We start from the raw sequence: 71,906 nt of genomic DNA on the forward strand, positions 1-71,906 counted from the left end.
AGCCACCTGTGGACCCACATCCTGTGGGCCCAGGGTGTGCATCTCTGCACCCCCAATGCATAATTCCAAAATTATCAGCGCATGGCAGGTACCATGTCAATGTTATATTATCACATTAAGCACTGTTACACTCTAGTGACTCAAGTGAGAATTTCGAATGCCATCCAGAGGCCATCCGGAGACCCCTGTCCTCCAGTCACCCTGCTGTGATGCATAACTCTCAGCCAAGCACAGGAGCCAGGCAGGAGCAGAGATGGGACAGGGGAGGGGATGGGGAAATGCTGTCCCGGGCCCAGCAGCGGAGCAGTTTGTCCCTGGGAACTCACCCTCTTCTCTTCAAGATGTCCCTTTCCAGAAATGCTGGAGTCATATATGGCCAGTGAGAGAGGGGGGCTGGTACAGAAAAGGCCAGCATAGCCCTGAGATGCTATGGAGCCCACCAGGAAACCCTTGGCCAGATCCTTGTCGCGGGATTCTGATGCCATTACTTGGCTGGCTGGCCTTGGACAAGGCTTTTAATCTTGCTGATCTGTTTGGTCATCTGCAAAATGAAGACCAGGTTGGCGCTAGGATCCCTTCTGGCTCTAAAAGGAGCCACGCCCACCTTAGGCCTGTGTGTCCCAGCTATCTATAGAATGGGGACAGCAACAATGACAGGAGACGTGAGCATCCTCTAGTCTCAGATTTGGCAAGCTTGGTAAACAGGTGCTAGAGACACGGGGCTACATATCCTGCTGCATGAGGAACAGATGCTCCCGAAGGAACAGGGCCACGGGAAAGCTGAGCCATGGGCCGGTAGGCTGGACCTTCCACAGGACTGAGAGGCTGGTGCTATTTGGGAGGGATACAACGTTGGAGCCCACCTTCACACCCCTCCCGGGGATCCTAGAGACAGTCAGAGCCCTTTCCAGCTGGGAACCTACAACAGCTAGACAGCCCATTCTTAATGGCTCCCACCTTCTGAGGAGGGGATGAGCTACAGAAATTAGGAAGCGAGGGATGGGCCCCCACGGACAATACCAAACACAGCACAGCAATTACTGCCCATTAGAACATTTATTTCTCAGAGAGAAAATAAGTTTCAGACAGTCATATTATAGTAGGTAAAATTAACTTTTGTATTCTTTACAAGCATAGATTTTTCTCTGTTTATTACCTCTCTTATACCATCTGTTATAAACAATTCTAGAAAGCAAATAAAGTCACTTTCTACAATAAATAGAGCATCGTGTGCTTCACAGCAGACGCGACTGAGACACGTAGGCCCCGAGCCACAGCAGGATCTGAGCCGCTTCCCATTCTAAAAGAGCAGTTTTAAAAATAAGACTCAGAGAGAGACTGAAAGAGTCAAGGAGCTTGGGGGAAGAAAGAGACTAAGAAAAAGAAGGTGTTCGGGGGAAGAAAGAGACACAGAGAGAGAAAGAGAGAGAAAGCCCCGAGATCTTACAACACAGGTTGAGACAAAGGTCACAGAATCCACAGCTGACCAACTACCTGGGGAGAAGGGGACGCATTGGCTCCTTTAAACAAACCTGGGCATTTAAACTGTGTGCATTTAAAACACTCAGCCACACAACAGAGGACTCCAGTAATGGAAACTATAGGCCTCAATAATTTAGAACAGTATTTTACAATTATATACACCATGTCCTTCCCTAGCCATATGCTGTATTGTATTTTTATTATTGTACAAAATCCAAAACCCCATCCTTTATGTTACAGAGAGTTTTGTTGGTTCCCTTTTAAACTCTGGCTCGTGTCCCAAATGTATAAGAAGTTGTGGTGGTTGGTTGGTTGTATTTTTAAAAAGTCGAGTGTGTAAAAATGGCAGTGATCTCCCCAGTGACTTTGTTTTGTCCAAAACTCCCCTATGAAAAATTTAAAACAATTAAAAAGAACGTCAGATTAAAAATCAACATGGCGATCAGTGGCCTGCGACCTGGCGGCTTTGGTGCTTAAGAGGTGAAAAAAATCATCCAGAGAATAGACATCGAAGCCTCTGAAAGTTGTGTTGGTTTGTCAGTCAGCATTCCCCGTTTCACAGTTGTTGTTTTTTTTTCCTTCCATTTTTGAGAAGGTGAAGGTGGGGAGGGGAGTTGAAAGGAGGAGAGGGAAGAAGACAGAGAGTGAGAAACAAAAGCATGGTGTCCCCTGGAGTGCGGGAGCGGGAGCAGCAGAGGCTGGGCAGGGCAGAGCGCAGGCAGGGGGCGGCTGGACTGTGGGCCCCACCATCCATGGCGGCAGACAGTGAGGCCCACAGAGACAGGACAGGAGGGGTTCGCGGCAGACCCAGCTGAAGAGCACGGATGCACCCCACAACCCTCGCCATCCAAGTGGACGGATGGACACTCGGCCAACCAGCCTGGTCTGACAGGAGCCCACCAAGCCTCAGCCCGCCACTCGGCACACAGGGAGAGGGGAAGAGGGGCCTCGCCTCGGTCAAGGGGGCCAGCCTTCAGAGCCTGGCCCCAGCTGTGTGTCTGCAGCAAATACGGGTCGGGGGTATGTGCTGGTGGAGGGGTCACCCGAGTGGTAGGCTGCCCTCTGTCCTGGGCCCTGAGGAGCCAGGCGGAGGCACCCACCTAGCATAGCAGCTGGCCTCAAAGGGAATGAGACATAAAAAGAAGAAAAAAAGACCAGTTTGGTGGTGGTTTCTGTCCATTTGGCACAAAAGAAAGGAAAGGGATATGGGAAAGAGAGACGGCACTGGTGCAGAAGATGGGACAGGGAAGAGGTAATGAGAACGGGTGATGAGGGGAGAGAGGGTGAGCTCCGCGAGTTCCCCTGCGGGACCCTCGTGTATCCACAGCACCTCTGGGGTCAATGTCAGAGCCTCACTTGCCCTGAGGCGTAGTTAGCTGGGAATGGGGAGGAAGAGGCCAGGCACACCTTTGAGAAAGAGCCTAGGACCTCTTGCGTTCTGGGCTCAGGTCCATCTCCTTGGCTGGGCCTAAGCCTCACAGCTATTTCTACTTCTAACTGGTTCTTCAGTGGACTAGCCCCTGAGCGAGCTCAGGTGGGAGTTTTTGGCACACAGCAGGCCCACCAGGGGAACCACACAGTTGGTCAAAACTGGGGCCTTGCCCGTGGGGAGGACACAACCCAGTCCCTGGCCTGCCATGGAGGGGGGAAGCTGCCGGCCATACGACTGGCTAGGGCAGGAAGAGGCCTCTGTGCCTCATGGAATAGAGGCGGGACAGGCAGACACAGGCCGGGCCCTGCCCTTACAGGTAGCTGGAGGTGACGAAGGAGTGGGGCCCCCGGACCCGGCTCAAGTGGATCATTGCACGGTCGTAAGCCACCTGCACTGACTTTCGGATGCTGGTCTTGCGGCCTTCCAGCATCTTGAGCTTGTCCACGGTGTCTTCCACACCCAGGGGCAGCACTTTGTCCCTTGGAAGCCATTGCCTAAAACACAAGCACAGTAAGAGGCCTGGGGTGTGGTGGGTCACATGAGGGGGCTCCTCTGGACCATCCTCCTAGGACAAGTAAAGCCAGGGGAGGCGACAGAACAGGAGGAGACAGACTGGGACACTTCAGGCAGGAGGTCTCCAAAGGACCTGCTTTGTAGCCAGGCCCTTCCCTGAGCCCCACTCACTCTGCTTAGGGCTGTCAGGACCCGGGAGCCAAGAGAGGCCCATATGAGGGTTAGCCCTCACCCTGCCTTGGGACACCAGGGAACTATGGCTAGGAACTGGGGCTGATACCAAGAATCAATGATTCCTTGGTGGCAACCACACCTGGAGGTGGGGGGAGTGTGTGTGTGTGTGTGGGTGTGTGTGTGTGTGTGTTTTTAAAGATCCCCAGGTGAATCTAACATATGGTAAAAAGCTAGCCTTTGAAGCCAGATCATGGTTTGTATCCCAGTTCTGGCTATGGGGTCTTAAGTTTCTGAGCCCCAGCTTCCTCGGCTGCAAAATGGAGTGGAGGGGTTTGATGGAAGATTTAATGAGGATTAAATGAGATTATGTATGTAAATCAATTTGCATAAGGACACGGAGTAAACAATTAAGGGTAGCTATTACTACTTGGACTAGGTAGTCCTACCTCCTCATTCTACAGAAGCAGAAGTGAAAAAAGTTTCCTGCTGCTAAGAGAAATCTTGAAGGACGAGTAAGCCCTTTGCCATGGACCCTGCACTGCTCAGAACCACTCCACCTCCACAACCCCCCACCCCGCCCCAGGACTAAGACACACATGCCCACATCCATGGGGAGGCTCTCAGCTGAATCTTCTCCAGGAATCACCCTCCACCAAGGGAGCTACCTGGACCAAGGTGACCCCCCCCGACCCCCACCCAGGGGCAGCCAGCATTCAATGACTAGTTGACACGAAGATACAAAGGCACAGACCCAAATCCTGACATCGCTAACAAGCCCCCCAGCTCTCGAGCTCCCCTGAAATCAGCGGAGGCCTCTGTAGCAAGTGTGACACTGTTCAACAGGTCCCTCTGCCCAGCTCTGCATCCCTCATTCTCACAGCTCTCCCCAGGAAGCCTCCTGATAGAAATCTCCACCTCAGGGTGTTTCCCAGGGAATCTGACCTGAGACACTCCTCAGTTACTATTAACGCACCAGGGGCAGCCAGCTGCTGGTAATGCTTCACCTTATCTGGGTGGAGGTAGGGTCATGGAATCCAGAGCCCTCCGTGGACCTCCCCAGCATGGCAGTGGGTGCACAGCCTCCCAGTCGGGCCCGCAGCGCACACACTGGTGCAACCTCCTGGTGGGAGCACCCACTCACCAGGTGCGCTTGTTGTCAAAGAAGAGGACAAGGAAGAGCTTCTCTCCAGCCTCGGCCTGTTTCTGCTCTCCCAGCTTCAGCACATCCAGCGGGGGGACAGGGATGGGGACACCATTGTGCAGGAGGCCCTCCCGGGGCATCTTGGGATCGATGATCTGGAGGCAGGAAAGAAGATGGCCCTCAGCTGCGGGTGGAGGGGGTGAGCCGAGCATGCTGCGCCAGGACTCCCTCCTGAACCTGCCGCCCACCAAGCGATGCAGGGCCTTAGCCAGGCCCACAACCAAGTGATGAAGGGGGCTGACCTCTTCTGTGACCCCCCAGAACCCCAAAATGGAAGTCTCAGCTCTCCTTTCCCAGTTCATTGGCCTAATCCTCTAGCCCTGCTCAGTCAATTCTTCCAATGAGTGAGCTTGCTCCATCAACCTTTGGGGCCCAGAGCTGAAACAGAAGCAGTGTGAATCCGGGGGTGAGGGGAGGAAGTGGGGGAGGGGACACTGGTGTGTGTGTGTGTGTGTGTGTGTGTGTGTGTGTGTGTGTGTGTCAGAATTGAGGGGGTATCTGTGATGTCCAGGCCAGACTGGCAAATTCATTCTTCCCAATGTCCCTTAGGGGGAGTAGAGGCCATTTTTGCCCTTGTCAACTTCCCTTTAAAACCTTTGTAATTCCGGGGTGCCTGGGTGGCTCAGTGGGTTAAAGCCTCTGCCTTCGGCTCAGGTCATGATCCCAGGGTCCTGGGATCGAGCCCCACATCGGGCTCTCTGCTCTGCGGGGAGCCTGCTTCCTCCTCTCTCTCTGCCTGCCTCTCTGCCTAGTTGTGATTTCTCTCTGTCAAATAAATAAAATATTTAAAAAAAAACAAAAACCTTTGCAATTCATATCAAAGGCTCCGGGGCCTTCCTAGACACCACCGCTAGGAAGGAGCTTCTGCAACAGCATCAGGGCCCATCCCTTTGGTTCTACCTAGCAGAGGCCTGGCTACCCACAATTTTCCTGACGACAATCTGCCTGCTGTGTGGACTAGGTACATTTGTGGGCATCAGAAAAATGCTTTAAGACTGAACTTGGAGGGGTGCTGGAGAGGGGAGAATGATGTGGCTAGAAAGAAGGGCCACCGGAGGAATTAATGCTCGGGGCTGCAAGCTCCACAGGACAGGGGCTCTGCAAGATGCCTGGTGGCAATGACAACTGTGACCTCTAGCTCTAGGAAGTACTGACAGTGACCAAAGCTCCTACTTATTCACACATCAGCATCTTATTTCATCTTCTTACTGATGCGGAGAGGTCTGCTGACAGCTAGCTATCAGCTGACCGAGGAAAGCACCAGACACAGGAGGACATGGCTGGCTGAGGCCACAGTGGCTTGAGTCTCTGCTGCCTGCTGCCCTACACAGACCTCGTTTCCAAAGCAGTGGGTGGATCATCTCTGTGTGCTGAGGCCAGATGGGCTTGGAAATGTACCGAGGAAGCAGCTTTCTCCAGAGATGGAAAAATCTTAATTTCTATACTCTGTCCCAGGGGGCCTGTTCTCATAATAAACTGCTCTGGCTGTTTACCTTTGGGTGTCTGCCAGCTTCCCTACTTCCCTCTCAAGATAAGCAGCTGAAAGCAGGTGTTTTGGTTAAGAGTGTGCTCTAAGGAAGAACCACCCCTACCCTGCCCCCAGCTGTGCAGTTTGGTCAAAACTATCTCCCAGCCTGTCTGTCCCCCCTGGGACAAAGCTAAGGGTCTTAATGAGAACTACCACACAAGCCCTACTGAACTTCCTCAACTCAACAAGAAAGAGGGGCCACTCTTCACTAAAGCCATGCTGGTTCCTGCCTTGGAAAGGGAGGGAGGAGAGCGGGCAGATGGTGAAAAATGCCACCCCCAACCCCTGCCCCGGGCAGAAGCAAGGTGGGAAAGTAGCCCCTCAAGGAGAGCTCTCCTCCCTTTTTAAAGAAGATGCAGGCAAATATGTCCCAAAATAACAAACGATAGACCATTCGCTCAAATGTTATGCAGATATAAAACAACAGTGGCTTGTGATACACTTTAACACATTATCTAATAAACGTCTACATACACTATTATTACAGCCTTACTACATAAACAGAGACAAGACATGATGCAAAACGCTTACAGCTGACATGCTAGAATGGTGGGGTTCCTGCTACTTTTCCAAAACTTCTATAGTACAGGCACATTATTTTATAGAAAAAGACTTTTTTTTTTTTTTAAACAAGAGCCAAAAAAAAATTTGAAAACCGTATATTCATTATGGACACAAGTACATATTTAAGAATGCACAGGAGAACTGGGAGAGCGTAAACCAAAATAAAAACACAGGCTGTGTTCAGGCGGTGGGTTTTCTCAGGTGGTGGCTGAATTTATTTTAATCATGAAAGAAAATGTTATGATAAAGAAGATAATTAAAAAGGGAAAAAAAGAGACTAGTTTTAGACTTCTGTTGTTGTTGTTTCTGCACTGTGAGACTTAAAAAAACCAGTAGCAAACCTGTACAGCTTTAAGCACTTCCTCGGCAACTACGCTGGGGTCTCAGTGACAACAGGGCATAGACCCTAGGCCCAACTCCTCAGCAGCTGGATCACTGCGTGGATCACCCCCACCTGCCACTCCAGGGGGAGTGAGGTAGGCAAAAGGCATTCCAGTATGGCCTCCCAAGTTGTACAACCTCTTAGAGCTGTAGCTTCCTCCAGCCCAAAAGGGTCAGAGTTTCTGCCTTCGTGACCTTAAGAAGGTGCTATTAGACCCAAAAGAACCTTGAGAAGCCCAGAACCCTGTATACATGCAAGCAGTTGGCAGGGTAGTTCACAACCCTGATTACAGATCATCTGGGAAGGTTTTTACAAAATATTTACAGCCAGAGGCAGCTGGTGGCTCAGTCAGTTAGGCACCTAACTCGTGGTTTCAGCTCAGGTCATCATCTTGGGATTGTGAGATCAAGCCCCACATAAGGCTCCACACTGAGTACGGAGCCTAAGATTCTCTCTCTCCCTCTCCCCCAATCCCTCTCGTGCTGCTCTCTAATAAAATTAAATTAAATTAAAATTAAGAAAATATTCATTGCTTAATTTGGCCTTATTCTCACTGGCTCGTTCTGAGATGGGGCCTCAGTATCCGTATTGTTTAAAAAATTCCTCCATGATTCTGGCATGCCCCAAAGGTTTAGAATCACTATCTTCCAGTGCCAGATGGACATTACCTCCCCAGTACAGAGGGAGCTCTAAGAAATAACAATCAAGGTGATAAAAACGGAACTTTTAGCTACTGCTACTATGGAAAAAATGAGAAATTTTAGCTACTACTGGTGGGAGTAGACACTGAAACTAACTTTCTAAAGGGCAGCTTGGCAATTTGTATCAGAATTTTGCAGAGACCTTGCCCCAAGAAGGCACCTCTAAGAATTCACTGTATAGAAATAATCAAGATGTGCACAAAATAAAATTATAGTCATGTTTACTACCAGCTATTTGTCATAGTGAAAAACTCAAAACAACCTAAGTGACCAACTAAGGAATGGTTAAATAAGGTACATGCATACAACTGAGGATAATACAGTCGTTAAAGTGATGTTGATAAAGAATGTTTAATGGCACAAGACATGCGTGTTCATGGTACACTGTTAAGTGAAAGGGAGGTTAAACAGAGTATGATCTCATATTTATGCATTTAAAAAAAAGCTGAGTGGCTATACACCAAGAGGTAATCTCCGAATAGATGAGACTGTGGGTGATTTTGAACTTAGTGGCTCAAACACAGGCTTTGCCATTACACATGTTGAGCCTTGGGCTCAAATTCCAACCCTGCTATTTAATAGCTAGATGACCACAGGCAACAGGCAGACCCTCAATTTTCTTCCCCACAACATGAGAAAAACCATACCTTCCTCAGTATTTCAAGAATTTGCATGAAAAATGTTTAATAAATTCTCTACAACAAGCATACATTACTTTTATGCATAAGCAAATAAATAAATGCTATTAAATCCTTATGAGCCCAAGTCTCTGTCTTCATACTTTTACCCTATTTTGAGTGCTCCAAGCTGGGGACCTTGATGGGTTGACCCACCCAGGCTGGGGTAAAACCTCCCTCTCTTCTGTGGCTAAAGGCATCCTGACCCCCACCATACTCTGCTGGCTTGATCCAATTAGATAAGCCCCCAAGGCAAGACAGGGGCCAGAACAGCCCAGGGGAGGGAGAAGAGTGGTGTCTGGGGCAGACTCACCAAGGCAGGGTAGGAGGGATAGCCTCGGCACTTGGCCCACACCAGCTCCAGGGGCTCCAGGTCTCCGCGGTCTTCAAAGGGCATCAGGAGGCTTCTGCCTGGGGGTGGGGGAGGGGAGGAGACAGCACCCAAAGGGGACTTGGAATGGTGCCCAGGAGGCCTGCCTGTGGCCTCCATTTGACTGGGGCAACCCAGGAATGAGTCAGTCACATCCCCTCCACCCTTCCTCTTCCCTGGCTTTTCCTTAGTTCTTACGACTAGACCAGAGGTCGGCAAACTTGTTTTGTAAATGGCCAAACGATAAATATTTTAGGTTTTACAGTCCACATGGTCTCTGTTGCAACTACTCAACTCTATTGTTGCAGCATGAAAACAGCCACAGATATTCTGTAAAGGAATGAATATGGCTGTGTCCCCATAAAATTTTATTTTTAGGCACTGAAATTTGAATTTCATGCAATTTTCATGTGTTACAAAATATCATTCTTCTTTTGATTTTCTTTTCAATCATTTAAAAATGTAAAAACCATTTTAGCCTGCAGGCCCTACAAAAAAACAGGCAATATGTTAGTTTGCTAACCTCTGGACTAGAACCCTAGGATGGTATTCCTTGGAAAAACATGACTGCTTCATCACCAGGACCCCAAGAAGAAGAATGACAATGCAACTTGACAAAACCACAATCTGCTCTCTGGGCCTCCCTGCGTGGTGAGCCTCCCAATAGGGGCTTCATGGAAAAAGATGCCTGGGACAGACATCCCAGGAAAACCACTTGATAATAAATGAGTTCTTTCCGACAGGGCCACGCCTGACCACCCAGGTCACCTGGATACACAGGACTCAGCAGAGCCTAGCAGGTCTGCAGGTCCCTCGTGGACATGCTTTTCTCAGAATCTTACATGGTGTCCCACTCGAGGCAGGTACCACATCTCTCCAGCTTACTCTGTTCTACACCTGATGCGCCAGCACACGTGGACGGACTTCACAAATGCTCCTAAACAAAAGGAGGAACCTCTCTTCCCCTCCCCACAGCTAGAAACTGAGAACTCAAGGTGACCAAGTACAATCAAGGAAAAGGCCCCAGACTTTTCCAGACTGGAAATTATATTCCTAAAGAATATTATCACCCTCTGGGCCCCTGGGTGGCTCAGTGGGTTAAGCCCCTGCCTTCGGCTCAGGTCACGATCTCAGGGTCCTGGGATCGAGTCCCGTATCGGGCTCTCTGTTCTCTGCTCTCTACTCGTCAGGGAGCCTGCTTCCTCCTCCTCTCTCTCTCTCTCTCTCTGCCTGCCTCTCTGCTTACTTGTGATCTCTCTCTGTCAAATAAATAAATAATTCAAAAAAAAAAAAAGAATATTACCACCCTCATTTATAATTTAAAAAAAAATGTACTACTAATAATGAGGTATTGTTTCTTTTTTAAAGATTTATTTATTTGAGAGAGAGAGAAAGAAAGAGAGGACATGAGCCAAGGAGGGGGTGTGCAGAGAGAAAGGGGAAGCACTCTCCCTGCTGAATAGAGAGCTGGACACAGAGCTTGATCCCAGGACCCCAGGATCATAACCTGGGCTGAAGGCAACCGCTTAACAGACTGAACCACTCAGGCACCCCAGGGTATTGTTTTTTATGCACTGGGTCAAAAGCAGTAACAACAAAAGGATAAAATCTAATACTAAAGAGGAAGGCTGTGGGGAAACTGGTGCAATCACACACTGCTGAAGAAACTGCAGACCAGTCTAATCCTTAAGAATATAATTTGGCAGGGGGCACGTAGGTGGCTCAGTCGATTAAGCATCTGACTCTTGATTATTGCTCTGGTCATGATCTCAGGGTCCAGACTGAGCCCTGCATCAGGCTCCATGCCGAGCAGGGAGTCTGCTTGAGAGTCTCTCCCTCCGCCCCTCCCCCTGCTTGCATGTATGCACTCTCTCTCTCTCTCTCTCTCACTCTCTCTAAAAATAAATAAATCTTAAAAATATATATATAATTTGGCGGTATGTCTCAAGAGCCATTAAAAAAAAAGTATGAATCATCTGCTTCAGTACATTCCTTCCGTGGGAATGTATTCAAAGAAAAATAACTTTAAAAATGAATAAAAGGATTTTAAACAAAAATACACATTTACTACATTATGTATAATGTTGAAAGTTGGAAATAACTAAAAGTCTAACAATAAAAGAGTTAAGTAAACTATAATGCACTGATTGGAAGGTACGCTGTTCCACTAATATGAGATAAATAAAGATCGTGTCAACATGAAAAAAGTATGAGAGAACGTTGAAAAATGCAGAAAATGAAATGTTCTGGATTAACATTTTGTTAAAAATGTGCCTCAAATAAACAGAAGGCCACAGAGAGAAATGAAGACAACTGTGTTAAGGTGATGATGGGACATCAGAGGGTCGAAATTTTTAAATTTCCTTTGGCATAATTTTATAAGTGTATGGTTCTAAAAATAAGAGTAAAATGTCACTACCAGAATCACAATGTAGGTGCCAATCCGCTGCCAGTTTTGTGTTAGATGCTGATCCAGTTCATCTAGACAGGAGCCCTGCTTTCTGGGCACTGACAGTCAGACAACAGTGAAACACACAGGCATGCATTCCTCAACACACGTATGAGAAAGAAACTGATGCTAAGGAAAAGTAAAGCGGTTGGGAAAAGGAAAGAAGAGAGGCCCTGACACCTGTGTGTTATATGGAAGCTTCACAGGGCATCCAGAGTGCACCGCCCCGCCGCACAGGAGGACTGCACAGAGATGGACTCGGAGAAGAGCCCGCCCTGTCCCCACTCCACCTGAGCACCGACCAGACCTCTCCTATGGCCCTGCCTTGTCCTGTTCTTCAATCCCTCGGTCCATGTATGTCACTGTTTGGACCAGCCGGGGTAGAATGTCTCATGATGACGGGGCTGGAAGCACTGGATCCCAGGAAATCCCAGGGCAATGTATGAGATTCAGTGATCCAGGCTGTCACTGATCACTCCAGTGAGGGCAGAGTGGCAATGTCTCTGGAAACTACAAGTACACACTTCTCTCATGTACAGCAGCTCCACTTCTCTACAGAAGTGCGTGCTCCCCAGTGATACAAAATGATCTGTGTACAAGTTGCTCACTGATTATAACAAAGAAGTGAAAACAATCTACATGTCCATCTGCGAAGGACTGGCACTCCTAGATAATGGGACATCAAGCAGCCAATAAAAAGCACAGAAGCATCTCCAAGATATACTATTAACTGAAAAAAGGCATGGTTTAGAGGAACACATGTATATTAGCTTCTCTACGCACTCTCCTAAATATATGCATAGGTCTTGGCTTATAAAAATTTCATCTAGGGAGACACAAAAGAAACTGCTAGCAGTGGTTGTTCTAAGGAAAGGACCCCTGGCTTTTCATTTCATTTTGTACCTTTTTGATTTTTGTTATCATGGGCATATATTACTATTCAAATTTAGGATGAAGTTCAAAAAAAGAGTTTGAATGGCCTGGGAGGGGGAGCCATCTCCATGCCCGTGCCCAAGAGTTTTAGGAGCTACAGGTCTGGCTGCAGCCCACAGAGCTGGTTCTTTGGAAGGCCTGCCCCCTCTCCCCAGATCCACCAGTACCGCTCCTCACCTGAGCTGCTGTAGTCAGAATCTCCATTTACACCTTCCAGGAAGGGGACTCGAGATAGGGCTGGCTTCCCACGGCTGCGTTTGGGGGGCGTCAGACCACTGCATATAGACCAAGAAGGCAGAGGGAGCAAAATGAGCAATTTCAATGACTAACACATCCACTACTGCTCTCTTATGTCTGAGAGGAGGGGAGCTGCAAAAACTCTTCAAGGAGAATAGTTTCTTATCTTCCCCTAATAACTTGCATTAACCCACAATATGCTTCTGACCACAAAGTTCCTATGAGGCTTTGAGGGACCACTTCATCCGTGTGGAAGGGCTCTGGATAGAGATAACCTGCTTCCTTGCCCAGGGACCTTGGCCTTCACCCAGAGGAAAGGTCACTTCAGGCACCTGTCAATCCTTCCAGGGTTTAGGCAGCCTAGTCATGAGGAGGGCCAGTCTCACATCTGTCCAGAATTCTTTTACTCTGTGATTCATGCTGCTTCTTTAGAAAACAATTTATTTTTGAGGTACAAAAATGTGCCTCTTCCCCAAACTTTCTATAAAGGACATATCTTACTTCCTTAATTAGAAAAGACATTTTTTAATTGAAAAAAAAATCTACTTCTCATTTCCACTTTGTGTGTGAAGTTTTTCTTAGACAGAGATAGATTTTTTTTTAACAAATAAGACCAATTTTTTCCCACATGGTTATTGCAAAGAAGTTAAAATATACATATATATTAGACAAAGACTAGAAGGTACTAAAGCAAAAATGAGAATGGTAATATCAGAGTAATGGTATACGTGGAACCCACCCAAGCATCTGTATTTTTAAATAGCTCTCAATCCAATTCTAACGTACACCATAGTTGTGAGCCTCTGGGCATGATGTAGCCAGGGTTTGTTCCCATCCAAACAGTGAGAAATATCACTCCTATATAATTTTTTCAACAAAAAAGAAATGCTTAAAAGATGGGGCACCAATCTGCAGAAGAGTAGAAATGCTTAGGACACCCCAGTGGGATAAAAGGAGGCCGGCATCAGGACTGATTGGAGAGAGTAGGGTACTCCTGTTTTACTGAATCAAAGCTGACTTTATTATAGTCTAATTCAGAAAACCTTGCACAACCAGAACCCAATGAATCCTAATCCTTCAGTAACTGGCAGGTTGGTAGCTTTTTTTCCCTGCTAGTCAAAATTAGAACCTGTTTAGGAAAAAAAAAAAAAAAAAATTAACACCCGGTTTACATTTCGGATTCAGTTCCCACTCACCCTATAAAAATCTGCCACTGGGCTTAGAGACTCTGAGGCCTCTCAAAGTTCCTACCATGGATCTGGGGAGACATCTTCAAATATGACAAAAGAGGGCACAACAGAGAGGTTAAGAGAGAAACTCTGGAGCCAGACTACCTGGGTTCAGAACCTGGCTCTTCTATTCATGCGTTCTATGACGCTGAGCAAGTTATCTACCCTCTCTGAGGCTGGTGTCCCCATGGGCTGCTGTGAGGATCTAGTGCATTAATACACAGAAAGCACTCACATACCCAGTACTCAACAAATGACAGATGGTAGTTATATAACAAATACTATTATATGAAGGGCAGTAAATTTTAATTTCTCACTTTAAATATTATAAACTACTAATGTTGTGTACTATCAAATGATGAGCTCTGAGGAAGAGCTCAGTAAAAGATACAACAAAACTAGGTCCGTGTATTCCTGTTTCAGAGAAAAGCACAAGTGACCCAACCTGGCCTGCATTTCAGCCCTCTTCCCAAGTTACGCAGATCTAAGCAGCCAACCCAATCTATAATTACTTTGTTTACTGGTCTAACACTCATCTGTCCCTTCTGAGAGATAAGCTCCATTAGAACACATCTTATCAGTACTTATAACAATGCCTGGCTTGAAATAGGTGTTCAATTATTAATAATTGAGTAAGTGACCCATAGAAGGCACAGCCCCAGTCTGCTCAGAAAATCATCAGGAAAGATAAACCCCAGCATAGTCGGGCAAGGGGATAGGATTAGTGAACACAGGTTCTTTCAAGGTTTTTTCTAGTTCTGTGATTATATGATTCCAGTCTAATTAGTAACTAAAAGGGTAACTGGGTGGCTCAGTTAGTTGAGCAGCTGACTCTTGGTTTCTGCTCAGTTTATGGCCTCAGGGTCTCGAGATCAAGTCTCATATCGTGCTCCGTGGTCAGCACAGAGTCTGCTAAAGTTTCTCTCTCCGTCTCCTTCTGCCCCTATCCTCTATGTGTGCATATTCTCTCTCTCAAATAAATAAAACTTAAGTAAAATCTTCCTTTATGTACTTATCACCACAGTGTAGGGAGTAAAAAAGGAAAGAAAGAAAAAGGAAAAAAAAATCTTACAGTTGGGGAGTCCTGAACTTCCTATTTTAAACCCTGAAATTCCACTGAGTTCCACTGAGTTAAAGAAGAAATGCCTTCCAAGGGCATTGGTCCCACACTAAGCAGGGCTCTAGAGAAACTGGTGGCATGGACTGGAGTTCCACACAAAATCGAACACATGGCCCAATCAGCAGGCTAACCAGAGGTTGGCCTGGCTCTCTTCCTGTGGTTCATGGCTGGGACGAGAGCCCTTCGTGGAGCAAAGGGCCCAACACACCTTCCACCCTTAGTCAAGGGCTAAGAGGGGATAGTTTGTTAATCTACTCCTACCTTATGCCAATGAACTGGGTTTCCAGGCATTATCTTTGAAAGGACTAAGGAATTCCAACCCAGGACCAAGGTGAAAGCATCTTGTAAGATTTTGAAAGCTCTGCCTCCTCTATGCCGAATACTGTGTTTCTTCCCCTCCACTGCCCCTACATCTCTAGAGGCCATGGAAGAAGAAAGCTAGGGTGATTTTGAAGCTTGGTGGGAGGGAAATCTCAAAGGAACCACATACCACGGCAGGGGAACTCCCACAGCCACACATGGCCCCTGCCCCCCAGAAGCCCAGTAGCCACAGTAGAGTGAGTACTAACAAAACACACTCAACCTGCCTTGGAAGCACTTCAAACCTGGATGTAGAGTCTTTTGGTGCTGCCCTGGGACCTCTCCTCCCCTACTCTGAACCCAGGATCCATTCAATGGCTATAATGGAGGACCATGAGTTAGCTTTCAGGACTTGTTTCTCCTCTGTGGCACTGAGGGTCTCCCATTTCCAATAATCCCACTCTCCATGGTGTCTGGCAGAGCACCCATAACACAGTGTAGGGATCCAATAAACTCTTGGACTTGGAAGAAACTTTAATGTTCTGGTCTCAGAAAGCTTCCATTCCGGTAAAAGAATGGAAAAAGAAACCCATCCTTTCCCAACTTGAGGATGGCAGAAGAGCTGGGGCCTTTGAATAAATGGCTATTCCAAACTTCCTATCTGCTCATTTCTTATTTGCCCACCACACCTCTCAAGATGCCTTTGCTACGATACCCCAAAAGGCAAAGGGCAAAACCGTGTCTGGAACTGGGTTATCAGAGTGGCCCAGCAGGGAAGGTGGGGGATTGGCTCAAATGTTAACTTTGCTGGGCAATAGAGATTTGGCTGTCCCTGCCCTCTGGAGCCAAATTCAGCTCTACAAACCCTGTAAAGCATCAGCGCCACTCCTCTCCTCCCAGGGGGATCAGCTTGAGAGGCAAGGGTTATCCCCATTTCGTAGGAGCTACCAGAGTTATAGACCAGAGGCCGCAGGCAATAGCAGGAGTGGGGGAAGAAAAATCTTAGATAAGCAGGAGGAGGTTCCATCTGTAGCTGAACAGAGAATAAAGGGGAAGGTGGCAGATCTGCCAACAAAGATTCGGGAACAACTGTTCTTACCTGCAAGCTTCAAATGCCAGTCCGCCACTGAGACCCAAACTACATTCGGAGTCAGACCCGCTTTCAGTGTGTTTTCCAAAGCCGTTGGTCACGCCTGCCAAGGACACAGAGTAAGCCTCAACTCGGAAACCCCCTTCCCCTGATCCATGCTGGAGAGTGAGGCAGCCGCCTCAGGAGGGCTCAGTGAGGAGGGTGGAAGAGGGTGGCTGTTCTTCCCACATGGGAAATAGGTCTTGGATGGCAGAAAGAACCCAGTGAAGACTTGGGGGAAATGTTGACTAGGGCAATGAGCAGACACTGCATTTTCCTTCCCATCCCTCTGGTTTAAGGGAAACACAGCACACAGTTCACACCAGTTACTGTCAGTTGGCTACAAAAGGAAATACCAAGACTTCCCTACTCCAGCTGGCTCCTAAGTCCCTGGATCTGCTTCTAATTTCAAGTCTCAATTATCAGGGAGTCTCCTCTGCCTCTTGGGGAGCCCACCCGCCTTGCCTCTTCAGATAAACACTCACACGCCCTATCCATCACACAGCTGGCAACAGCTAGCTTCATTCTTTTGGGATGGTGTCAGGGGAGGTTGGAGCAGGGTAGTGGCTGTGTCAGTCCCACCCCAAGATACCTAGCAGAGCTGGCCAGAGCTGAGAATGGGGGACGTGAGCACCTCTAAAGCAGACCTGACCTTGCTGGCCTGAGAGTCAAGAGTTCCCTGGGTCCTGGACTGGGCTCTGAAATACACGTCCCTTTTCCTCTTTAACATCTTCTTCTCCATTTTTTAAAATAATACCTTCTTACTTAAAGAGGACAGTATTAGGTATGAATGAGAGAAGGTCTCTTTATAGAAGGGGGCCCTTTGGAGGAAATGAAGGCTGTCTGGTCATCCCAGGGACATGATGCTCATGAGCTGCCAAGGCGTCCAACTCTCCTCTCTATTCCCTGATTCCTAATCACATTCCAGAGTCCTAGGAGTCTGGAAGCTGAGCCAAGAGCTCAAGAGCTCTCAGTCACAGACATCTTGGCCAGAGAACTGTGAGTACAAGCTACACCTGTAAAAGCAGGTGCCTGAGCCAAGATATCCGGACTCTAACCTGGCTCTGCCTCTAATGTTACAGCTTCTGTTTAAATCACGAAGCCAGCTGCGTCTCAGCTGCCTCGACTGCCAAAGACCAACACCTGTTTTTGGGAGACTCCACTAAGGTCCTACAGAAATATTCCTGGGTGCCAGGCCTCTGGGATGGTGGGGGATGAACAGATTCTAGCAGGTTCCCAAGCAGTAGGCCCTCTCAGGTTGGATGAGCCTGACGCCCAGACCTATTTCCCAATAGCGGGATTTTTCATTTTTAGTGCACAGCCCTCTCAGTGCTGTCTGGCTGCTCCTCATGGAGCGGAGACGACCGCGGTAACTGCAACCATCAAATGCTGCATGCTAAGTACTTCACACAGGCTATTTCCAATTCTTAGAGCCTCCTACTAGAAGTAAGAAATAAGTCTGAAAGGTTAATTCATCTGCCCAAGCCTATACAACTGGTCATAAGACGGGACTTGAACACTTGTCTGCCTAACTCCAGGCCTCAGACTCTTGGTTCCATATACTAATCTACTGACGGGGAAGGGAAGGTATTGCTAGAAACAAAGTGTTAGGTGGGAAGACAAAAAGCATATGCTGGCCACACAGCCCAAAGCCACCACATAAAAGAACGAGAGCAACACGAAAAGCAAAAGCCCAGAGCGGGCCCCTCCCACCAAGCAAGCTGCCCTCCCCCACCCCACTGAGACTGCACGACACCGTCTGCACCTCCAGGCCCCCTTCACCCATCCAGCCTTGGCTCCTGGTGCTCCAAGAAGCCCCTCTTCAAACTGTCCCTCACAGGCACTCTGTCCTTGTTCCCATACATACACACGGGCCTGAGCCCTTGGCTCCATCTACTCCCCGCTATTCTGCCTTCCTCCCACAGGACCAGCTCAGGCCCTGCCCCCTCGTGAAGCTTTCCCAAGTCCTCTAGCTCCTAGTTCCTGCCTGCCTCCAGCAGTGCTGTCCCCAACACACAACCACGCATGGTCCTCTAACATCTGTGCACCTCAGGACACCATCTGGTCTCCCCCCTGGATTGTGGACTCTTCCAGAGCTGGAACTCAGTCTGACTTACTGTATGACCCCATGATTGTGCTGGATGTGTAGTAAGGACTCTTTAGTGACAGAGCCCCCATTAGCCAGCCCTGGAGCCTCGTCTCCACCCACACCCTGGCTAATGCTGCTGCAGCCACACTGGCTTCCTCACTGGCCCAGGCACACAGGCATTTCCACCTCCAGGGCCTGTGCACTTGCTAGCCTATCTTTTTGAAGTGTTCTTCCCCCAGATGGCTCATGCCTCCAACTCCTTCAAATCTTTACTCAAATGTCCTCACCTCAGGCCTCCCCGGGCCACCCTCTCTAATACCACCCCAATAGCCCCTATTCCCCTTTCCTACAAGACTTTTTGCCACAGTTTCTAATGGAAAATACGATCTACTCATTTGCTTTTAGTCTTTCTCCCCTACAAGGGAGATTTTTGCCTTTTGCTCACTGATTTTCCCCCCTCGCCTAAAATAATGCCTCACAGAATTATCTGATGAATGAATAAACTAAAGTGAAGGTAGGAACTACTTTATGGCATTATAGCTTTGCATTCCCTTCAGGGCCAAAGAGGGCCCCAGACACAATCTGCCTGTCTCAAATTACTTTCTCAAAGCCTTTTCCTCCAGGCCCCTACTCATGCGCCAGGCCCAACTGTAAACTATGGAGCCCTCAATGCTTCTATTGGGTCCACAGGGACCATGAGGGAGGCAGTCAACTAGGGGGCGGTGCTGGCTGGCAAGGCAAAGCAGGAAAGCAGATGAGAAGTAGAGAAGTCACCGGCGTGGTCACCTGTCTCCTCTTCCAGTCGGGGGGACCTCTCCCCTTCGCTCTCACTACAGCTCCTGCTCCTTGGCCGTTTCCGGGAGTGCCGTTCATCATCGATGCTGGCTGGAGAGGCAGGAGAGCCCACCGCACCGTGGTCCTCGCCATTCTCCAGGGCCCTATCTGGGCTCCTCTGCAGCTTAACCCCATTCTTGGCCTTCTTGAAGAGGACTGAGGTGCGGCGGCCCACACCACTGAGTGGGGCACCAGCAGGGGCCTCAGGGGCCATGAGAGATACTCTGTTGATGCCATTGTCACTGAGCAGGCATTGCAAGGGCTCACTCCCAATCTGCAGAGGGGATTTTTCCAAGAGCTCATCTTCTTCCACCTTTTTGGGCTTTAGGAATCGGCTTGGAGGTTTGCTATCATTAATGGGTTTCAGAGTAGGGGGATCTGGAGGCGAGTCTTGCTCAGACAAGGAAGGTGCAGGCCCAGTGGGCTCCAGGGTTGGTGGGGGAGGCAGTTTGGAGTCATCTGTTAGAGAAAAAGAGAACCTGCTTGAACATTTTAGAAAAAGTCTGCACCTACAAGCCAGATACTGACACTGATGACCAAGAACCAAAGGCATAGGCTATTACAAATCTTGACGCATATGCCAGGTCTCCTTGTCTGAGGCAAAGAGAATGTAGAATTAATGAGTCTAAATCATGTGTATTAGAATCACCTAGAAAGTTTCTTAAAAATTCCAGTGTCAAGGTCCTATCCTAGACCAACTGAAACTAAATCTCTAACTATGGGGTATTTTTTTTAAAAAGCTTTACCAGGTGAGTCTGATGAAATGAGTGTTACAAACCATTACTCCACACCTGAGAAAACTGAAAGCCACCTGGCTTCAATCCTCAGGCAAGTTCAGCTTTACAGATTAGAGGTGCACGATGCCCATTCGACTCAAGTGTTTTCCCTTCTGTCAATGTACTTTGTCTCCTATCACCCAAGTAAAGCAAGTAGGACAAACAGAAAGAATAAGTTTACAAATGTGGAAAAATTAGAGCAAGTAAGTTAGATCAGTGGTTCCCAAACATGTCTGTTCGTTTGCCACTGTGAAACTCTTAAAAATTACAACTTTCAAGCCACAGCCCAGACTTCCTTCATCTGACTCTTTGAGAAGAAAGGCCTGGGAATTTTGTTTTGAAACCCGCTGGGAGAAGCTCTTCTGGCCAGTCACTGGGCAGGACTCTGCACTGCCACAGCCCAGGATTGGGATACAAGTGGCATGCTGACTGCCACCTAGGGAATCAGAAGGAGTGACTGCTTAAATGGGACCTCCCAGCCATGTCCTTATTCTTGGTCAACCTAAAATAAAATGGGCCCTTTCTTACAATTTGACCCCTTACGCTCTGGAGATAACTGAACCCTTCTAGGCTGTGTGGATGACAGATCATCCCCCCAAGCTGTAGGCTCAGTTCTGAGGACCTGTTTGAGGAGTACAATTTTGTCCCCAGTGAAGGGGAAGGATGGAAAGCAGCTCAGCTTTACGGCTGGTGAGTATCACCTCCGGACGTCTTTTGCAATCTGGCCTTTCTGCTTGGGATGGGCCTGTAGACTTGGCCAGCTGGGGCCAAAGCCATGAGGTAGCTCAAGAAGCCAGACAATCTTTAGGGTCTTTCTTCCTTTTCCATCCCCTATCCCCACAACTTCATCTGCTCTAAGAGCCTATCCGCATGATGGTTCAAGGTGAGTTAATATTTCACTACTATGTGCAATACAGTCATATCAGGTACAAAACACTATAATGCTTCCTTACTGGTTAGTGAAGACCTGCTGGTCCCCAGTCTCTGAAACTCCCCGAGCCTGTCCACAATCTAGCAATTTAACATCCCCGTCAGTGGTCCCCAAGAACACACTCTAATACAACAGCCAACATCCACTCTGCTGACTTTTGGTCTCTACTGATTATTAAGTATTTTGGATATCATCCCTGGATATACATGGAAGTGTGACCCCTCCAACAGTTTTTGCTTGCCCACAAGAGTCAGACCTAAGCTCAGGGAAGGATGCTTCCACTATGGGATTTCAGCTCAACCCTTACTCCGTTACATAGGCCTCCAACCCCTATTGCCCCATCTCTCACCTCTGTCCCCATCGTCTTCTGGCTCCTCCTGTGGGGACTGCTCCAGCACAGCCGCATCCCCCTGGGGCCCTGCTGGCAGCTCCCCATTGGAAACAGTCTTGTTCAGTGATGGTAGCTGTGGTGGTGGTGGTGGCTGCGCCAGCTTCTGCCGAAGGGCATTGATCTCCCTGCGCAGCAGGCGGACGCGGCGGGTCCGGGCTCCACTGGACCGCATGGCGCTCACCAGGTCCAATTTCTCCAGCAGCTCCTTCAGCTGCACCTCCGGGGACAAATGGGCCCGGTTCTCTGGGATGAGGATGTTGTCCACTGCCAGGGAGAAGGGAGGACAGAAGGGGCTGAAGGACCTGCCCAGCCCAGGGCAAAGGGAAGGGACTGAATCCTTTGGATGCAAAATATTCTCCTGGAATGCTTGGGCCAGTGGCTTCTAGCAGTGTCACTGTGAGGCCTCGGCCCTGGTAACACCACCGCCCGGAGGGCAGCCACAGGGACAAGGTCAGAATCTGGGAAACATCTGCAGGAAGCAGTTCACAGTCGTAATTACAGGCTCCGTGGAGCAGGCACGAGGCAGCTTGGCAATCCCCCGGCCTGTGACTGGCTACTGCCACCGAGAAGCAGACAGCAGGGACAGGCAGAGTGCAAGGCTCAGAAGAAATTCTGTTTTCCTGCTTCTCTACCTCCACTCCTCTAAAAAAGCCAGACATACACTAGCATTGCACTCTCTCTGCTCCATGCTCCAAAGCCACAGAGAGGGCGTCCAGAAGAGGAAGACCCCTTGGAAGGATTTAGCTTTTCAAACAGACAGCTAGTACCTGATTTCCTTTCCTGCCACTCAAGAAATACTCGGCGAATTAGTTAAACTTTAACTCCTGGAACCACTGCAGCCATAAGCAGGTATATCTCAGCCTGTGCCTCCTCTCAGCTCTCCTCCTCATGTCTACCCTATATAGCTCCAAGGCCCACCCTGATCCCTGGCTCTCTGGGCTCCATCCCTGTGCCTCCTCCTGGTCCCTCTTCTCCCCACCCATCCAGGCTTCTCACCGTCTTCCCAGGAGAAGCGGTAAAAGTCCTCCAATTTGGGTGACTCAGGCAAGTGGGTGCCCCTCTCGGGGTCATAGCCGATGTTCTCTGCCTGCCGCCGGGCATGCCGCAGAATGGCCCCTCCCAGGTCCCGCAGGCGGACAGCTGCTCGGTGGAAAATTGTGTCTTTAGCATTATACTTCATGCAGTTGGTAACTATAAGGTTAAAGTCCTCCTCAAACTCCTCCAAGGTGTGGTACAGGTGAGACTCCAGCTTCCGCCTCATAGTAGAAAAATCCATTGGCTTGGATATGAATTCCAGGTAATCTGGAACCTAAACATATAAAACCTGTACAATTACAATAACCATTTACTAGCCAAACAGATGCACCCTTCACCGGTACTCTTGCCTCCCCGTTTTCTGGTTTGGCACACTGGCTCAGGCAGAGCCCTGAGGCCCTGTTCCCCCTGGCCTGCTGACCCCTCACTCTGGGCAAGTCTACTAGTTTGTCAGAAACCACCAGGTTTTGTCCACCCTATGGCCCAACCCCTTCCTGGCCTACTCAGACCCTGCTTCCAATTCAGGAGGGGCTCACTGCTCAGGAAGTGGTGAGGGAACTTGCCTCACTCAGGTTGACAGGTTCAGCAAAGATGTGAGCTGGATCCTTCTCCTGCAGCAAGTCCAGTGTGGTCCTTAGCAGCACGTTGAAGGGCATCAGCTCTAGCTCCATGGCAGCCTGCTGGACCTTGACCTGTGGAAAAGGTGGAAAGAGATCAGGATATCCCTTGCAGAGAGGCACCCAACAACTTCTTGATAACTTTCACCAATCATGTACAACAAATTTTCACAGGACATAAGCTGACCAGTATATGAGGAGCGATCATCCAGCCCTCAGCCCAGAAATAATGACCAACAGCTACCACTTTGTGGCTGTTTCCTATGTATCAAGCACCATACCAAAAACTTACAATAATATGTTAACACTTTCATAGTCCTTCTTAAATGCCAAGTAACATTCTAAACATTTTATATGATATTTTATATAAATACAAGCATTTTATATAATATAATGAGGTAGGTACAGATGAGGCATTTTACAAAGAAGCAACTGAAGCACAGCGAGAGTAACTGGCCTGAGGCTACACAGCCAATAACGGGCAGAGTCAGGATTCAGTCCCAGACAGTCTGATTCCAGTGTGTGCTCCTGACTACTATGCCATGCTGCCTCTCTAGATTACCTCAGTTTATCATCACAATAACCCTGAGGGAGAAATGGCTATTATCCCCATTTTACAAATATGGAAACTGAGGTTTGGAAAGAGGAGGACGAGAAGTCACTAACACGACAAGATAGGATTTGAAGCCAGGTCTGACTTCATCCAAAGAGCACACTGATGATTTAAAACGTGACTTGGGCCAGAATTCTCACTTAGTATGCTGAGGTATCAATCCCACCGGCCCGTGGGGCATCTGGGTTGGCCTGGGATAACGAGGGCCTGGAGGATTCCCTCCTCAGGGAGCAGCAGCCTTGTGCATTTACAGTAGTATGTTGCACAAATGAGATTTTCTACATATGCCCTAACATTACATGGTTGGGAAGCCATGGATTAGGCTATGAAATGTTCCTTCTTCCTGGTGACATCAAAACAGGCCTGCCTGCTTCCTTTTCCCTTTTATTTCCCTGAACCGGAGGCAAGAAGCAAAGCTCAGCTGTGGGACTGGGCCTGAGATGGCACAGGCAGTTTGAATCCATGGAGAAGTCCTGAGATGCCCTCCAAGCCACCCACACATGCTAGGTACAGCAAGAGCTGCCCAGTCTCTCAAAGCCTGTAGCCTCTGAGAGAAGGGCTTGTGCTGGGGCTGAACAGTGAAGGAGGGTTTGGACAAAGAAAGAAAGGAACATCTTTAACCCAGGCCTCTGAAGCATGCAAGTAACAGCTGCTATTCCTAGACTGAATAGAACAGTTTTGGCTTGTCATTCATTCAATTAATAGTATTTACTCTCTGCCATGTGCAGAGTATGCCAGTGGACACTTCAGAGAGGCAAAGACGATCAATAATGATGAGGAGGACACCAGCTGACACTTCAATAGTCACTATGACATCCCAGGCACTGTTCTAAGCTCTTTATATATACTAATATATCTCCTCTTCACAACCTTATGATATGGGTTCTGTTATTCCCCCCATTTTACAGTCAAGGAAACTGAGGTATAAAACATTAAGCAACTTACCAATGTCACATGAGCACCAAGTGACAGAACCAGGACTTAAACTCAGATCATCTGGTGGCACAGCTCATATTCCTAATCCCTGCGTTACACCACCTGCCTCAACGTTCCCCATGCTTAGATGCTCAGACCCTCCTTGGCTAAAGGTTGGAAAATTTCAATTAATCAAAACCATAAATGTTTTAAGGTCCAAGTGAAAACCCTCGGAAGCTCCCAGGCCAGCAGTGATGCCCATCAGAGTGGCCTGAGAAGCTTTTCAAAATACTCAAGATGAGGGGCGCCTGGGTGGCTCAGTGGTTTAAGCCGCTGCCTTCGGCTCAGGTCATGATCTCAGGGTCCTGGGATCGAGTCCCGCATCGGGCTCTCTGCTCGGCAGGGAGCCTACTTCCCTCTCACTCTGCCTGCCTCTCTGCCTACTTGTGATCTCTCTCTGTCAGGTGAATGAATAAAATCTTTAAAAATAAATAAATTAAAAAAAAATACTCAAGATGAGATTTTCTGAGTCAGAAACTCCAGAGATGGGCCCAGGCATACAATAATAAGCCTCTGCGTGAGGCCACCAGATGCTGAATCCCCGTGGTTAGAAGCCATGTGCAGCATCATACCCAATACAGACTAGCAGGCTGCAGTCCAGTGCTAAGCATCCAGTGCTAAGCAGGAAAGGGAGGAAGTGGACACCAGGCAGAGGTTCCTGGCTCTCCTGATGTCACACTGATAGTGGGAGAAAGAGATCTTGAACAAAAGCCCTGAGGCTGGCAGCTCTTCCCCACCTGTTCCCGCTTGAGCTTCTCTCTTTTGCGAATCAGCTCAATCAGCAGCCGTGCCCGTTCCAAGTCATGACGGAGCTTCTGCCAGTATTTTAGCTCTTCCTTTACTGCACTCGTCTTCTCATCTTGCTCTCGCTGCAGGAAGGAAGGGAAAGAAAGGAGGAGCTGGAGACCCGCTTCATGCCCAGAGTCCTCTCTGTGTTCCAGCCTCACAGGGTCTCGAGAGGTAAGGGCCCTGCACCCTGGTTGACCCACATTCCCAAGAACCCTTCTGCCTCCTCTCTGCCCCATGACTCCCTCCTGAGTTCCCCCAGCCTTGCAGCAACATTTCTTAACTGCCCCACAATAACCACGGCTGAAGTGAGAGCTGGGACTGCTTCCCCGCCTCCTAAGGATGCCAGGGGGCAGCTGTGCCTCTTGGGGCTAGGAAGAGTTTCAGAAGGAAACTAACAGACACCTTGGGGTGAAAGAATTTCACCCTAGAGCTGCCACTTGGCTAGAAAACAAAGTGAAGTTCTTACTACAAGCTTGTACTAACTGACTTGAACATACTTTAAAATACCACCAGCACCAAAAATCATGATTCCTGCCCTAGAAGAGGTTACAGTAGAGTTGGCGGAAGAAGAGGCATAGGGTTTGACACACAAGGGCATAGCAGTATAAACATAATAAAAACTCAAGAGATACACTGAATATAAAATGCTGAGAGGATATAAAATAGAGAGGATCTGAGTGTGTTGGGGAGGGCCAGGGAAGGCTTACCATAGAAGCAATCTTACTAGGGTTTCACATGGTGACAGACATAAGTGAACAAAACAAAGACCACAGGGAAGAAGTATGAAGGCAGAATTAGTGATTCTTTGCTTGATGAAAAAAATAGCCTGGCCAGAGAACCACAAAAGCCAAGGAATATCCAGAAATTCAGCTGGTAAGAAGCCTCAACTCCAGCAAAGGCACCTGGATGTGGCCTGCCCGGAAAGGGGAACATATTCTGGAAAAGGAATATACTGGAAAATGGTGTGTAAGACAGTATCCGTCGCACAGGAAAGAATTAGAGGTGGAAGACTCCCTAGACAGCTATTGCTGAAATTAAGGGGGTGAGGGGCATGGGTGAGCAGAGAAGCTGTAGCATGGGGACAAAGGACCACATACTGATAAACTCCTCCCAAAATAGCATAAGAGCTGATTGACTGTGGCTTGTCATGGAGGAAAAATCAAAAGTGACTCCAAGATGGGGAATGTCAGAGGTTAGGAGAGAGAAGGATCCATGTCAATAATGGGGAGGGGCCCCTGGGTGGCCCAGTCGGTTAAGCGTCGGGCTCTTGATTTTGGCTCAGGTTATGGTCTCCTGGGATCAAGCCCCATGTTAGGCTCTGCACTCAGTGGGGAGAATCCTTGAGGATTCTTTCCCTCTGCCCCTCCCCTTGCTCTCTCTTAATAAATCTTAAAAAAATAAAAGGGGGGGGGAATACATTTACCAAGAGGAAGGAAGATAATGAATTCAGCTTCCAATATCTGAATTCCAGGAAACAGTATCTACATGGACATCTGTGGGGCCCCTGCCCCAGAGGGACTGAGATCAGAAAAAAGGGATGAGGACAAAACAAGAAACATGGAGCTATTGCCACACTTACTTATAACTATGAGAGTGCAGGAGCTCTCCCAGCAAATGGGCAGCCAGTAGAGCCCCTGGGAATGTTACTACAGAGGAGTAAAAAGTCGGGTCAACACAAGGTGCAGCCAGCCACATGGAGGAGGAGGGAAATGGGGTCACAGAGAAGCTCTAAGACCAGGTGATCTATGATGTCAAATGCAGCGCAATGGCCAATATGGTGAGAATGTGAGGTACAGCTTGCTGGACGGGAAGAAGGTACCTGATGTTCTAGGGGAGCCTACAGAGGAGCAGGCGGACCACTTCAAGGAATGCAGACTTGCACTTCAGGACATTAGGTAAAAAAGACAAAAGTGCAATCGGATAGAACTCCGAGGGCATAAGAGTCACATAAAGATTGCTTCATCTCTGGGATGGTGGTGTGGAAATATTAGAAGGCAGAAGTAATGGAGCAAGTGAAGACAGAAAAAGAACTAAGACGGTTGAAAAAAACAAAACAAAACAAGAAAAAAAAAAAAAAAAAACAGGAGGGCTCCAACCAATTCAGTAAACGCTAAACGTGCAGGAGTTCTGTGGCTAAAAAGCTACCACAACTGGCCAGGCTCTGTGCTACAATTTAGATGGCATATTCATATGTTTTCTACGAAACATTTTTTGGCAGATGTCAGTATAGTGTCTTAAGGAAAGTGCTCCTTGTCCTAATTCATGCAACACGGCTGCCTGGCCCTCCTTCAACCCACTTCTTCCTTTCTGCCACGTCTATGAGGTTTTCCCTACATATATGGAAAGCTGGGCTTGCTTTCTACTCTCCCCTAGAATTTGCTTCAAAGTCAAGCCTCCCCCATCCAGAAGGACATGCTGTCTGGGCCCAAGAACTCTACATGCTAGAGGTCATGCCTAGGAGATGCCACCTGGAGGGGTGACCGCCTACAGGCAAAGGCTCTGCAGAGGGCTCAGGGAGGGTGTCCCAACCATCCCTCCTCCTCCTTCACACTCCACCTCCTCTACCCCTTCGATCACTTCACCTACCTGCTCGGCGTTTCTTTGGGACTGCAGGTGGGAGTGCAGGCGCCGGATGAGAGGGACGCCATTCCGTGCCTGCCGCTTCAGTAGCCAGTAGTTGTGAAGCCGCTGTATGAATTGGTTTTTCCTCTGAAAGGAGAGACCACTACAGATCTTGTTCAACCTTGAGTAGAGGCACAGGGAAGTGAAAGACAAGGTCAGTGGGCAACCCTGATTACAGCCTCCTTTTAAACCCTGTTTCATTTCTGAACCTTATATATAAAGGAAGAATAAAGTGGCCAAATGCCTCACGTCAGAGAAAGGCTTAAAAAAAGACAGCAAAGTTAAGCGGCTCAGATTCAGCATGAGATAGATGTATCACTTGATTTTCCATCTCCTACCTTATAGTCCTGATTCTCCAAAAGAACACTTTCCCAGGAATCCTCTTTCCTACGGTTCTGGATCTTGAGAAACAGACCTGTGCCCTGAACTCTTGATAAAGGCAGCAAAAGAGAGCAGGAACTTAAGTAAACCGTGGTCAATGTGGTCACTACTTCCTCTGCCCTATGGCTGAGGGTCCCCCCAGACCAGGGAATAATCCACAGGCAAGCTGGAAGGGAAACTACTAGAAGTGCACCAGGCTACTGCTTTCTGAGCTCAGATGCAACATCTTGGAGCTGTCTGACCTCTGGTTTTTCATGAAAGATCTCAGCAGCTTAAAAAGGTCTAATTTTGAATGAAAAGGAAAAAAAAAAGTACTGGATAAGAGGATGGAGAATCTGAAAACTTAGCTGGCTAAACTAACCCAACAGAGATCGTAAGGTCAGGATTTAAGCCAATAATACATGGGGCGGCGGGGGTGGGTGGGTGGTGGGAGAGGGTGGGAGTGAAAGGGGTAGGAGTTAATGAGAGCCTGTAATCTTTATCCTAACTAGCCCTGTTGTAAGGTTGGTAAGTCTCACGGTAACAAAAGATGGAAAGGCAGCTTAGAAACAGAGGCTGGATGAACTGTCAAAGTCACTAATGCAGCTAGGAAGCTGAAGGAGCTGGATGGGACGTGAATCGATGATCTCTCTGCTATAGCATCCTGTGTCCCAAAGTTGGCTCTCCACAGAGGAAACAAGGCCTCTCTGTTCCCCTGTTGTGTTTCCTCCACTTTTTCTCTTCATCTCACTCCACTGAGAGGAAGATAAGTGTGGCTAAACAAGAAAGTAGAAGCTAAAGATGGGCATGGTGGGCTAGACGTTGCTCACCCAGGCCCTGCGCCTTTCCACAGTCAGACATTCCTGCCCCAAAGCCAAGCTTACGAAATCAAGGCCTAGGCCTTTCCCCAGAGAACAGATCCCCCACCAATGCCCATGCCAAGCACACCTGCCCAGATGCAGGCAGTCCCCTCCCTCTACAACCGCTTGGCCATGGAGGGTTCCCACAGCATCTGTGCAGGTAGGGAAAAGAATAATAAAACAGCAGCAGCAGCAGTAGCCACCGTTTATTGAGCGCTTACTATTTACCAGGCACTGTGCTAAGTGCTTTACTTATACCATCTCATTTATTTCTCACAACAACCCTATGAGATTCATTTACAAAGAAATAAGGCTTAAAGAAGTAACCTGCCAAAGGTCACACAGGTAATAACAGGAGCATTCAAAGCAGGTCTGTCTAGTTTTTTCTTAGCCAGCATGCTAGGCTGGCCCCTGCAAGATATATCTATCAGAGCACACACGACAACCAAAAAAAAAAAAAAAATCTAGTCGCAGGGCACAGCCACCCTAAGGATGTTACTAAGCACGGACCGGCTCAACAACAGGGAAGAAGGTAGCTTACAACAGCTCTGTGACTAGAAGATGGTTCCAGTTGACTGAATTCTAACTCCAGCCATGGACTGCCACAAGAGCCTCTCCCCTCCTACTCTTCTCCATGCCTGTGCCTCCTTCGCAGACTGACAAGTCTGGGTGTGTGCTCCTCTTACAACAACTCATTCCCTGCTATCCTCCAGCACACTTGCCTCCCTATGCTTTTCAATAATAGAAACAGGCAACAGAGCCTGGAGGCATCATGAGTCCCAGCCTGTGGTTAGGTTCTATGCTTCCCACCTGGTTCCAGCCCTTTGAACAGGACTTGGCATATAGTAAGTACTCAATAAACACCTCATTGAATGAACAAAGGAGTGAACAACTTTACCTCCTGTGGCAGCAGTTTCTTCATCTGGGGGTGTGGGAGAAGGTGCAAGGACTACATTAGATCAATAATCTCCAAGATTCTTTCCTGTTCTAATACTGTTTACTTTGTAAAGAATATCACCCTTCAGATGAGCATCCACTGGAAAATCTTTCTGGTCTTTTGCTTTTCTGCCCTCCAACAACTACTTCATTGATAGTTAAAAATAGGTACAATGGTCCCTCTATAGACTCAGTAGGGAGCAAGGTGGTTTAGCTATACAGCTGAAACCGAGTGAGCCTCTTTCCCCTAAATCTAAAAGCTTCTCAAGAAGAGAAACAGCCATGTCTTCTCCACACCACCACCCCCTCACACAAAGCCCCCATCATTCCCAGAACAGAGCTTTCGGACAAGAGACACCCATACTGACCCCCTGAAACAGTGGTTCTCAGTTCTATCCCCATAGGGGTTTTTGGTAACATATGTGGGGAGTGTCTGAGTTTGTCACAAAGCCCATGCAATGAGGGAGGGGACGCAAATGGCACTTACAAAGATCAGAGATGCTAAACACTGAGAAAGTATGGGACTGTCCTAATAATGAAGAATTGTCCTGTCCCAAATGCCACTTGTGCACCTGTTGAAAAATACTGTTTTAGACACCCTTCACCTGGGTTTCTAAGCAACTAACTGTCTCACCTTGAAGCAAATGAAACATATTGCTCTTAGGGCATAATCAAAACCACAAACCAGATCAGGGTCCAAAGGAGAAGTCTAAATTTGACAGCACAGAAGAGAACAAACGTTCACCAACCATGCTTGGGGAATGAGGTCCTGGCTCAGGACCAACACCAGCCCAAGAAGAAACCATCGGTTCATGGGGAGCCCTCCTGGGCAGGCTTACCTATAAGAGGGTATCTGTGGGACAGCGACCATGGGGACAGCGGAGGGCGTATCTCGGCCCACTTCCTCCGGCTCCTTCTTGATCTTCTGCTTCAAAGTCATCTTGTTCTTCTTGGGCACCCCCTTGAGGGGGCCACCCACCCCACCTTGGCCTTCATCTTCCCCCTCCTCTTCCACCTCTTCCTTCTCTTCTTCCTCTCCACAGCCTTCCCTCAGCCCTTCCTCATCCCCAGTCTCACTGAGGCTCCCAGGGGAGTCCCCCTTCCTCCTACCAGTGGCAGCTCCTGGCGGCGAATGGGCCTCACAGTAGGCAGTCTTGCGTACTGTGAAGATGGTGCCGTTGAGGCTGGTCTCACGCATGGGCTCGATCTTCATGAAGAGCCCAGCCCGCTGTGCACATGTCACATGGAAGGCTGTGTAGCAGTTTACCTTATGGCACTGGATGGCTGCCCCCAGCCCCTTCTGCTTGCAGATATAGCAAGTGAGTTTCCAGCGGGCGGGCGGGATGTTGTCGATGCCCTCAATGGGCTCCAGGAACACGGTGTTAGCGAAGCAGACTTCAGGGATCCAGATGGCACACACCACGTGTGCCCAGTGCCCATCGCTGGTCTGTTTGAAGGCGCCACCCTTATTGGGGCAGAGGACGCAATCCACAGGCCGGGAGGGAGACTGCAGGCAGCAACGGCAGAGCCACTGGCCCTCGGGGATGTAGGGGACACCATAGCACTCCTGGTGTACAGCCAAGTTGCAGATGTCACAGAAGAGAATGACGTTGCTGTTGTGGCATTCATCATCCAGACACACACAGCAAAAGGCGTCTTCGTCAATAAGCGACTGCTGGGCCCCACTGCTGCGACTCTCCAAGTAGGACTCCTTCTCAAGCCGGTCTACCAGCAGCTCAAAGGTGTCTGCTGACACCAAACTGTGCCCATCTACACGCCGCTTCTCATTCACCATGTCCAGCCAGGCAAGGTCCTCCTCATCCATGTCATACTCTACCTCTGCATCCAGGTCTTCAGGTGGCTTCTCGATGTAGCGGTAATAGGCAGCAGGCAGCGGGGGGGCTTCTGGCTGGCTGCCTGAGTCCAGCATGCGAAAGCTGGGCTGTGGGAGGTGGAAAGAAGTGCCGGACGCATGCTTGGAACAGGACTCCTTTTTCTTGCCCTTGGAGGAGGGTTTTTTGGACTTGCCAGGGAACTGAGGCTGCTCACTGTTTTCCTTGTTGCTGTTGCATTCGGTGATATCCTGGGCGGTCAGTTCATCTTCTGTGATGATCTTGAGTGGGTCATAGATGCTGATTCGATGCAGGCGTCCATCAATGTCCACCTCGACAATCCGCTGGGCCTGGGCATATGTCAAGGTTTCCCGAGTAGGCGAGCACTTCAGACTGTAAGGGGATGGGGAGCGCCGGCCCTCGGCATTCTGCCGCGACTTCCGGCGAGGCTTCCTCATGGCACCTGGGAACCAAGGGAACAGGCCTAAGGAGAAACCAGGAGACTGGGCTGAAGGTTCAGGCATGCACTCATTTACCCTTCCACCTGAGTGGCCACCAAGAAAGAAGACTGTCTCTTCCCTCTGTCTGAACATCCTGTCCCTCAGACATCCACACAGCTTGCTCCTTCAAGTTTGGTTTTTGTTTTTTGTGGTTTTTTTTAACAAACACTGCTTCTCAATGAAAGCCTCTCCCACCACTCTCCCCTAAAACTGCAAACCTCTTTCATCTGCTTTATTTTCACTATAACACTCACAATTTTTATTATGCTATGTTATTTGCCTATTTATCATGAATGTTCATTTCCTTCCATTAAAAATGTAAGCTCCGTGAGGGGAAATATTTTTGTCTATCTTGTTCACTGCTGTATCCCCAGGACCTGGAATGGTGCTTGGCTCTTAAGTAAGCACTCAATAAGTATTAGCTGCATGAAAGAAATGCAACATGCCTGATCCCTGCCCTCCAGGTGTTCCATCAAATTGAAGGGACAGAAAAGTAAAGAGATCATTACAGTACAACATGGAGAGATGTCTAAAGTTCCAACGATATACATAAGGCTGTGGGATAGCTAACTATGGAAGAGAAAGGAGAAGCCGAGGGCTCAGAAAAAAAGAAAACAAGAATAATATGCACTTGCAAGCTCTGTACATGACCAGTAGCCCCATCATAGGATCAAAAGCTCATAGGTCTAGGGCCCTCTCCCAACCCATCTTACAATGATCAAAAAACCCTATCTCCTGACCACACCCAGGAGTGAAGAGACAAAGGCACCTGAAATGTCTACTATGTGGAATCTAAAGACTTCAAACTACAGTATGCAGGGTTTTCTCTGGAAATCGCAGCATTGAGGATGCACTGGCTAGTACATCTCTAAGCAGAAACACTGGAAGCTCTGGGAGTGGCCCCAGGTGGCACTGAGTTTTAAGTGGCCTATCTGGGACCCTCACTGGACTTACGGCCAACGTGACTGGGAATACACCTGAGGTAAACTCTCAAAGCACTCTGTTACCTCAAAAATTCCTCTCTCCCCAAATACTTACATTTAATCTACCCTTGTGCAGCAAGGACAAAGCCCTAAAGATTCCCACATCACTCTCTGGGTAAAGGGAACTATGACAAGCCCATAAGGAGCTGTGGTAGCAGTTACTGGAGGCCATCACTACCAGGAAAGACATTAGGGGATATGGTGCCCCAAGGTGTGGGCAGAGACTTGGAAAGGTACAAAGAGTGAGAGGATTTCAAAGAGAAAAAGAGATTGTCACCTTGGTTGCAGGATCTACCATTTTTATCTATGAAGCACAGATGATGATAATTTAACACATTTTTGTAAACTATAAATCCCTTTTACTTTTTTAAAAAGATACAATTTCTAAGTAATCTCTACCCCCATTGTGGGGCTCAAACTCAACTCCGAGATCAAGAGTTGCATGCTCCACCAACTGAGTCAGCCAAGAGGCCCAATCCCTTTTACTTTTAAGATTTCTCTCCACTAGTTTGGGAGGCAGAATAGCTTTTATCATTTCCATTTTACAGATGAAGAAACAAGCTCAGAAAGGTGTCACTCAACCCAAAGGTAGTTGAGTAATAAAGCTACAATTCACACTGAGATGATGTGTTGAACTCATCTCACTGGGAAGAAAACCACAGAGATGCCATGGTCTAGAATAAAATGAGGCTCTGCAGCACTCCAGGTGCTAATCTTGGCCCTGTGTGACGTGGAGAAAGTCACTTAATCTCTCTGTGCCTCCAGACTCCACCAATAAAATGAAAATAAAATCTACCTCTTAGGGGTTGCCATACGCTAATAAGGTTTATTAACATGCTTATTTAAAAGGCTTTCCAATCCCAAAGTGTGACTGAAACAAACAAAAAACTTGGATGAGGAACAGTGCCAGGCAGGCACACACCCCATCCGGGACAAAAGGCAACAGAATCATCATAGCAATTCTGTCCAGGTTCCAGAAGCCCTTGGCCACTATATGCCTGACAAATGTCAACTCCCTGGGGGTAGCCCCAGCCAAAAGACCTGCTTCATTGTCCCCACGCCCTCATGGGAAGGGAGATCCTTGCAAAGGTATGAAATTCTACCTCACACTAACCGGAAATAGTTTAGACAGAGGGTATGGAGCCTCCTTTGTTAAAGCGCTGTATATTCTTCCTACCTGCTACCTCCTTGCAGCCTGGGTTAGCCCTCACCCAGGCAGCAAGTCCGTGGAAAACCTCTTGGGTCCTACCCCAGCCTGTAAGCAGTGGACGGGCAAATTCTGGAGAGGGAAGGGCTCCTGCTGAGGAAATGAGTTTCACCCACAAGGAGCTTACAGTCCAGTTTTTTGGCGGGAGTTTCTCAACCCACACAGCCATTCCCACAAACACCTCCAAATACCCCCAACACCCCCGGGTCTCCTCAGCACGCCTAAGCCCCCACACGTCCAACCCACCCAGGTCCCCGAAGAACGAGGAGTTTCTGCAATTAGGCTGTATCCCCTGTACCCCCACGAGAGACTCATGAGACAGGGGAGAGCCCCATCCAAGGCTCTTGCTCCTTTAAAAAGGGCACCTCTTCCAGAAGAATCTTGACCCTTCCGAGGAGAAAGGAGGGAAATAACATCTCCACCCCTGAGGGGAGGGGGCGAGAGCGCCAGAGACAGACTGACGCGGAGTCCGACCCTCACACAGAGAAAGCTAGCGCCAGCGAACCAGCGGGGCAGAGAGGCGAGCGCCCATTGGTCGTTGCACCTGCCCGTCAGGAGGAACCAGGGGGGCAAGGGACGCTCAGGGGGTGGAACCCTCCTCTGGTCTGACCAATCGGAGAACATGGCGGGGGCGGGGCTCGGCGGCTCGCCAGCCAGGACCAGGGGGGAGGGAAACAAGATGGCGGCTGCGGGAGGGGGTCCTTGCTTTTCAGCTCCCCCCTCACCCGCCTTCTTCTTCCCCGCCGCCGCCCTCGCTCCAGGAGAGCGCTTTCGCGCCGCCCCCGCCCCGCTCGGGAAGCCCCCTGCTTCCCTCTCCCCGCCCCCCCACCCGCGCAATTCCTGGTCCCCGTAGGCCCCGCTGCCCCCGCCCTCGCTCTGTCCGGCCCCGCTGCCACCCCCATTACCTCAGCCGCCGGCCCGGCCCCACCGTTCGGGGCCCCTGGGCGCGGGCGGGCCGGCCGTCGAGCAGGTCGGCGCGGCCCGGGGAGCGGAGCGCGACCTCCTCCCGCGCTGGCCTCCGCGGCCACCGCCGTGCCCCCTCCCGGCCCGCACTGGGGCCCCGGCCCGGCTGCCGCCGCCGCTCCCGGGGGAGGAGGGGGAATGAAGCCGCTGCCGCCGCCGCTGCCGCCACGGAGCCCGGCCGAGGGGAGGGAGGGATCAGCCCCCAGGCAGGATCCGCCCCTCCGGCCTCCCCCCCGCCACCTCCACCCCTTCCCTCGCTCCCTCCCTGGCTCCGCGGGCTCTCCCGCTGAACAGGAGCGAGAGCGCGAAAGAGGGGGGAACGGGAAGAAAATCCCCCCGCCCGTCCCCGGCGCGGTGGCGGCGGCCGGGGCGGCGCGGAGAGGAGCGCGGAGCTGCCGCCGCCACGGGGCACCGTCCCTGGCTCGGCCTCACGGTGGCGGTGCGGACGCGGCAGGGGCGCGGAGCAGAGACGGGGTCTGCCCCCGCCGCGGCCAAGGCTCACCCCTGCCCAGCCTCCGCCGCGGGGCGAGCCCCACAAGGGAGCGGGGAACGTTGGGGTCGGCTTGGGAAAGACGGGGATTCCCTAACTCTTTAGAGTGCTCAGTCGTCCCCTCCCACTGTCCCTGCGGAGAGGTGACTACGGTTTGGGGCAACAAACCTCCTCCCCGAGCTTAGAGGGCTCCTCCAGAGGTTAAGCCAGGGCAGTCATTGGAGTCAAAACCGGCCTGTAGTTTCTTGAGGTGCAGGTGCCTGCACTACTCCCAGAAAGTCGTCCTTCCTCCCCGGCCGTGCTCTGGTCCGGAGGACAAAGGTCTAGCGATGTCCATCCCCTCCCCCAGTGAGGACAGCAGGAAAAGACCCTCTGTTTGTACAGGTGAGCGTCTTGTTCCCCGTACGACATCCTTCTTAAGAAACAGACCTGACTTTTCGTTATGTGCTATTCTCTCTCTTAAGTGTTTAAAAAGAGTAAACATAAAAGTTTGACAGTCTACTTAAGGACGTCTAGTAACTCGTTTGTCACTGTAGACATGGGAAACACTCTCTCCTTAAACCTGATTTGGCTAGGAATCGGTTAATTTAATGCAATAAGCGGCTTTCTAAAAGACTTGACAAATGGCAACTTCAGACTTTCAGATGTAATCAGACTGGCTTTGTCTCGATAAGTAAATTTTAAGAAGAGGAGACGATTTTGCCACCCCCCCCCTTTCGCCTATAAATCAGAACGCTTACCTCATATGACTGAAGTCTTAAGTACCAATATTTAATGATGTGTGTAAAAGATGTATAGATAGACTGCCTTTAAATGTGAAGATGAATGACATATTTTGAAAGCGTTTCCTGTGCCCGCGCTGGTGGTGTAGCTTGGTGAGACTTCTCACAATTTCTTGCTTGGTTCTGATGATCAAGGACACTGATCCAGAGTCAGAGGATGAAAGATAGTCTTAGGATGCAAGTCTTCCAAATGTTTAAATGGAGCGTATTGCTACTTTTGAAGTATAGATGTTCATTACCCTAGGAATTTAAAAATTGTGTTTTGAATTTGAAAATTTGATTGAAAGTAAGGAATCTAATTTGTATTACAAAGATGTTTTTCCAATTACACGGTAGCACCTTGTAAAAGTGAAAACAGAGTGATAGCAAAAATTCTTCTGTTAGCCAATTTTCTGAAAGAAAAGGGAGTGTCTTGTGGAGCTAAGCAAGGGCAGGGCAATGTTTTGATGATGGAGGAGTATGAATTAATGTCAAGTGTTCTAAAGCTAGGGGGAATAATCATTTGGAGGGAAGGTGTAGATAGTATCAAGATGATTAACTGTGGAAGGGAAAGCCCCAGAGGCAAGAGACTACTACAATTACTTTTAGTTAACGGGTGGGGGGGGGGCCTGAAAACTAAAAGAAACAAGAATACTGAATTTCATTTCTTGTTCTTTTAAAATATGAGCTACATCCATTTATATATATGACTAATAATTTTTATTTCTTGGTAAGTGTTCACAGAATTTATTTAGCACAGCTCCCATTTGTGTGATTGGGAGCTATCTTTTCCCACTAAACTTAATGAATAAGATACCTTGGGAAAATGCATTGGTTTTCACTTGCAAAAGTAAGTAAAAAAGAATGATTTAAATGCTCTTGAAAAAGCATGAAGTTAATACATTGAATTTCCAGGTCTTTCTATTCAAAGTTTTCATAGTAAGACCTTATTCAATGGAGTGTTTCTCTTCTATTTGCAACTTCTACTTCTTAATGGTAACATTACAGTTGTTGATGACAACTGTAATTTGTTTTTGGACATTTATTTTTGGCATTTATTTACTTATTTTTGACATCTGGGATTGGTTTCTGTTAGTGTAACTCCACACATAACCAGTTTACAATGATGTAATCTTAAATGTAAAATGGGACAATTATGTCATTAAAAACAAATTTGGAATGTGTATAAAAAATCCCAGAGGTACTAAATTTAATTAACTTGAATCCTTAGCTATTTTAAAGAGTTTAAATTCACTAGCCCTCAACCCTTCCATTAACCCATGTAGCAATTAAGTTCAACTAACACAGGCACAGACCTTTGTTTACAAATAGTAATTTTACAAAAGTTTGTGTTTTTTTAGTAGAAACTACTTTATTTGGAGTAGAAACATGTTTTACCATTTAGATCAAAAAAAGGAAATGAGAATATAAAATTTATCCCCCTCAATTTTTTTTTTCAGCATCTCAGGGTATCTTTTTCAATGCTTTATTATTATCATTAGTTTACCAAGGCAAGAAACCTCTGAAGGGTCAGATGCAGTACTACTGGATTAATAAAATATGTACAACAAGAGAAAAAAGGTTTTGATTGATTGTTACATTATCTTTAAAAGAATATTCCTTCCTTAGACCTTGGCCAAAAGAGGTATGAAACCATAAATGGAAAGAATGTTTGAGGTTGGAATCATTGTGATAGTTTTATGCCATAATGAAATTGGATTAAGAATATAATGTTTGCTTAGAAAAAGGAAAAAGTTTAGGCTAACAACTGGCTTTTAATTGACTATCACACCTTCTAAATTTAATTCCATTCATTTATTCCTATAGCAGACACTCACTGAACACCTACTGTGTGTCCAACCCTAGACAAGTTGCTTTGGAAAATAATGACAAAATCTCAACCTAAAAAGGTCCCAGTGATCACATTTTTCCTTGCCTTGAGTAATGTACAAACAAGAAGCAAACTAGAAATAATTAGAAAACACATGCAGGAGAAATTAGATAAGATAGTGAACAATTTGGAGCTACCATTTTTCAAATGGAAGATGAGAGGCTTTTTTCAAAGCCAGATTCTAAATAATGATGGATGTGAATTCACCAAAAGAGTGTAGAATGGCATTATTAGGTTGGTGGCAGGGCAGCCCAGGCAAAGGAACAATATGCAGGGAATAATAAGGAAATTATTATTTGGTCTATATGGACAGAAGTTAAGAAAATGTTGAATTGGATATAGGATATGGCAAGGGTATAAGGATAATAAAAACAATACCTACTACTTATATGCAAAGTAGTATGCTGAGTGCTTTACATGCCATATTATCAAAAATCTTTGTTACACTTAGAAAACAAACTAAAATTAGTTTAATAAAGGAAATCTATTGAGTCACATAATCAGAAAGTCCAAGAGTATATCTGGCTTTAGGCAAAGACAAAAGACTTAGATTATGTCATCAGGATACTATCTTCTAGCAGTCTCTCAGCCAACCTGAACGGATCGCTATGACCAGAAAGACAGACTTCTAATGAAGTCTGGCCATTGTCCACTACTAGAACCAGAGGACATGGGCAAAAGAAGGTGATTCTCCAAAGGTACAGTGGGCACATATACAAAATAGGTCCAATATACCTGGAACCATTTCTCATTATCAATTTATTAACTCAAATATTATTATTATAGTCCCCATTGTGTATAGGATAAACTAGAGCTAGGAATAGTATTAGGTAAACCAGGAAGAATTTACTATAAGTTATTAGGTATTAAGACAATAAAAGGACATTAACCAGAATAATAGAAGAAATGGTAGAGAAAGAAGAGGGAAAAGAAAATTCTAATCAGAAATCAATAGACAGGGCAGCTGAGCGTCTCAGTTGGTTAAGCATCTGCCTTCAGCTCAGGTCATGATCCCAGGTCCTCAGTTCAAGTTCTGCCTGCTTATCAGGGAGACTGCTTCTCCCTCTGTGCCTCCCCTTCCCCTGCTCATGCTTTCTTTCTCTCAGATAAATTAATAGAATCTTGAAAGAGAAAGATCAGAAGACAGACCAGTAACTTGATGGCTGGTTGAACATAGTAACAAAGGAGAAGGTTATCCAAGTTCAGACTTAGGACGCATTTACAGTGTTGCTACAATTATCAAGAATTAAGAGGTAGCAAAAGATTACATATGAGCCCCTGCTAGGTCTGTGGGCCCAAAGATTGAAAAAATGATAAGTCAGCTCAAGTTCTCTGGAGTTTCTTTTGGTCACACTCAAATACATAATTCATTCAATAATTGTTTGTGAGTTGTAGGTAACTATTTTATGCTTGTGAAGACTGCAAAGGTGAAAAGGCCATGCTTTAATCACAGGAATAAAGCAAGTATATTAATAAACATACATACAGCATATAAGCCACTCCAGAGAGATACAAGCAAAGTAGCATGAGGGGTTAGAGGAGAGAGAAAAGAAGGAAGGTCCTGTGAAGAAGGTACCATTTTAGCTCCACCTTAAAATTTGAGTTGAATGTCAACTGCGAGGATGCTATGGGCTGAGCACCAGCATAAGCAAAGAAAGGTGAAAGGAACACCAGAAGATTGATTCAGAGCCCAAAGCAAAGGAAACAGAAGGAAAATAGTCAATGTAGAGAAGCAAGAAAGCTTGACAAGCAAATGAGTATCAGCCTCAAAAAGTAACATCCCTGAGGGGTGCCTGGGTGGCTCAGTGGGTTAAAGCCTCTGCCTTTGGCTCCGGTCATGATCCCAGGGTCCTGGGATCGAGCCCCACGTCGGACTCTCTGATCAGCAGAGAGCCTGCTTCCCCCCCCCCCCCACCCCGCCTGCCTCTCTCTCTGCCTACTTGTGATCTCTGTCAAATAAATAAAATCTTTAAAAAAAAAAAAAAAAGTAACATCCCTGAAACAGGAACATGATATTATCAGGGAGAGAGAGACAAAAAAGAAAAGAGGCAAGTCTTGAAATTGAAAATATGAAAGGTTTTTAAAGATATAAAGGGATATTTGGGACGTGAAGTTGAGGAAGTCTCCCAGAGAGGAGAAATAGAAAAGTAAACATAAAAAAGAATTTGAGGATGAATTCGGGAAGCCTGACATCTCCTTTACAGTACATCTAGAAAGAGAAGTGAGAAATTTTCTTAGAAAGGAAGGTAGTGAGTTTACAGAATGAAGTGCTCTGGTACAATGAATGCAAAAAAAGCCTAAAATAGCAACACCAGCACTAGAAAAAGGGAGGATCCTAAAGCCTTCTGGAGAAAAAAAGATCTCTTAGAAAGGACTAAGAATCAGAATAATATCAAGCTGGAAACCAAAATAATAACCCTTTCAAATACTGAGAGAACACTGTGAGAGAATACAGTGTTACCTATAGAAGCCTAGCCAAAATACTAATCAAGTGTGGAAATAATATAAAGACATATTCAGAGGTGCAAGTTCTCACTTATACTTTCTCGGGAAGCAATTAGAAGACCCTTTCCACAAAAATGATGGAGAAAATAATCAAGAAAAATGAAAGTCATGGGATCTATAAAATGGATCCAATACAAGAGAGAAACAAAAGGCAACCCCAGGATTATGGTAAAGGGAAATCCTGAGAAGAATTGTGCGCCACCCCTAGAATACAACCGCTGGAGTTGGAGGACAGAGAGAGGACCCTCCTGGAAACATTTGGAATGGATAGATTAGCAGACGCATTTGATCATATGATAGGAGGTTTTTAAATACTGATGGAGAGTTTGTAGATGAATTTAATAAAATGTGCTCACAATATGAACATTTTAAAACAGGCATTTACTAAATCCAGGAAAGACAACTCACATGAAAAAGAAATGTAATTTCAGTTGAGCCAATGTGGCTCATTTGCAAATGTTTATATAATTATAATAGTGGAAAACAGAATAGAGAGGTAGCTAAAAATTATGACAAAACAATTTTGGGAATATGAGGTGAGTGGTGGGAGACCTAAGAGGATTAAATCCTCATTGTCTACAGTTGAATGATAGTAATGCATTATTCAAAAGATCAAGAACAGTAAAGGCGTGCTATTTAGAAATGAAAGATAAATACTGAAAGAAATGACTGAAGAGTTTGAAATAACTGCTTTTGAATTGGGAGAGCAGGAGTTGAGATGAAGTAGGGGTCTCTGGCTTTATTTATTTATTTATTTATTTATTTATTTATAAAGAGAAAGAGCGCATAAACAGTGTAGGGAGAGGCAGGCAGAGGGAGAAGCAGACTCCCCACTGAGCAGGGAACCTGATGTGGGACTTGATCCCAGAATTCTGGGACCATGACCTGAGCTGAAGGCAGACACTTCACTAACTGAGCTACTCAGCCATCCCTCTCTGGTTTTATTTTTATGCCTCATAGTATTATTTGGCTTTTTAAAACTGTAATTTCATATAAGTTCATATGAAAGATATTCAACAATAAATGATGTCATTCCAGTACTAAGTAAGTGTATTGACCATTGGCTATAATAAATTAGCTACCCGATTCAGTATGGCAGAAAGAATGCCCACCATGCAGAAAAAAGCTAACATAACAGGCCCGACAGCCATCTTTTAAAAGCCTGCTTACAAGGTTGGCCCCTGGCAGGCATCTGGGAACTTGGATTTTGTAAAGGTTCTCACCACCCTAATTGATAAGAGCGGCTCACTGTGCCTAAACTATTTTTGCAAACAATATAGTTTATGCTAAACACCTGCTTTCCTTCTGGAAGTCTGAAATGTGAGTAGTTCCAGAAGGCAGAAGGTGCCTATGTAACCAGCTGCTGATAAAACCTCTGGACAGAGTCTCTAATGAGCTTTGCTGGCAAACAACGTTTGACACGTTGTTACAACTCAGTGCTGAGGGAAATAGTTTGTCCTGTGTCACTCCACTGGGAGAGGACTCATGGAAGCTTGGGTCTGGTTTCCTCCAGATGAAACCCCATGTGCCTTTTCTCTTTGCTGATTTTGCTCTGTATCCTTTCTCTGTGATAAATCATAGCTGTAAATACAGCTGCAGGCAGAGTCCTATGATTCTTCCTAGCCCATCATTGAATTTGGGGTTGGTTTTGAGGACCCCTGACACATATTTTATTCCAAATATCAAGTAATTTAGCATAAGTACAGGATATGCGTTTGCAAGCAACAAAACTCCAAATCTAGCCATTTTCAGGCAAAAAGAATTTATTGGAAGGCTTTAAGGAGGGCTCACAATTGACAGGAGACTGGAAGACAAGCTAAAATTCAAATATAATCTAGCCAGGTCATTACCACCACTGTCTGTATTGTAAATATATCTTAAATATTTTTCTGTTAGCTGCTGGTATTGGGAGTGCAATATATTACTGCATATTCGTCTTTTAATGACCTTGCTAAACTCTTTTATTTCTTTTTTTTTTTTTTTTTTTTTTTTCCCTTTTTATTTATTTATTTTTTTTTCAGCGTAACAGTATTCATTCTTTTTGCACAACACCCAGTGCTCCATGCAAAACGTGCCCTCCCCATCACCCACCACCTGTTCCCCGAACCTACCACCCCTGACCCTTCAAAACCCTCAGGTTGTTTTTCAGAGTCCATAGTCTCTTATGGTTTGCCTCCCCTCCCCAATGTCCATAGCCCGCACCCCCTCTCCCAATCCCACCTCCCCCCAGCAACCCCCAGTTTGTTTTGTGAGATTAAGAGTCATTTATGGTTTGTCTCCCTCCCAATCCCATCTTGTTTCATTTATTCTTCTCCTATCCCCCTACCCCCCCATGTTGCTTCTCCATGTCCTCATATCAGGGAGATCATATGATAGTTGTCTTTCTCCGATTGACTTATTTCACTAAGCATGATACGCTCTAGTTCCATCCACGTCGTCGCAAATGGCAAGATTTCATTTCTTTTGATGGCTGCATAGTATTCCATTGTGTATATATACCACATCTTCTTGATCCATTCATCTGTTGATGGACATCTAGGTTCTTTCCATAGTCTGGCTATTGTAGACATTGCTGCTATAAACATTCGGGTACACGGTATCAAAAGATTAGGATTATTCCCTGCATATTTTCAACTCTTTTATTTCTAATAATTGGTATGTTCTTAAGGGTTTTCTCTTTAGATAATTATATTATCTGTGAATAATAGTTTTGATCTTCCCTTTTCAAATACTAGGCTTGCTTGCTTGCCTTCTTCCTTTCTTTCTCTTTCTTTCAATCCGTCTTACTGACCTTCAGCACAATGTGGGATAGAAGCAGTGATCATAGACTCCTTATCTTGTTGCTCAGTTAAGGGAATGCTTCTGACATTTCCCCATTAAGAATGATGTTTACTTTAGGTGTATGTTAAATACCTTTTAACAGATTAAGAAAGATCATTTCTATTCTTACTTTGCTAAATGTTATTTTATCATGATGAGTGTTGAATTTTATCAAATGCCTTTTCTGCATCCATTAAGATGGTAATTGGTTTTCTCCTTTACTGTTAATGTGAAGAACTGGTTCTCTAATAATAAACCATTCTTGTATCCCTGGAATTAGACCGACTTTGTCATAATTTATTACCTCTTTTATACATCACTGATTTGATTTGCTAATACTGTAATGTATTTGCATCTAGGTTCACTAGTGAGATTGGCTGTAATGTGATTGCTTTGGGAATTAAGCTTTATTAATCTCATGCAATGAATTGGGAATATTTCCTCTTTTTCTGTTTGTTGGAAGAGTTTATATAAGATTGAAATGAGGGGCGCCTGGGTGGCTCAGTGGGTTAAAGCCTCTGCCTTCAGCTCGGGTCATGATCCCAGGGTCCTGGGGTCGAGCCCCACATCGGGCTCTCTGCTCAGCAGGGAGCCTGCTTCCTCCTCTCTCTCCCTCCCTGCCTCTCTGACTAGTTGCAATCTCTGTCTATCAAGTAAATAAATAAAATCTTTAAAAAAAAAAAAAAAAGATTGAAATGAACTGGGGCACCTGGGTGGCTCAGTCAGTAAGTGTCTGCCTTTGGCTCAGGTCATGCATGATCCCAGTGTCCTGGGATCAAGCCCTGCATCCAGCTTCCTGCTCTGTGGGAAGCCTGTTCTCCCTCTCCCCCTCTCCCTGCTTGTGTTCCTTCTCTCGCTGTATCTCAGTCAAAAAAATAAATAAGAACTTTTTAAAAAGAAAGATTAAAATGAACTCCTTCTTGAAAAGTTGGTACAATTCACCTAATAAATTATTTAATCCTTATGATTTCTTTGTAAGAAATTTTAACCATCTTCAGTTTCTTTAATGGATATTGAATTATATGAGATTTTTTTTTCTTGAGTTATATTTCTCTAGAATTCTCTCCATCTAAGTTTTGCAAAATACTGTCTTTAAATCTCTGTTGCATCTGTAATTATGTCCCTCTTTGCATCACTAATATTTTTTCTTTTCTCTCCCCTTCTTGTCAGTTTTAATTTTTTCCCCCTAGATAACCAGTTTTTGGCTTTGTTGATCCTCTTAATTCTATTTTGTTGATGCTCTAATAATTTTTATTTGCTTCTTTCCACTTTCTTTGGTTTTATTCTGTTATTTTTCTAATTAAGTTGGGTGTCTAGTTCTTTAATTTTCAGACTTTGTTAATTTCTAATATAAACATTCAAGGCTATAAGTTTACTTGAATTATCAAGTATTTGTTTCTCAAGCCTTATACATTGTATTTTTATTACTGCTCATTTCTAAATATTTTTTACACTTCTATTATGATTTCATCTTGATCCCAAAAGCTGTTTTTCATGCGTGTGTGTGTGTTTAAATTAAGTTTTTATTTTGAAATAATTATAGATCCACATGCAACTGTAAGAAATAATACAAGGAGATTCCACGTATACCTTATCCAGCTTCCTCCAGTAGTAACATCTTGTAAAACTACAGAAAATATCCCAGCCAGAATATTGATATTGATGAGAATTCAGCTATTAATCTTACTGAGGCTTCCTTATTCCTTTCTTGCTACTTTCAAAATTCTCTCTTGTCCTTGGGTTTCAACAGTTTAATGCTGATGTGTCTAGGTATGGATCTCTGAATTTATCTAACTTAGAGTGTGTTGAGCTCCTTAGATGTGTGGATTAATGGTTTTCACCCAGTCTGGGAAGCTTTTGGCTATGACTCCTTCCAGTATTTCTTTCTATCCCTTCTCTCCTTCTGGGACCTCCATTATGTATATACTGGTATATACATACTGGTATGTACATACATACATATATACATACATATACATGCATATATACAGTTGAGAATCTCAACTGACCTGTCTTCAGGTTTGTTGATTCCTCTTTCTGCCAGCTTGAATCTATAGTTGTGTCCCTCCAGTAAATTTTTTATTTTAGTTATTGTACTTTCCAGTTCCAGAATTTCTATTTGGTTCTCTTTTATACTGTCTCTTTACTGATGTCCTCTATTTGGTGAAACATTTTCATACTTTCCTTTAGTTCTTTAGTCATGGTTTCCTTTTGTTCTTTGAATATATATATATGTGTGTGTGTGTATATGCATATATATATGTATACATATATATATATGTAATTTTTTTAGAGAGAGAGATAAAGGGGAGGGGCAAAGGGAGAAAGAAACTTAGCAGGCTCCACACCTCAATAAATTTTATTTTATTTTATTTTTTATTTTTTAATTAAAAAAAAACTATTTATTTTAAAGAGAGAGAGAAAAGAGTAGGAGGAGTGGCAGAGGGAGAAGGAGAGAAAATCTCAAGCAGACTCCCCACTGAGCACAGAGCCCCATGCAGGGCTCAGTCTCACAACCCTGAGATCATGACTGGAGCTGAAATCAAGAGTCAGGTGCTTAACCAAACTGAGCCACCCAAGCACCCATCTTTGAACATGTTTATAACAGCTGATGTAAAGTCTTTGTCTAATGAAGTCTATCTATCTGAGCTTCCTGAGAAACAATTTCTTTTTTTTTTTTTTAAAGATTTTATTTATCTATTTGACAGACAGAGATCACAAGCAGGCAGAGAGGCAGGCAGAGAAAGAGAGGAGAAGCAGGCTCCCTGCTGAGCAGAGAGCCCGATGTGGGGCTCGATTCCAGGACCCTGAGATCATGACCTGAGCCGAAGGCAGAGGCTTAACCCACTGAGCCACCCAGGCGCCCCCCTGAGAAACAATTTCTATTAACTGCTTCCTCTCCTCCCTTCGTATACGTCATATTTTCCTGGTCTTGGCATGTCTCATAAGTTTTTGTTGAAAACTAGACATTTTAAATAACATAATGTGGCAACTCTAGAAATCAGATTCCCTTCACTTCCCAGAGGGTGGTGTTGTTGCTGTTTATTGTTGTTGCTGCTGCTGTTTGTTTAGTGACTTCCCTGAACTAAGTCTGTAAAGTCTATTCTTTGTCATATGTGGCCACTATAATCTCTGCTTGCTTAGCTTAGTGATCAGGCAGTGAATGGACAGACACTTCCTTACACGCCATTCTTTAATAAGTCTTCCAGCCTTTGCTAACGGGGTGTGTGTGTGTGTGTGTGTGTCTATTAGGGTATATCCTGATAACTCCCACACACTGCAGACAACTCTGCTTTTTTTTTTTTTTAATTATTCGTATTAACATATAACATATTATTTGCCCCAGGGGTACAGGTCTGTGAATCACCAGACATACACATTTCACAGCACTCACCATAGCCCATACCCTCCCCAATGTGCATAACCCAGCCACACTATCTCTACCCCCCCAACCCCTCAGCAACCCTCAGTTTGTTTTGTGAGATTAAGAGTCTCTTATGGTTTGTTTCCCTCCCCATCCCATCTTATTTCTTTTTTTCCTTCCCTACCCCCCAAGCCCCCCACCCTGCCTCTCAAATTCCTTATATCAGAGAGATCATATGATAATTGTCTTTCTCTGATTGACTTATTTCGCTCAGCATAATACCCTCTAGTTCCATCCATGTTGTCATAAATGGCAAGATTCTGTTCCTTTTAGATGGCTGCATAGTATTCCATTGGATACATATACCACATCTTCTTTATCCATTCATCAGTTCATGGACTTCGAGGTTCTTTCCATAGTATGGTTATTATGGACATTGCTACTATAAATATTCTGGTGCACATGCCCCTTCAGATCACTACATTTGTATCTTTAGGGTAAATACCCAGTAGTGTGATTGCTGGGTCATAGAGTAGCTCTATTTTCAATTTTTTGAGAAACTTCCATGCTGTTTTCCAGAGTGGCTGTACCAGCTTGCATTCCCACCAACAGTGGAGGAGAGGGTTCCCCCTTCTCCACATGCTCACCGACATCTGTCATTTCCTGACTTGTTAACTTTAGTCATTTTGACTGGTGTGGGGTGGTATCTCATTGTGGTTTTGATTTGTATTTCCCTGATGCCGAGTGATGTGGAGCATTTTTTCATGTGTCTGTTGGCCAACTGGATGTCTTCTTTTTTTTTTTTTTTAATATTTTATTTATTTATTTGACAGAGAGATCACAAGTAGACAGAGAGGCAGGCAGAGAGAGAGAGAGAGAGAAAGAGAGAGAAGCAGCAGGCTCCCTGCTGAGCAGAGAGCCCGATGCGGGACTTGATCCCAGGACCCCGAGATCATGACCTGAGCTGAAGGCAGCGGCTTAACCCACTGAGCCACCCAGGCGCCCAGCTGGATGTCTTCTTTGCAGAAATGTCTGTTCATGTCCTCTGCCCATTTCTTGATTGGATTGTTTGTTCTTTGGGTGTTGAGTTTGGTAAGTTCTTTGTAGATTTTGGATACTAGTCCTTTATCTGTATGTCATTTGCAAATATCTTCTCCCATTCTGTCAGTTTTCTTTTGGTTTTGTTGGCTGTTTCCTTTGCTGTGCAAAAGCTTTTGATCTTGATGAAGTCCCAAATAGTTCCTTTTTGCCCTTGCTTCCCTTGCCTTTGGCGATGTTCCTAGAAAGAAGTTACTGCGGCTGAGGTCAAAGAGGTTGATGCCTGTGTGCTTCTCAAGGATTTTGATGGATTCCTGTCTCACATTGATGTCTTTCATCCATTTTGAATCTATTTTTGTGTGTGGTGTAAAGAAATAATCCAGTTTCATTCTTCTGCATGTGGCCGTCCAATTTTCCCAACACTGTTTGTTGAAGAGACTGTCTTTTTTCCATTGGACATTCTTTCCTGCTTTGTCAAAGATTAGTTGATCGTAGAGTTGAGGGTCTATTTCTGGGCTCTCTATTCTGTTCCATTGATCTGTGTGTCGGTTTTTGTGCCAGTACCATACTGTCTTGATGATGACAGCTTTGTAATAGAGCTTGAAGTCTGGCATGGTGATGCCCCCAACTTTGGCTTTCTTTTTCAACCTTCCTCTGGCTATTCGGGGTCTTTTCTGGTTCCATATAAATTTTAGGATTATTTGTTTGATTTCTTTGAAAAAAATGGATAGGATTTTGATAGGGATTGCATTAAATGTGTACGTTGCTTTAGGTAGCATAGACATTTTCACAATATTTGTTCTTCCAATCCATGAGCATGGAACGCTTTTCCATTTCTTTGTATCTTCCTCAATTTCTTTCATGAGACTTTATAGTTTTCTGAGTATAGATTCTTTGCCTCTGTGGTAGGTTTTTTCCTAGGTATCTTATAGTTTTGGGTGCAATTGTAAATGGGATCAAATCCTTAATTACTCTTTCTTCTGTCTTGCTGTTGGTGTATAGAAATGCAATTGATTTCTGTGCATTGATTTTATATCCTGACACTTTACTGAATTCCTGAATGAGTTCTAACAGTTTGGGAGTGGAGTCTTTTGGGTTTTCCACATAAAGTATCATATCATGTGAATTCTTTGCCAATTCAAATGCCTTTTATTTCTTCTTCTTGTCTGATTGCTGAGGCTAGGACTTCTAGTACTATGGTGAATAGCAGTGGTGATAGTGGACAGCCCTGCGGTGTTCCTAACCTTAAGGGAAAATCTTTCAGTTTTCCCCCATTGAGAATGATATTCGCTGTGGTTTTCCATCGATGGCTTTGATGATATTGAGGTATGTACCCTCTATCGCTACACTTTGAAGAGTTTTGACCATGAAAGGATGCTGTACTTTGTCAAATGCTTTTTCAGCATCTATTGAGAATATCATATGGTTCTTGTTCTTTCTTTTATTAATGTGTTGTATCACATTGATTGATTTCCAGGTGTTGAACCAACCTTGTAGCCCAGGTGCAGAGCAAAATTTTGGTAGTGTTCAATTTATTTTTTTAAGATTTTATTTATTTATTTATAGAGTGTGCACATGTGGGTAGGGAGGTGGCAGAGGGAGAGGGAGACAGAAAATCTCAAGCAGACTCTGCTGAGCACAGAGTCCCATGTGGGGCTCGATCTCAGGACCCTGAGATCATGACCTGAGCCAAAACCAAGAGTCAGATGCCTAACTGACTAAGCCACCCAGATGCCCAGGTAGAGTTTAGTTTATTAATTTTTATTTTTATTGACTGTGTTTTTGGTGTAAAGTCTAAGAAATCTTTGTCTAGAGCTAGATCTTGAATATTTTTTTTCCTTTGTATCTAAGTCTGTGATATATTTTGGGTTAATTTTTGTATAAAGTATGAGACTTATGTCAAGATTCATGTGTTTTTTTTTAAGATTTTATTTATTTATTTGACAGAGGGAGAGATCACAAGTAGGCAGAGAGGCAGGCAGAGAGAGAGGGGGGAAGCAGGCTCCCCATCGAGCAGAGAGCCCGATGCGGGGCTCGATCCCAGGACCCTGAGATCACGACCTGAGCCGAAGGCAGAGGCTCAACCCACTGAGCCACTCAGGCACCCCTCATGTGGGTTTTTGTACACAGATGTCAATTACTTGCACCATATGTTGGAAAGACAATCTTTCTTCCCTTGAATTGCTATTGCAGCATTGTCCCAAATCAGCTGGGCATTTTCGTGTAGATGTATTTCAGAGTACTCTATTCTGTCCCATTGATCTATTGATCTATGTGTCTATCCCTCTGTCAATACTACACAGTCTTGATTAGTGTAGCTCTTTATAAAAAGCCTTAAAATTAGATAAAATGATCCTCCCACTTTATTCTTCTGTTTCAAAATTGTATTAGCTGTTATAGTTCTTTGCCCTTTTCATACGAATTTTAGAATAATCTTGTGTCTTCCACATAAAATCTTGATGGGATTTTAATAGGAAATACATTAACCTATATATCAGTTTGGGGAGAATTCACATCTTTAGAGGTATGTTTTCAAATTTCTGAGTATGTGAAGAATTTTTTAAAATCTTTTTGTTATTACATCTAATTTAATTCCTTTACAGTCACAAAATTGATCAATGTAGCAGTTCTTTGAAATTTGCTGAGACTTGCTTTATGGACGAGTATTTAAGCTTTTTTAAAAGATTTATTTATTTCAAACTTTACTTTTATTTATTTGTTTGTCAGAGGGAGAGAGAGAGAAGCAGAGAGAGCTGCAGGGAGAGAGAAGCAGGCTCCCCACTGAGCAGGAAACCGGATGTGGGACTTAATCCCAGGACCCTGGGACCATGACCTGAGCGGAAGGCAGATGCTTAACTGACTGAACCACCCAGGCATCCTAAGATTTTATTTTTTTAAATAATCTCTACAGCCAACGTGGGGCTTGAACTCACAACCCTGAGATCAAGAGTTGCATGCTCTACATGCGAGCGAGATGTACCAAAGAAAGAGATTTTTTAAAGAAAAAGGAAATTTTTTTAATTTTTAAAGGAAAAATTGAAACCTCTTTGATATTAAGTCTCACTCTTCAAGAAAAGGTCTTTTTTCTCAAATCTTTTGTGTGCTTAATAATGTTTTAGACCCCATCCTCATCTGTACTAGGTCTTACAAATTTCTTATTAAGGCTATCCTTGGGTATTTTATATTTTTGGTTCTATAATAAGTGGCACCTTTTTTTCAGTCTGCCATCTGATTGTTTGCATATATGATAACTTCTTCCATTCATGTATTATGTTTTGTACTCTACCTTACTGCATTTTATTACTGTTTGTAGTAGCTTTCAATTAATTATCTTGCACTTCCATGTACACAGTCCCATGATGTATGAATAGTAATAACTTCCCCCCCTCCTTTCCAATGTTTATACTACAATTTTTTTCTCTTCCAATTGCATTGGTATTATTTCTAGTATAATGTTAATAACAGTCAAGGTAGTAGACATCTTTGTCTTTTCCTGATTTCTGGGGAAATGCTCCTGCTGTTTTCTCATTAAGCAGCACATTTGATTTGGGGGTAAAATAAATTTATTTTATAATGTGAAGGAAGAAGCTTTTCTTACTTTTAGAGTGTTTTTAGATCAAGCATTTTTTTTTCGAACCTTATCAAAGCCTTCTTAGTATCTGTGTAAATGATATTCTTGAGCTATCTTTATATTTCTTTTTTTTTAAGTTTTTTTTTTATTTATTTATTTGACAGACAGAGATCACAGGTAGGCAGAGAGGCAGCCAGAGAGAGAAGAAGGGAAGCAGGGTCCCTGCTGAGCAGAGAGCCCAATGAGGGGCTCGATCCCAGGACCCTGAGATCATGACCTGAGCTGAAGGCAGAGGCTTTAACACACTGAGCCACCCAGGCGCCCCTATCTTTATATTTCTGAAATAATCAATATCATAAGGTGTTGTCTTTCATGTTTTTATTTAATGTTTCCTAGTTTCTGTTTGCTATATTTCAATTAGCGTAGTAGGCAACATTCTACATCCTTGTAGAATCCCCTTCCCTTGAGGGTGGACAGGTTCTATGAAAACTCCCATGATTATGCTATGTTACATGGCAAGGGGGAAGAAACTTTTGCCAGTGTAATTAAGGCGTCTAATCTGTTGACTCTGAGTTAGTGAAAGGGAGATTACCTTGCAGGAGCCTGACATGATCAGGTAAACCCTTTCAAAGAGGGTTTAGGACCTGCCCTGAACTCAGAAAAGCTTTCCTCCTAGCCTTGAAGATTCCAAGTGCCCTGAGTTTTACAACTACAAAGAAATGAATTTCTGCCAACCACCATGTGAGCTCGAAGATGATGTGAGTCTCACATGAGACTGTAGTTTGGCAGACCTTGTGAGACCCCAAGAACAAGACCCCAGGTAAAAGCTTTGTTTTCTGATTTTATTGTTAATTCCTGCATTTGAATTCAGAGAATGAAGAGGTTTTTTTTTTTGTTTTCTTTTGTTTTCTTTTGAGAATTCAGTGAGGTTTCTCATGTGTGTTTTGATGAGTATCTATGGTCCTTTGAGAAGAAAGTATATTCTCGATATTAGAGTATAAAATTAGGTGTGTGCACACACTAGGTGTGAATGTGTATATGTGTCTGTTTAACTCTTGTTTTTATCTATGGGTACTTATAAATACTGAAAAGAATGAATTAAAGTATCATCTTGCTAGTTTATTTCTTTCTATCTCTCCTAATATGTCTGCCTTATTACTTTGACTACTATATTATTTATTACATAGATATTCAGAGTTGTATCTTTACTGTGAATTGTGCCTTTTAGAATTATGGAGCAATCTTCTTTGCCTCATTTAATTCTTTTAGTGTCTGAATTCTATCTTTCTGACATTAAGAGCAAGACCTCACTTTTCAAAAAATTTGTATTTACCTATTATATTTTTAAAATGTACTTTTTGTATATTCTTTCACATTTTACCTTTCTGAATTATTATTTGGGAAAATAATTTTCTTTTCATGGATGATTTAAGCTCATTTATATTTGTTGATATGATGAGTATATTTGGTTTCAGTTGTCATATTTGATATTATATTTTTCTGTTTAAGTCTTTCAGTATGTTCACAATGCTCTGCTTTTTGTTGTGTGGCTCTTCTGATATTTAGAGAGGTTTTCACTTTTGTTCCAATGTTACTTTTTATTATTTTATATAATATCCTTAATTTTCTATTTCTTTAGATAGTATGAATTTCCTACTGTGACTAATGTTAAAAATCAATGTGCTTTGTCTTCTTTCCCATTGCCGTCCTTTTTTCCTATGGTCTAATGTTAGTTATTTAAAAAAATAACTTTCTTTATGTTTACCTTTGAAATGTTAAATATTGTTCTATATTTGTTACTTGATTTGGCATCTCTGAACAGTTATTTGACCTCCGACAATTACAGATGAGGCAGTTATCCAATTTAATATATTTGCCATCTTCTTTTTCCCTTCCCCTCCTATTTTTTTATTCATCCTATAGTGTATGTATTGTCAGACCATATTACATTTAAATACTGATTTGCCATCCTGATCTCCAAATTTTACCTTAATCTTATCCCATGGGTATATGTTAGCTTAAATGTTCATCACCAAACTATAGTCATAGTCTTTGCAATCGTCTTTTCGTTGACTAAAGTTTACCCTTTAGCTGTTTTCTCCAGGAGAGCTCCTCAGAACAATATTCCCCAAGGTTTTGTGTGTCTGTAGTCATATTGATGAAACACAGCCCGGCCGGATGGTAAATCCCTGGCTCTCACTTTCTGTTGAGTATTTTTCAAGTATTGCTGCACATTTGGCTAGTGAGTGTCGCTGTGAAGAAATCTGAAGGCAGCCTGAATTTTTTTCTTCTATATGTGACTTTCTTTGGAGGGAGTAGAAGATACCTGGCTTCCCAAACATTTCTTTGTTTTCATGATCCAATAATTTTATTAAGATGTGTTTGAAGCCGGGACGCCTGGGTGGCTCAGTGGGCTAAGCCTCTGCCTTCGGCTCAGGTCATGATCTCGGGGTCCTGAGATCAAGCCCCACATCAGGTTCTCTGCTCCGCAGGGAGCCTGCCTCCCCCCTCTCTCTGCCTGCCTCTCTACTTGTGATCTCTCTCTCCTTGTCAAATAAATAAATAAAATCTTTTTAAAAAATGATGTGTTTGAATCCATTTTTCCCTGGCACATGGTATATATTTTGATTTGAAAAGAAGATACAAATCCTTTATTTTAGGAATGATTTTAAAATTTATATCTTGAGGGTGCCTGCATGGCTTGGTCAGTTAAGTGACTGCCTTCTGCTCAGGTCATGATCCCGGGGTCCTGGAATCAAGTCCCTCATTTAGACTGCCTGCTCAGTAGGGAGCCTGCTTCTTCTTCCTCCCGCTCTGCCTACTTGTGCTCTCTCTCTCTCTCTGTCAAATAAATTAAATCTTATGAATAATTAATTAATTAATTAATTAATATCTTGAAGTAGATTTTGAACTATATCATAAATACTTAAGTCTCCATTGGTTTGGTTTTCTTCTTCAGGGATTCCAGTTACACGTGGGGTCCTGTCTCCTTTGCCTATCTTCTACACCTTTCATTTTCTCTCTCATCCTGCATTGTCCAATATGGTAGCCACCAGCCACATGTGGTCATTTAATTAATTAAAATTAAATCAAATTAAGAAAGCACTTCTGTGATCTCATCACTCACATGTCATAAGCTCAAGAGCCACACATGGCTAAAGTTTATGCTTTCAATGTTCAGAACAGCACCTAGATAGAAAATTCTAGTGGACATTTGAACTTTATTTCCATTTCACTGTGTTTGCTTTTGTCACTTTTGTCGTCTGTGTTCCTTAACTGTATTTTGCATCATGTTTATTCTCTCTTCGGCCCTTACTAATTCGATCCTGAATTCAGAGATGGTTTATTTTTCCTCTTCTACTTGTTTCTTAAGTTTGGCCAACTCATAGTCCATCTCTTGTTTTCTTGCCATCTCTTCTCTGATTTCTTGCCTTTCTGTTATGAAGCCTTTCTCTACTGAGGCAGTAACTTGTTTTGTTTGTTTATAGTTAACTTTTTAAAAAGTTTTATTTATCTTAGGAGGGGAAGAGAGGGAGAGGGTCCTTAAGCAGACTCCTGGCTGAGCACAGAGCCTAAGGCAGAACTCGATCCCAGGACCCTGAGATCACGACATACAGAAATCAAGAGCCAGATGCTCAACTGCCTGAGCCACCACGTGCCCCTATAGTTAACTTTTGTTGAGAATTTTAATCTGTTCCTTGTCTGGTTTTTCATCTCTTACCTTTTGCTATCCCTTCCCACCTCTTTTTCTTATAGTATTTTTTGTAGTACTGATGTGCCAGTCCCCTTTTTATTATGCTTTATGCAATGACAGGTGGTTCCTTCAGTGAAGTGTATGATGTGGGCATTTTCTGAGATCAGCCACCTCTGAGCATTTCTCTGTTCTCCCTTCACCTTCATTGTACTTCCACCCACACAGCTTCTGACCAGTTGCTTCCTGCCTAGTGGTTTCCAGCTCTCTCAGCACTTGTGGTGTGTGAAGGTGGCTCACTTTAAGGTGAGTGTTCTTTACCCACAGGAAGTGGAGTTTACTAATATTTTCTAAGATCTGTTGCCTCTGGCCTCTTTCTGTTCATTTAATCGACTGTAGTATTGATTGTATTGATCTCTGTGTAGCTTCTATGAAGCTTTAAAAAAAAGATTGATTTATTTATTTGAGAGAGAGAGAGAGAGTAACAGGCTGGTTTTGAATCCCACATCTATCTTGAGGTTCATGTAAGACATCTTTAAGAAAAGAGAAATTGCTCTCACCAATCCCTTTTTACCATGTCTTGACCTTTTTGTTAACCGTATGTATTAGACATTTTCATTATGATCATTTTACAAAATGTTTGTTCAGATTTGCCTACATGTTCACAACTTTTTGTTTAGCCTTCAATTATTTCTTGTATCTCAGAACTTCTTACCAGGATTATTTTCCCTCTTCCTGAATTATACCCTGTATAAATTCCTTCAGAGAGGCTAGTTGGTTTTGTTTATCTCAAAGTACCTTCAGTTCATATTTTTTTTTCTTGAAAGAGAATTTTCTAATGTGTTATTTTAGGAGGACAGCTATTTTATCTCAGAATTTTGGGCACTATTCCAATATTTTAGAGTTTGCTGTTGCTATTGAAAAGTCTGCTCTTAGTTTGTTTCACTTTGTAGGTGATCTGCCTTTTCTCTTTAGCTCCTTTTAAAGACTTCTCTTTGTCTTTGATGTTCTGAGTTTTACATTACTCAGAACATTTTACGTTACTCAGTGTTTAGATGTTCTTTTTAAAAAAAATTGTCATGCATGGTACATTCTGCATCCAAGATCTAAGGATTCATGTCTTTCATCTGTTCTGGAAAATTCTCAGTGATTACTTTTCCAAATATTTCTTCTCTCCAGTCCCTTCATTCTCTTCCATAGCTTAATAGATTATATTAGAACTTCTCATTCTATTCCCCTGTATTCCTTAAACTCTCTCTTTCTTAGTTTTTCCACTTCTTAGCTCTCTGTGCTCCATTTTGGGTCTCTTGTTCACTCATAGTGCAATTGCATTTTTACTTCTTTAAGCACTTCATACATTTGAAAATATTCTCTGCCAAGTGAAAGATGCTAGACACAAGAACATAGTGCACAAGGCCATATATAGGACATTTTGTAAAAAGCAAAAGTTCAGGTTCAAAATTCAGGACAGTTGTTGTCAAGAGCTGGGTGTTGTGGAAGAAAATTTACTTCAAGAAGGCATAGGGGAATTTTGGAGGTAAAGGAAACATTTTATATCTTGACTATGTTAATGGTTGTATGACTGTACACTTGTCAAAATTCATTGAGCTGTATATGTTCAAAGGATGAATTTTACTAAGGTACTTAGTACTAAGATACTAAATTGGACCTCAATAAACCTGATATTTAAATAGTGTATAGTTAACCTTTACTTACATGCCAAATGTAAACAGTGGAAGTGGAGAAGAGGAAGACAAAAATCTATTAAAGTGCAAAAAACATTTATGCAATAAGGAAAGAAATATGTGTAGAGGTGACAGTCTTTACTCTGTAATGACTTATGAGGATGTAGTTGGTATGTATGACTTTCCCTGTCTGTAATTTGTGCCATGTTCCCTTTGACTTCACACAGGCACTCAGGGAGTTGGGGTCTCTTATCAAACTTTACAAGGGATCTGAGCCCTCGATAATTCTGTCCTTATCATGGTAGGGTAATCTTCAATTAATTTTTTTTTCCATTGGAGGGATGCCTGGGTGGTGCAGTCAGTTAAGTCAGACTCTTGGTATCAACTCAGGTCGTGATCTCAGGATCATGAGATTGAGCCCTGTGACAGGCTTTGTGCTCATCAAGGAGTCTGGTTGAGATTCTCTCTCTCCCTCCCTCCCTCTCCCTCCCTCCCTCCCTGTTCTCTCTTTCTTTAAAATAAACAAATCTTAAAAAATTTTTTTTAAATATGTTTCCATTGGATGTGGTAGTATAAGACCTGCTCTGGAACAACGTATCTGAGTTCTGTTAAGACCCTCCCATGCCACCTTGAAGCTTTAGTATATTTCACCCTTGGTAGTCAAGACTATTCAGGATCAGTCACCCCAGTTAACACTATACCCCCATTTTTGTCTACTCTTTTGTGATATAAAAGCCCAAAATGACCAGCAGTGGAAAGATTCTTTTTTCCCCTTAAGGAAGCAGTAATCTCTTGTATTCTCAAAGCCCAAGTCAGCAGATCCCCAAGTGACAAAGAAGAAAAGCGATTATTTGTTAGTCGTTTGACCTAATCATGAAAGGCACTGTCCCCACTTTCACTTCTTGGTTTTCCTACTTGTATATTCTAATTATAGGAGAAGTTGTGCTACAGATATATTGGTTCATGATTCTAAACATATAACACATCCTGCAGGCCAGTGTCCCAAACTCAGGAGGTGTTATCCCCATTTGGAGGCTTAACTGGTTCTTCACCAGCCACTCAGCTGTTCTGTAAGGCAAGTTGCTCATCTGGGCATGGAGGGAGCATGAGTAACTCACTCATACAACTTATTATATCTTCAGAAATGGCTGGAACCTGATCCTGTATATTATGCCTCTTTTAGCTAATGATAAACTATTGCTTAGAATGGCCAACTTTGTAGCCTGGTGGCTCAGATAGCTCACAGTGGGCAGCTTCAACATGCACCCCAACACTTGAGCTCCCCAAGTGCCCTGGAGAACAGCTAGAGCAGTTTCTCAAAATGAAAATAACTACTTGCCTGAGAGAGCATAGTTTTGTTCTATGACTCTAGGGGCTTTTGCTCAGATTCCTACTGAGGCCTGCCATAGACTCCACATGGCATCTTCATCTGCCACCCATTTGTTGAACACCAGTGGACCCACTGGGTCATAACGTCTAAGTGAACGAATTCTCTGCCTCTTTGCTAGGGTTTCTCAGTAAAGACATCAAGCAGGACTTGCATATATTGCCCACCTTCTTCCATCTCAGGGGCTCATCAGAATGCTTTTGACTACAAGAAAAACCCTAATTCAGACTGTCTTGAATGATAAAAGCTACAGTCTTACATAAAGTGGAAGTCCAGAGATAGGGTGAGTTGTGAGTCATTACAGAGTACGATTCAGTGGGGTTCGTTAAGATCAGCACTCAGTCCTGTCATCATGGAGATTCTTTCAGTTGCTGTACTTTCCATTCCTCTGTGTGGTGGCCTTGCTCAGGCTGCCTTCCTTCAAATTCACAAGGTGGCTATAGTAGCTTGTGTGTCATGTCACATCCAGACATAAAGGCCAAGGGAAGAAGAAATGTTCCCTCCCTGTCCCCTCCTGTGTTTGGGGTAGGTATCTTATTTTAGGAAATAAGACACATTTTCCAAAAACCTCTAGGAGAATTCCCTTCATATTTCCTTGTCCAGAATTGATGGCGTGTCAAGTCCTAAACCAATCAACTCATTTTTCCTTTGATGGTTAAGTGCCACTGCTATCCTAGAAACTCCCAACCCCATTAAAATTAGATATTCCATTTCATTTTCATGTTCCAGCAACATCAGTGGCTTCCAAAGAAGAGACATTAAAGTGCTTTTCAAAAATGGTGCCCTCCCTCACCAATGTCTTATGCCTCTGGAGAAGAGAATATCTTCTGGGTTCTCTGAGAGCCCATAATTGTATGTACATGGTGGTGGTGATAGTATTTACACAGGATAAACTGTTCCAACATTTCTGTCTTCCTAAGTCTTGACGTTTCTTTTATTTTTTTTAAGATTTTATCTATTTATTTATTTGTCAGAGAGAGAGAGAGTGCGCACAAGCAGGCAGAGTGGCTGGCAGAGGCAGACAGAGATGCAGGCTCCCTGCCAAGCAAGGAGCCTGATGCAGGACATAGTCCCAGGATCCTGGCATCATGACCTGAGCGGAAGGTAGCGGCTTAACCGACTGAGCCACCCAGGTGTCCCTTGAAGTTTCTTTTAATGCATTATTTCTAGAAACTTCTAGCACCTCAGTTTGGTGTGACCCATTGTTAAATGGAGGCCAGGGTGGATCAGGGTTTTGGTTAACCAGCTGAGCAAATTACTAGAACTATGCTCAGCTGCCAGCACAATGAATATAAAATCTTGAGTAAGATTTTATCACATCAATAAATTCAGTCCCAATCTAAAATTACATTCCTCCTGACTTGGTGGGCAGATACAGAATCCAGTCATCTATAAATCAGCAAAATCCCTATAATTATTTTTTGTGTGTAAGCTTCTTCTCCAAGATTTGACTTGAATTTTTCTCTCCCAGAGCATGCCCAGATCTGACTAGCAATAAAGGATTGTTCTTCTCTTGCAAAGGAAGGGGGAAGATGGGTTTTCAAGCAAGGGAGAGACACCTCCATCATAAGGAATGAGAGAATGTTTTAATGGGTATAAAAGCAGAAACAAATAATGTGGCTAAACCCAGGAAAGTAATTGACAGTTCCTTCCACCCAAGTCCTAGCACAAAGAGCACAGAATAATTCTCTAAAAAGAACTGAACACAAAGTCAAGAGGGACCTAGGGCAGCTAGTGTGATTTTGGCACCCCAAGTAAGGCCCTCCTTATTCTGAAATTTGAGGACTTCATTCAAAACAAGATTTAACACTTTACCCAAAGGAATGGAGGCCTCCAATATACATGGCCCTCATTGAAATGTTCTCTAGATTATGCTGAGTGAAATAAGTGAAGCAGAGAGAGTCAATTATCATATGGTTTCACTTATTTGTGGAGCATAACAAATAACATGGAGGACATGGGGAGATGGAGCAGAGAAGGGAGTTGAGGGAAATTGGAAGGGGAGATGAACCATGAGAGACTATGGACTCTGAAAAACAACCTGAGGGTTTTGAAGGGGCAGGGGGTGGGAGGTTGGGGGAACCAGGTGGTGGGTGATAGGGAGGGCACGTATTGCATGGAGCACTGGGTGTGGTGCAAAAACAATGAATACTGTTACCCTGAAAAGAAATTTAAAAAAAAAGTTCTCTTTTGTATTTTTACAGTATGAACAGAAAAACCAAAGATCACCCAACATTGAAAAAGACCTATGGCATCAAAGTAGGAAAACCAAGATTTAAAAAATGGAAAAAAAAATCTGAAAACAGAGACAATTCAAGAAATAGAATAGAAACAGTAATAGCAACAACAGGTGATTAGCAGTCCCAAAGATCCAGCTTTTTTACAAAAACAAGTCATAATACTATGAAAAAAGGATCAAAGAACAGTAAAGAATCTTGAAAGTTAAAAATATGATTGCTGAATTTAGGACTGTTGACAGTATCATATTTTTTAATTGAAATTTTATTGTGGTATGATTGTGTAAAGTATAAATTTATAAGTTTTGACTTATGTATCTGTAAATTTACAAGTTTTGACTTATCTATATGAAACCATCACCACAATCAAGATAATGAAAGTATCCATTACCTCCAAAAGTTAGGTCAGACCATTTTATATTTCCTTTCTCTTATTCCTCTATCTCCCCTCCCAGGAAACCTATGTACATAAATGAAGTGATACAGTATGTACTCCTTTATGTCAGGTTTATTTCATTTAATATAATTATTTTAAGATTTATCTGTCCTGTGGCATGTGTCAATACTTCATTTCTTTTGATTACTGAGTAGTATACCATTATATAGATATACTATAATTTGTTTGCCATTCACTGCGTATGGACATTGGATTATTTTAATTTTTTAAACATTACAAATAAAGCTGTTATGAACATTTAGAACAAGTTGCTGTTATTGTTTAGATGAGAGAGAGTGAGAATGAGCAAGCAGGGGTAAGGGGTGGGGGCAAAGGCATAGGAAGAGAGAGAATCCCAAGCAGGCTTCATGCTCAGCACAGAGCCCCATGTGCGGCTTGATCTTAGATGCTGAGATCATGACCTGAGCCAAAATCAAGAGTCAGACACTTAATCAACTGAGCCACCCAGGCGCCCTGAGTACAAGTTTTTATGGGCATATATTTCCTTTCTCTTGGAAATTCCTAAGAGGGGCATGGCCAGATCATAGAGCAGATTTATGCTTAACTTTTTAAAGAAACCATCAAGTAGTTTGCAAAGTGGTTTTCACATCCCACCACCACTGTATTAGAGTTCCAGTGATTCTCCATCTTTCCCAAGTCATTTAAAAAAAATAAGGGGCACCTGGGTGGCTCAGTGGGTTAAAGCCTCTGCCTTCGGCTCAGGTCATGATCCCAGGGTCCTGGGATCAAGCCCTGCATTGGGCCCTCTGCTCGGTGGGGAGCCTGCTTCCCTTCCTCTCTCTCTGCCTGCCTCTCTGCCTACTTGTGATCTCTGTCTGTCGAATAAATAAATAAAATCTTAAAAAAAAACAGCTTTATTGAGATGTAACTTACATACCATAAATTTCACCCATTTAAAGTATACAATTCAATGACTTTTAGAATATTCACAGAATTGTGAAACCATTGCCACTATCTAATTTTTAGAATATTTTCTGTACCCTCATAAAATCCTCATATCCATCAGCAGTCACTCCCCACTCTCCACACGTACCCCCAAGTTAGGCAGCAACTAATCTACTTTCTGTCTCTAGATCTGTCTATTCTGGACATTTCATGGGAATTGAATCATATAAGGTGTTTGATGACTGGCTTTTTTACTTACCATAATGTTCTCAAGGTTTACCCACATTGTAGCATGTATCAATACTTCGTTCCTCTTTTTAAAAATTTTAAACCATGAGATAATTATAGATTCACGGAATTTGCAGAGATAGTACAGAGAGACAGGTCTCTTGTATTCTCCACCCAGTTACCCCAATGGCTACCTATTACCTAACTACAGTACAATATCAAAACCAAGAACTGGACATTGGTGCACAATGTGTGCACAATCTTATTATATGTGTAGATTCATGTAACTACCAATACGCTCAAAATACAGAACTATTTCATCACCACGAACATCTTCCTTGTCCCTTCTCCTATCATCCCTAACCAGTGGCAACCACTAATCCATTTCCCGTCTCTTTAATTTTGTCTCTTCAGGAATGCTATGTAAATGTAATCACAAAATATGTGACCTTTTAAGATGATCATAATGAATTTCCCTAATGTTAAAAAAAGAAGTACAACTAGATAGTGAAACCAAAATCTTAGAGGTAATATCTGTTATAAAATTCAAGGACAAATCCCGAAATAACAGGGATTGGGGGCAAAATGATAGCACCAAACCTGCACAATATTGGCATATGTGTGAGAGGAAGCAGAGGAATAATGGTGTATCTGGAGGACTTTAGAAAAGGAGAACCTCAAAATAGTCCAAGGAAGTATTACTAGAAAGTGAAATCAGGGACTCTGAGAACAGCGGCAGAAAAGGAGTAGTTTTGCTCACTCTAGTAGCTTGTCAGTGCAAGGCCATCATCCCCAGGAAGGTCTGAGGAGACTGGAGAATTGTAGCACTATCCATTCATGAGATTGACCACCCAAGACCACCAAACTGAGAAGAAACTGGAGAGTGGAATCACAATTGAGCAGAACAGGGACAATATAAGAATCAAAGGAAACATAACGACAAAACAAAGTTCAGTGGGGGCAGGGAAGAGGAGAGATAGAGCCAGGAGATCCCAGAAAGTAAGCTGCCATTTATTTGAACATTACACAAAAACAGAAAAGATAATTCTGTATGGTTAGAAAAGCCCTTCTGGCTATACCTCCTCTTAAAAGTTCAGGGAAATTAGTTTCATATAAAAACGAGCTACAGAAGGAACAAGGCAAGGATGCCTGTTTTTGATACTTCTATTCAACATAGTGTTGGAAGTTCTAGCCAGAGAAATTAGGCAAGAAAAAGAAATAAAGGCATCCAAATTGAAAAAGAATAAAGTGATCTCTGTTTACAGATGATTGATCTAATATGTAGAAAGCCTTAAAGACTGCACATGCACACCCACACCCACATGCACGCAACACTGTTGGAACTAATAAATTTAAAAGGCAACACACAAAATCAGTAGTTTCTCTATGCATTAACAGTGAACAATCTGAAAAGGAAATTACAAAGACAATTTCATTTACAATAACATCAAAACAATAAAATGCTTAGGAATTAACTTAACCAAGAAGGCAAAAGACATTGAAAACCACAAAACATTGTTGAAAGAAATTAAAGAAGACATAAACAAATAGAATACATCCTATGTTCATGGATTGGAAGACTGAATATTGTTAAAAAAGTCAATACTACCCAAAACAATCTACAGATTCAGACAATTCATATAAAAATTTCAATGATGGTTTCTGCAAAAATAGAAACACTCACCTTCAAAATTCATATGGACTCTTGAGGGATCCCATTAGCCAAAACAATCTTGAAAACAAAAACAAAATAAAACCAGAGGACTCACAATTCTTCTTCTTTTTTTTTAAGATTGTTTTTATTTGTCAGAGAGAGAGAGAGAGAAAGAGTGCACAAGCAGGGGCAGGAGCAGGCAGAGCAGGCAGACAGGCAGAGGGAGAAGCAGACTCCCCACTGAGCAAGGAGTCCAACCCGGGACTCAATCCAGGACCCCGGGATCATGACCTGAGAGGAAGGCAGATACTTAACTGACTGAGCCACCAAGGCATTGCAGGGCTCATACTTCTTGGTTTAAAAACTCACTAAAAACCACAGTTGTCAAAACAGTATGGTACAAGTATAAAGACTATATGTGTATATATATATATATATATATATATATATATATATATATATATATAATAGAATAAGAATGGAGAGCCCAGAACTAAACCTTCACATATATAGCTAAATGATTTTTGACAAGGATACATTCAATGAAGGATAGGGCAGTCTTTTCAACAAATGGCACTGGGATAACTGGATATCCACATGTAAAAGGATGAAGTTGGACCCTTACCATTTACAAAAATTACCTCAATAGGGTTCAGACACCTAAATGTAAGACCTAAAACAATAAACTCTTAGAATATAATATGGGATAAGAACTTCACAACATGGGATTTGGCAATTTTCTCAGGACACCAAAGGTAACAAAAAATATACAAATTGGACTTCATGAAAATTTAAAAAAAAATTTGTGGATCAAAAAACACTGTCAACAGAAAGCTGAAAAAGTATTTGCAAATTATATATCTGACAAGATATTAATATCCAGAATATCTAGAAAACTCCTAAAAACAACAACAAAAACAACCCAATTCAAAAATGGGGAAAGGACTTGCATGGGTATTTCTCCAAATAAAATATACAAATGGCCAATATGCACATGAAAAGATGCTCACCATCACTAGCCATTAGAAAAATGCAAATCAAAACAACAGTGAGATACTATTTCACACCCATTACCTTAGCCACTATCAAAAAAACAAAGCAGCAAGTGTTGGCAAGGATATGGAGAAATTGGTACTCTTGGGTACTGTTAATGGGAATGTAACGGTACAGCTGGTGTGGAAAAATAGTGCGGCAGTTCCTCAAATAATTAAAAACTGAATTACCACATAATGCAGCAATTCCACTTCTTATATACCCCAAATAATTCAGAGCAGGGTCTCAATGAGATATCTGCACTCTCATGTTCATAGCAGCATTATTGACAATAGATAAAATGTGGAAAGAACCCACATGTCCATCAACTGATGAATTGATAAGCAAAATATGGTATATACCTATTATTTAGCCTCAGAAAGGAAGGAAATTCTGTCACAAGCTACTACATGGATAAACTTTGGAACACTATGCTATGTGAAACAAGCCAGTCACAAAAAGACAAATACTGTATGGTTCCACTTACATGAAGTGTTTAAAGTAACTAAAACCACAGAGTCAGAAAGTTGCCAGGGGCTGGGGAGAAGAGAGATGGGGAGTTATTGTTTAATGAGTACAGTCTTACCAGATGTAAAGTGTTAGGGATATGGCTGGCAGTAACAGTTGCCCAGTATTATGAATGTATTTAATACCAGTGAACGCTTCACCTAAAAATGATTAAGATGATAAATTTTATGTTACGTGTATTTTACTACCATTAAAAAAAAAAAAAAACAACCGAGAAATCTTGAGGAGCAAGATGGTGGAGGAGTGGGAGACCTAATATCGTCGGGTCCCAGGAATCCAGCTAGATACTTATCAAACCCTTATGAACAACTACAAACTCAACAGGAAATTTTTAAATTTTCATTGTTATATCATATACTTTCTTTGTATTTAACCCTATTTTTTGTATACATATAGATTTTTTTTCCTTAAAATTTTGGGATTCAGTTTCTTCTAACACATCAAAATATACCCTAAATCTAGCACATGGCTTTGTTTTAGTCTCCAGCCTGATTACATTCATTCCTCTTTTTTTTTTTCTTTTTCAACCAACTTCTTATCTTATCAATTCCTTTTTTAGAATCTTTTTAAATTTCATCTTTACAGTCATATTCCATCCCTTCATCATCTTTACCCTTATTTTTGTGTATATATGGTTTTTTTTTTCTTTCTTTAAAATTTTGGGAGACAGTTTCTTCTAACAGACCAAAATACACCAAAAATCAAATATGTGGCCCTGTTCTATTCACCAGCCATATACATATATTTTTTTTTCTCCTTTCTTCTCCCCCCCCCCTTAAGGTCTCTTCCGATTTGGTTAGTGTATATTTTTCTGGGATCATTGCTACCCTTTTAGTATTTTGTTCTCTCATTCATCTATTCTTTTTTTTTTAACAATAAGCATTTATTTTTTTCATAAATTAAAAAAAATTTTTTTATAAACATATAATGTATTATTAGCCCCAGGGTACAGATCTATGAATCGCCAGGTTTACACACTTCACAGCACTCACCATAGCACATACCCTACCCAATGTCCATAACTCCACCACCCTCTCCCTACCCCCTTCCCCAGCCACCCTCAGTTTGTTTTGTGACATTAAGAGTCTCTTATAGTTTGTCTCCCTGCTGATCCCATCTTGTTTCATTTATTCTTTTCCTACCCCCCAAACCCCCCACATTGCATCTCCACTTCCTCATATCAGGGAGATCATATGATAGTTGTCTTTCTCTGATTGACTTATTCTGCTAAGCATAATACTCTCTAGTTCCATCCATATCTTCGCAAATGGCAAGATTTCATTTCTTTTGATGGCTGCATAGTATTCCATTGTGTATATATATCACATCTTCTTTATCCATTCATCTGTTGATGGACATCCAGGTTTTTTCCATAGTTTGGCTATTGTGGACATTGCTGCTATAAACGTTCGGGTGCACATGCCCCTTCGGATCACTATGTTCATATCTTTAGGGTAAATACCCAGTAGTGTGATTGCTGGGTCATAAGGTAGCTCTATTTTCAACGTTTTGAGGAACCTCCATGCTGTTTTCCAGAGTGGTTGCACCAGCTTGCCTTCCCACCACCAGTGTAGGAGGGTTCCCCTTTCTCCGCATCCTTGCCAGCATCTGTCATTTCCTGACTTGTTAGTTTTAGCCATTCTGACTGGTGTGAAGTGGTATCTCATTGTGGTTTTGATTTGTATTTCCCTGATGCTGAGTGATTCGGAGCATTTTTCATGGGTCTGTTGGCCATCTGGATGTCTTCTTTGCAGAAATGTCTGTTCATCTCCTCTGCCCATTTCTTGATTGGATTGTTTGTTCTTTGGGTGTTGAGTTTGCTAAGCTCTTTATAGATTTTGGATACTAGTCCTTTATCTGATATGTCATTTGCAAATATCTTCTCCCATTCTGTCAGCTGTCTCTTGGTTTGGTTGGCTGTTTCCTTTGCTGTGCAAAAGCTTTTGATCTTGATGAAGTCCCAATAGTTCCTTTTTGCCCTTGCTTCCCTTGCCTTTGGCGATGTTCCTCAGAAGAAGTTACTGCAGCTAAGGTCGAAGAATTTGCTGTCTGTGTTCTCCTCAAAGATTTTGATGGATTCCTTTCTCACATTGAGGTCCTTCATCCATTTTGAGTCTATTTTCGTGTGTGTTATAAGGAAATGGTCCAATTTCACTTTTCTGCATGTGGCTGTCCAATTTTCTCAATACCATTTGTTGAAGAGGCTGTCTTTTTTCCATTGGACATTCTTTCCTACTTTGTCGAAGGTCTAATGACCATAGATTGGAGGGTCCTTTTCTGGGCTCTCTATTCTGTTCCATTGATCTATGTGTCTGTTTTTGTGCCAGTACCATACTGTCTTGATGATGACAGCTTTGTAATAGAGCTTGAAGTCTGGAATTGTGATGCCCCCAACTTTGGCTTTCTTTTTCAATATTCCTTTGGCCATTCGAGGTCTTTTCTGGTTCCATATAAATTTTAGGATTATTTGTTCCATTTCTTTGAAAAAAATTCATGGTATCTTGATAGGGATTGCATTAAATGTGTAGATTCCTTTAGGTAGCATAGACATTTTCACAATATTTGTTCTTCCAATCCATGTGCATAGAACATTTTTCCATTTCTTTGTGTCTTCCTCAATTTCTTTCATGAGTACTTTATAGTTTTCTGCATATAGATTCTTAGCCTCTTTGGTTAGGTTTATTCCTAGGTATCTTATAGTTTTGGGTGCAATTGTAAATGGTATTGACTCCTTAATTTCTCTTTCTTCTGTCTTGTTGTTGGTGTAGAGAAATGCAACTGATTTCTGTGCATTGATTTTATAACCTGACACTTTACTGAATTCCTGTACAAGTTCTAGCAGTTTTGGAGTGGAGTCTTTTGAGTTTTCCACATATAGTATCATATCATCTGTGAAGAGTGATAGTTTGACTTCTTCTTTGCCTATTTGGATGCCTTTAATTTCCTTTTGTTGTCTGATTGCTGAGGCTAGGACTTCTAGTACTATGTTGAATAGCAGTGGTGATAATGAACATCCCTGCCTTGTTCCTGACCTTAGCAGAAAAGCTTTCAGTTTTTCCCCATTGAGAATGATATTTGTGGTGGGTTTTTCATAGATGGCTTTGATAATATTTAGGTATGTGCCCTCTATCCCTACACTTTGAAGAGTTTTGATCAGGAAGGGATGCTGTACTTTGTCAAATGTTTTTTCAGCATCTATTGAGAGTATCATGTGGTTCTTGTTCTTTCTTTTATTAATGTGTTGTATCACATTGATTGATTTGCAGATGTTGAACCAACCTTGCAGCTCTGGAATAAATCCCACTTGGTCGTGGTGAATAATCCTTTTAATGTACTGTTGGATCCTATTGGCTAGTATTTTGGTGAGAATTTTTGCATCTGTGTTCATCAAGGATATTGGTCAGTAATTCTCTTTTTTGATGGGATCCTCATCTGGTTTTGGGATCAAAGTGATGCTGGTCTCATAAAGTTAGTTTGGAAGTTTTCCTATAATTTCTGTTTTTTGGAACAGTTTCAGGAAAATAGGAATTAATTCTTCTTCAAATGTTTGGTAGAATTCCCCTGGGAAGCTGTCTTGCCCTGGGCTTTTGTTTGTTTGGAGATTTTTGATGACTGTTTCAATCTCCTTACTGGTTAAGGGTCTGTTCAGGTTTTCTGTTTCTTCCTGGCTCAGTTTTGGTAGTTTATATGTCTCTAGGAATGCATCCATTTCTTCCAGATTGTCAAATTCGTTGGCATAGTGTTACTCATAATATGTTCTTATAATTGTTTGTATTTCTTTGGTGTTGGTTGTGATCTCTCCTCTTTCATTCATGATTTTATTTATTTGGATCCTTTCTCTTCTCTTTTTGGTAAGTCTGGCCAGGGGTTTATCAATCTTATTAATTCTTTCAAAGAACCAGCTCTAGTTTCATTGATTTGTTCTACTGGGGTTCTTTATTGTTTGTTTGTTTCTATTTCATTGATTTCTGTTCTGATCTTTATTATTTCTCTTCTACTGCTGGGTTTAGGCTTTGTTTTTTTTCTTTCTCCAGCTCCTTTAGGTGTAGGGATAGGTTGTATATTTGAGGCCTTTCTTGTTTCTATAGAAAGGCTGTATTGCCATATACTTTCCTCTCAGGACTGCCTTAGCTGTGTCCCAAAGATATTGAACTGTTGTGTTTTCATTATCATTTGTTTCCACGAATTTTTTCAATTCTTCTTTAATTTCCTGGTTGACCCATTCATTCTTTAGAATGATGCTGTTTAGTCTCCATGTATTTGGGTTCTTTCCAAATTTCCTCTTATGATTGAGTTCTGGCTTCAGAGCATTGTGGTCTGAAAGTATGCAGGGAATAATCCCAATCTTTTGATACTGGTTGAGACCTGATTTATAACCCAGGATGTGATCTATTCTGGAGAATGTTCCAAGTGCACTAGAGAAGAATGTGTATTCTGTTGCTTTGGGAGGGAATGTTCTGAATATAACTGTAATGTCCATCTGGTCCAGTATGTCATTTAAGGCCTTTATTTCCTTGTTGATCTTTTGCTTGGATGATCTGTCCATTTCAGTGAGGGGAGTATTAACACCCCCTACTATTATTGTATTATTGTTGATGTGTTTCTTTGATTTTGTAATTAATTGGTTTATGCAGTTGGCTGCTCCCATATTAGGGGCATAGATATTTAAAATGTTAGATCTTCTTGTTGGACAGACCCTTTGAGTATAATATAGTGTTCTTCCTCATCTCTTATTATAGTCTTTGGCTTAAAATCTAATTGATCTGATATAAGAATTGCCACCCCAGCTTTCTTCTGATGTCCATTAGCATGGTAAATTGTTTTCCACCCCCTCACTTTAAATCTGGAGGTGTCTTTGGGTCTAAAATGAGTTTCTTGTAGGCAGCAAATTGATGGGTTTTGGTTTTTTATCCATTCTGATACCCGGTGTCTTTTTTTTTTTTTTTTTAAGATTTTATTTATTTATTTGACAGAGAGAGAGCACAAGTAGACAGAGAGGCAGGCAGAGAGAGAGAGGAAAGCAGGCTTGCTGCTGAGCAGAGAGCCTGATGCGGGACTCGATCCCAGGACCCTGAGATCATGACCTGAGCCGAAGGCAGCGGCTTAACCCACTGAGCCACCCAGGCGCCCGATACCCGGTGTCTTTTGATTGCAGCATTTAGTCCATTTACATTCAGGGTAACTATTGAGAGATATGAATTTAGTGCCATTATATTGCCTGTAAGGTGACTGTTACTGTGGTGACGTTACTGTATACTGTCTCTGTTCCTTTCTGATCTACTACTTTTAGGCTCTCTCTTGGCTTAGAGGACCCCTTTCAATATTTCTGTAGGGCTGGTTTGGTGTTTGCAAATTCTTTCAGTTTTTGTTTGTTCTGGAAGCTTTTTATCTCTCCTATTTTCAATGATAGCCTAGCTGGATATAGTATTCTTGGCTGCATGTTTTTCTCATTTAGCGCTCTGAATATATCATGCCAGTTCTTTCTGGCCTGCCAGGTCTCTGTGGATAAGTCCGCTGCCAATCTAATATTTTTACCATTGTATGTTACAGACTTCCTGTCCCAGGCAGCTTTCAGGATTTTCTCTTTGTCGCTAAGACTTGTAAATTTTACTATTAGATGACCGGCTGTGGACCTATTCTTATTGATTTTGAGGGGGGTTCTCTGCACCTATTGGATTTTGATGCTTGTTCCCTTTGCCATATTAAGGAAATTCTCTACAGTAATTCTCTCCAATATCCCTTCTGCTCCCCTCTCTCCTTCTTCTTCTTCTGGAATCCCAATTATTCTAATGTTCTTTCATCTTATGGTGTCACTTATCTCTCAAATTCTCCCCTCGTGGTCCAGTATTTGTTTGTCTCTCTTTTGTTCAGCTTCTTTATTTTCTGTCATTTGGTCTTCTATATCACTAATTCTCTCTTCTGCCTCCTTTATCCTAGAAGTAAGAGCC

General features: G+C 43.6%; 1 protein-coding gene across 4 annotated transcripts; it reads right to left on the reverse strand.

Moving 5' to 3' along the window:
- Positions 1–1,037: 1,037 nt before the first annotated feature.
- Positions 1,038–35,814, reverse strand: BRPF3 (bromodomain and PHD finger containing 3). Of its 4 annotated transcripts, none has more exons than XM_046004997.1 (13): positions 35,677–35,814; positions 31,089–32,565; positions 28,058–28,214; positions 25,420–25,551; positions 23,041–23,169; positions 22,439–22,751; positions 21,401–21,706; positions 19,297–19,803; positions 16,392–16,485; positions 12,584–12,681; positions 8,968–9,065; positions 4,743–4,897; positions 1,038–3,408 (listed from the first exon to the last, which is right to left on the reverse strand). In XM_046004997.1, the coding sequence occupies exons 2-13, from the start codon at positions 32,537–32,539 to the stop codon at positions 3,225–3,227; spliced, it is 3,624 nt and encodes a 1,207-aa protein (XP_045860953.1). In that variant the 5' UTR covers positions 32,540–32,565; positions 35,677–35,814; the 3' UTR covers positions 1,038–3,224. The 4 variants fall into 4 exon arrangements, 3 of the variants coding, with proteins under 3 accessions (XP_045860953.1, XP_045860954.1, XP_045860955.1); XM_046004998.1 differs by having other exon boundaries at positions 31,089–32,544; positions 35,677–35,811; XM_046004999.1 differs by lacking the exon at positions 8,968–9,065 and having other exon boundaries at positions 3,271–3,408.
- Positions 35,815–71,906: the final 36,092 nt, after the last annotated feature.

This window comes from Meles meles, chromosome 5 (genome assembly GCF_922984935.1).
Source record: "Meles meles chromosome 5, mMelMel3.1 paternal haplotype, whole genome shotgun sequence".
NCBI lineage: Eukaryota > Metazoa > Chordata > Mammalia > Carnivora > Mustelidae > Meles > Meles meles.

Excerpts from the sequence above, each read along its gene's own strand:
- BRPF3 (XM_046004997.1), bottom strand. The coding sequence starts at position 32,539 with ATGAGGAAGCCTCGCCGGAAGTCGCGGCAGAATGCCGAGGGCCGGCGC. Across the intron at positions 25,552-28,057 it reads CCCAAAGAAACGCCGAGCAG|CGAGAGCAAGATGAGAAGAC; the intron begins GTAGGTGAAGTG and ends TCCTTCCTGCAG. Across the intron at positions 22,752-23,040 it reads AACCTGTCAACCTGAGTGAG|GTTCCAGATTACCTGGAATT; the intron begins GCAAGTTCCCTC and ends TTATATGTTTAG.